The 72,089-nt window shown below is 36.9% G+C and overlaps 3 protein-coding genes and 1 pseudogene across 4 annotated transcripts; 2 read left to right on the top strand and 2 right to left on the bottom strand.

Annotated features, from left to right (window-relative positions):
* Positions 1-685: 685 nt before the first annotated feature.
* LOC132055343 (uncharacterized) lies at positions 686-5,797 on the bottom strand. Of its 2 annotated transcripts, XM_059447124.1 has the most exons (3): positions 5,340-5,797; positions 1,873-2,537; positions 686-1,577 (listed from the first exon to the last, which is right to left on the bottom strand). In XM_059447124.1, exons 2-3 carry the CDS (start codon positions 2,478-2,480, stop codon positions 893-895), a joined length of 1,293 nt encoding a protein of 430 aa, XP_059303107.1. In that variant the 5' UTR covers positions 2,481-2,537; positions 5,340-5,797; the 3' UTR covers positions 686-892. The 2 variants fall into 2 exon arrangements, with proteins under 2 accessions (XP_059303107.1, XP_059303102.1); XM_059447119.1 differs by lacking the exon at positions 5,340-5,797 and having other exon boundaries at positions 1,873-5,030.
* Positions 5,798-47,539: 41,742 nt separating this feature from the next.
* Positions 47,540-50,452, bottom strand: LOC132055335 (large ribosomal subunit protein uL3c). The gene is made up of 2 exons (XM_059447106.1): positions 49,809-50,452; positions 47,540-47,986 (listed from the first exon to the last, which is right to left on the bottom strand). The coding sequence occupies exons 1-2, from the start codon at positions 50,353-50,355 to the stop codon at positions 47,697-47,699; spliced, it is 837 nt and encodes a 278-aa protein (XP_059303089.1). The 5' UTR covers positions 50,356-50,452; the 3' UTR covers positions 47,540-47,696.
* A 600-nt stretch (positions 50,453-51,052) lies between these two features.
* LOC132065112 (pectin acetylesterase 8-like) lies at positions 51,053-61,602 on the top strand (annotated as a pseudogene).
* A 117-nt stretch (positions 61,603-61,719) lies between these two features.
* Positions 61,720-71,869, top strand: LOC132065102 (uncharacterized). Its single transcript, XM_059458345.1, has 4 exons — positions 61,720-61,736; positions 62,313-62,457; positions 64,376-64,537; positions 71,513-71,869. The coding sequence occupies exons 1-4, from the start codon at positions 61,720-61,722 to the stop codon at positions 71,546-71,548; spliced, it is 360 nt and encodes a 119-aa protein (XP_059314328.1). The 3' UTR covers positions 71,549-71,869.
* The last annotated feature ends 220 nt before the right edge of the window (positions 71,870-72,089 follow it).

The raw sequence follows: 72,089 nt of genomic DNA, 5'->3' as shown, positions 1-72,089 counted from the left end.
CTGATGTAAATCAATCTCTGCCGTCGATCTCAAGTGATAGTGTTGGGGAAGAACATAGTAGTAGGAGGAATATTATTGATCAGAATCATCAACATCATTTAAACATTGCTGATGATCTCTTTTTTTACTTCTAGATTCTGATTAATTTTTTGTCGTATTAGAGAACCTCTCTCTATTTTTGTTCAATGTGGAAATTTTGTATATAGAGGATTACACTTCTCAATGATATAGTGGATTTGAACGTCATTTCATGTTTTCTAATTTCTCATTTGCTTCCTTTTCTTTTTAACTTTTTTGTTTGTTAATTTTGGTGAAAAAACTGAAACAAGAATCAAAAGTGATGTACCTATTCACACAAATTTGATCCCATGAGAATTTGAATTAATTGGTGCAGTAAAATGAATTTACAGAATGGTTAGATGAAAAAAATACATTATTGAACTAGGAGAATGCAATTTCAAATCAGATTTAACACTGACATCTTTTATTTCCTTTTTAACAAGTCTAACTAGATGCTACTGTTAACTAATACATATGATTAGGTGGAAAGTTCTGTTTAATTCTCAATTAGTGGGACTGAGGCCATTAATAATTCTTTCCCTTTCAATTCAGGTACCCTTTCTTTGGAAAAATTACCCAGAGACAACCACTTCTTTTCTGCTTTTCTTTTTTACCTTTCTAATTTTTCACTTCTTCATTTGTGGGACAGCCATTAGTGTATTACAGTTTATCCTGTATGCATTTGACAAGTGTTAAAATGGAAATGGGTACATCTTCCAGAAGAGAAGTAAATATAGATCAAAATTCTGTACAGCAAGTCAAGTTATTACAACAATTTGGGAGAGATACGGGGGTTTAGAAAACCAGTATGACATATATGTATATACGTATATCACCAGGAATGGCTAGCACTTCTACGGAGCTTTCTGTGAAAAGGCCTGCATGCTTCGATGCTCAGATCAACTGCAGCTGCAAGAGCCATGAAAATGGCAACATCCTCCACACAGGTGACATGTCGCATGGCAAGCTGCACAAGGGGCTTGCTGCATTTCCCTTCCCCTTGCACCCGACAGCTCATGACAAACCCGCCTGCTGCTGGACTTAGTGCCGCATAGTCTCCACTGCCTCTTGGACTATGCAATGGAGTCGATGCTGCTCGTACCTGTCTGTCCGTGTCTATGTAGAACTCCCCACCCTTTTCAGCGCTGATCAAGATTTCAGACATGAGAAGATCCCCGTGTTCCTGACCCTCGGATAGTAGATGAAAGCGACAGCAAATGGAGTCTCTGATCCCACCACGTTCACGCCATGCTTCAAGCCTTCCCCATGGCTGCCAGCTTTCAGGCCTGCAAACATCAGAACGAACAATCAACCAAGCTCCTGGGTTGGATCTGGCCACCCAATCACGACCTGTTGAAGGCACAAAAGGAGTTGTTATGAAGGCTGCTGCAACAGCCGACCCAGAGAGATCATGTATCTTCACCTTCCATCCTTTCCTCTCTCTTTTTCCAATGTCCAGCTCGGAACCATCAAAAGGGCTAGACCAAAAATTACTCAGTGGATCTCGTGGAGATACCCTGCAAGTTCAATGTAGCAAAAAATATTTACATAGGCCCAAAAATGTATGGTCCCTTGTGGAGGCAGAAAGCAAGATAAGAAATGATAACCCTACTACAGTTTACAAGAACTTTTCTAAATTATCTTTAGCAAGAGGAATAATAGAGGAAACAAGAGATCCTGGAAATAAAAATGAAGCGGCTTAAGTTCAAAACTTAAGAAAGAAATGCATGTCTCCAATGTATATAGTTTTCATCCATGTCTAAAACATGAAGGGAAAAGATTCATCCATCTAGAAGAGAGAAAAAGTTGTACCAGTCTTGGCTAAACTTGCAACTAAAAATAGGTTGCTTGATGGTTCCTTGAAGCTGGACAATTTGAGGACTTAGTTTGGTCTTATCTTCAAACTGGAAAACATATCTTGGATCGGGGTCTAGCTTCACTCTCAAATGAAGCTCTGCTCCAGGGCTTCCATTTATCCACTTGCTCTTGCCAATGCGTATCCAGCCATTGAACAGAATGACTGGTTGTCCGTCACCCCACTCAGGACCTACTTCCAACTTAAATGTCCCAATCTGTTGCCTTTTAATACCAACACCACAGTGAGTTCCTTTGCGTCCTCTGAAAACAACTATCTCCAGACATGCATGATGCTTTAATAAACAGCCAGGTGTCAGTAACGCTTTCAAATCAGATTCTTGAAGATAAAAACTGGAAGCGATATTGTTAGTGTCTGGAGTAGATTCAGTCGAAGATACCAATGGAATCGATGCTGTTTGCACAGGGAAACCTCGAAGACGGATCTCGCACACACAGGGAAAAGATAATTCACTTCTCCTAGATTTTGCACCACTTAAAGGTGTCCCAGGCATTCTCAATCCAAGCGATCCTATTGAGAGCCTAATGAAGGCCTGAGGATTCATTCTGGTCAAAAGACACCCATTTGTTATATAAGCGTTTTTCCCACAGTTTACAAAATCCTGTCAAGTTAACAGCGATCAGGGTGTATTTAGTAAATTCTGAACAGGCATCAAATGATAAATCTCATTGACCGAGAGAATTAGCTCATTTTCTATTGTTTTCCTAGAACTTTACTCAAGGAATGCTAGGCTTTCGCGTTAATATTGGTTGAAAAAGTTAAGAAAAAGGTGTACAGAAATCTTTCTGTAAGACCTGCCACACGCTAGAATTACATACTTGAGACAAAGATTTCTATAAGCTTGAGGTAATCTGAAGTTGCACGACTGATACAATATAAAGATTGAAAAACAAACATGCTTCATATATATGTTTTGAAGTTTCAAGTTGGTCATCTTAGAAGATTGGAAATAGAGTCTAGTTGGCCAGATCATAAATAAGAAGACCAGAAGAAGGACTACCAGTTGCGTTTCTTTACATTATCTATACAAATAACACCACAAATTATTCTCGCAACCAGCAAAAACTGATGATCATTTGGAACAGGAGATTTCTAGATTTTTGCATATGCAGATATACTGCAATTTTTGACAATGAAATTTGACAATATATCCTGCCGACGTTCAGCTTTATTAGGTGCATTCTGCCGTGTGAGAAGATGAACATGTATGAGCAACCCCGACCATCTATTTATTAACTGGTCTGAGAAGATTAAATGTTGTGGTTCCTATATGAACACTCTTTTTTGGCTAATCCGCAATTTTGACTAGCAGTATATTGTATGTAGTACAAGGAAAAATAAGGTATTTCTCCTGACAGATGGTTATCATAACTGATAAATTCAACAAGACATTGATAGTGAACACCTTTCAGAAGTGGACAAATATAATATCAGTATATCTAGCAATGCCGATGTACTGATTAATCCTGGAAACTCTGTAGCAAAATACTTAAGATTAAATTTCAACCATAAGAGGATGCAGCAAAATAGTTAACTAAATTTCAACCAAAAGAGTATGTGTTCACATAATTTTGTTTACAATCAAATGGAGAATAGATTAGCAAAATATGTGCACAAATAATCTAGTAAATACTACAACCAAGAGGTGAAAACGCAATGCAAGAAGAAATATCATAGCCATGTAATCCAGAAAGACTCTGCAAATAAAATCCCTTCCTTTTGATGGACTTCTTATGTAATTCACATTTCTCCAGCAAAATGTGGTCACACCTCTATATAATGCAACACCATAATTTTTGTGTCCGTTATACCATTGCAAGGAATACAGTTGTAGCCCGACTAAGCAAATCTATCCTTTTCTTTCTTTTTCCAAATCCATGCAAATCTCTTCTTTGAGGATGACAAATAAACACAAAAAACACTCGCCTATCACCTTTCAAGTAGCAGCGAAAGGAATGCACCATAGTTTATGAAAGAATAGATACTCACATAAAGTTCTAAAATTCATTAGTTGTAATGTAGCTTGCTCACTCAATTATTTTCCCCTACATTCCTACAGTGGCAAAGCCAAAAGTTCTGGTATCGGGATTACAAGAATGGCACACTTGGGATTTGAACCTACGTCTTAAAGTAATTTCAGAATCCCCTTTTACCACTACATTAGAAGTTTCTCTTATGTCAAGGGAATTCAACAACCTATATATACAAAAAAAAGTTGATATTCCCTATTGTATGGGATAATTTTTCAATGAAGGGGACTCAATTGAATCAATTTGTCAATAGGTGGCTCTGCCACTGCTTGAGAAGAGCAGCCAAGAATGAAAAGGTAAAAGGAAAACCTTATAATCAAGAAAGACTACTACCCATATGAATACTAACTAAAGTACCAAAGTCACAATACCTTATGCAAACTGGCCACTTCTTGAAGCTATCAATTATGAGCTGTAAAAGTAAAATCCTCAGTTTCATAATCCATGCATTACTCTGTTTCTACTTTCCTCATTATTTCATCTTCTTCACCAAAAATAAGGTAGAACCTTCAGTGAATCTGACGTATGTTGCATTAGTTTGTGCCATCACGGGAAGAAGTTAAAAGGGTTAAATAAAGTTTATCTTGAGCTATAATTTCCATGCTCCCAAAAACCTCTTTATGTACTTCATCATAATAAATAGTGGTACTAAAGCTATCCACAAGTTTGTATCACAATCCATTTTTCCCTAAAAGCTCCAAGTTAACTTTTAACTAAAATATCCACTTTGAATACTCCTTTCTTTTCCACCTATACATAATGAACCACATTTAGTTTATCTTTTAGTCTCAATTGAGATATATACAAGAATGTTCTTAATCTAAAGAACTTCTCAATTTAGCAGTCTAAATTTCCCAAAACTGACGATAGCTTCTCATGGAAATTTCCCCTTGAATTAACATTCCACTAGACATACCGTTCATATTACAAAAACCCCTTTAATTTTCAATAGTTCTGTTCTGTGCTTCACGTTACAGTTGTCTTTAAAAGATTCAAATTCTTAGCCATTAACTGTGCTTGACGTGTTCAAACAAGAACTATACATTGAAATAAAGGAAAATTACAGTCAAATATCATTCGGCCATCTAGTTCACAAAATATGTACACAATGTATAAGTACGTTATAATTTATACTAAACATATTTATCTATACATACCATTACAGCCAAAGTGTATAGGCAGTGTATATATACTTTGGCCATGTTTGGTAAACTAGATGGCACGAAGGGTACATTTCGATAAGTTTCCCCATCAATAACCTCCGCAACTTAATTTTTACTAAAAATTAAAACGAGCAAAATCACATCACCCCAAAATATCATGGTTTAGTTAACAGAGTAATAATATTAAAATAAAAGAAGAAAAAAGCCCACCTATTATGAAGCTTTCTCTTCCTTTTGGGGCAAAAAAGAAGCCACTTTTGAAGCTGCAACAATCCAAATTCTTTAAAATATCCTGATAACTTTCTCAAGAAAATGAGATCATTTCAATATAAAGAAACTAATATCCCAAAAATACAAGGTCTCTTTCTCTCTCTCCTCCTAGAAGATCCAATTATAATAATCCTTAAAAAAAAATAAACAAGAAAACCCCACTACAAGAATATCATGCATACTGTTCATGGATCACGAGAAACGCCATATTTGTATATATATGGATATATATGGTAAGTGTAGAAACACTTCTCTATGTATCAACAATCAGTTAAACAGGGGAAGAATAGGAGAGAGAGAGAAATAAGACATCATGGGGGTTCATTATTTACAACGAAATAGCCGGAGAAAGTAAAGGATAATTATTCCTTTAATGCGTACCATAACAAACAAACAAATACTTGTGCCTGCATGTTTAATTGCATTATTATATCGGATTAATAGTATTGTAGCATTTTTAAAGAAAATAATCGTATATTCCCCCTATCCTAACTCGTGTGATACATCCGTGAATTCAGACATACAATCTTTTAAGGTCTTTTTTACATATTTAGAAACTACATAAAAATCTTTATAAGTTATACATAATAATTAATAATTTAAAATATTTAAAGGATATAGGGATAAATCGCGATCTTCTTATTTAACTTTTGAAATTGTATCACATAAATTGAGATAGATAGAATAATAATTTTAAGGACGATTTCTTATGTTTATTCAATTTCCTATGAAAAAGGACAGGTAAATAAATAAATAATTTTAAGGAATCACAAAATTAGGATCCCAGTAAATTCCCAAGTGGAAAGATGAAGAGATGTTTATTCTTGAACAACGTTAGATTTTCAAGACCATTATTTATATTTTTGCTCTTGCTTTAAATGCGAGCTAATTGGTTATTACGAGCTCTTCTACATTTTACAGTTATTTAAAAGTTCTTCACCTTTTACAGTTATACCTTTTACATAGGAGTATTTTTTCCTGAAAAATATGGTCCCAATATCCTTTACTAATAATACAAAGCTTTTTACACTCTGTATGGATGGTTGTTTTCCGTGTTTCATTAATGTACAGTATAGCATGGTACAATATGGTGTTGTATTATATATATTGTACTGTATTAATGAACACAATATTTGAATAGGCTGTATCGTTTGTTGTGGTTTAATAACATTTTTATTGTTTGGTTTGACTGTATGGTACTGTATAATGACATGTAAGTTTACTAAAATATCCTTAACTCTTAATTAGAAATTAATTTATATATATTAATAAAACTCAGGTAAAGGATAAAATAGAAAATTTAAAAAATAAGAAGGTGGTGGGTGGGGGTGGTGGAGGGGTGGGTGGTGTGAAGGGGTGGGGGTAGTGCGTGGTAGGGTGGGGGTGAGTGGCTGTGGGGTGGTGTTGGGTCTTTGGTGAGGGGTAGTGAGTGGGGGGTAGTGGGTGGTTGTTACACCTCGGAAAATTCCCCGTTGATGCACAGTGAATAGACTAACGAAGGACACGAAGTATTCGATATTTCAATAAATAAGAGATAGCATTTGATGACCCTAATTGAGATTTCAAAGACATTTGAGGTAAGAGAAGAAAGTCTGCCAAGGAAGGCAAGGTATACGTTAAGTATCGGAAGAGATTTACAAGTAACAAGTTAATGATGATTTAATAGTGTCTTGGAGAAGAGTTATAACGTCCCTTAGATTGTTAATGAGGTGTTAAACAAGTATCAAGAAGGTTCATAAGGATTGGAGATCAAACGAAGTGACGAGAACAAGATCAGAGAAAAGATGGGTTATACGGCCGATTATACGGTCCGTATAATGGTCCGCAGAATCGTCACAGTGAAGGTCCCTCACTGATGGGATTATACGGTCACTTATACGGACCGTATAAAATTATACGGACCGTATAATGGTCACAGAAGCGAGATGTTGAAGGGGCGATTTCACGGTCACTTATACGGACCGTATAAGTTTATACGGACCGTATAAGTGTCCGTATATTTTCCTGAAGGATCAAATTTTTAAGTTATTAAAAATTGGACCAAGTTCATTATTTCATTTCATTTTCACCCAACACTTCAAGAACTCTCTAGAACCCTCTCCACTCTTCATCCATAAGAACTCAAGAGAAATTTATGATCAACTTCATCAAACCAAGAGAATCAAGTGTAAGAAACTCATTCTGAGATCATCAAGTCAAGAAAATTCATTGGAGGTGAACTAGGGTTTTGGCTCAAGTGAAGTATTTCCACCCAAGGCTTATTCTTACACCATCTAAGGTAAGTTTTATGGTATTTCCATGTTGTTTAAGGTATTGAGAAGTTGAAACACTTGGATTGTAGAAGGATATAGAAAATGGGTCATGAATGTGGGAATAGTGTCATTTTTGAGTAATAGCTTGGATTGAGTCATGATTTGTGATTATGATTATATTGTAAATGATGTTAAGAACATGGGATGGACATTGTATGTGAATGAATGTAATAGTGTGCTATGATCATGGGTATGGATGATTGGAAGTGAATTGAGAAGTAAGGATAATGTAGGTGAATAAAGACTATTGTTATGATGTTGTGAATGTTATTATTGATGTTTGGGAGTTGATATATGATATGGAGGAAGTCGTATAAATAAAGGAGATGCTTTGTCCAATTTTCTCTAGCTTTAGTCATGTATGCTAAGCTATCGATTTTCTAATGATAGTATAACTCAATGAAGGTAGAAACGTGAGCATTGAAGGAGAACGTCAAGTGATAGAATAGTTGAACGGAAAGGTATGTAAGGCTAACCCTTCCTTCATAAGGCATGGTTCTTTGGCCAAATATCTATTCTTCTATGAGCCTATGATGTCCTCCAAATGATTCTATCTTTAAAAGCTACTAAGCTCATGATTCTAGATATGTTATGATTGTACTAAATTCCTTATATGATGAGTAATCCTCTAGGGATAGATGTAATGAACGACGATAGTAATGATGCCAAAGATGCTTATGAACTCTTATGTATATGTGTCTATGTATGATTATTATGTAATAAAAACAACAACAACAACAACAACAAGTAGTCTAGTATAATCCCACCATGTGGGGTCTGGGGAGGGTAGAGTGTACGCAGACCTAATATATATGAAAGGTATATATATATGTTTCCGAAAGACCCTCGGCTCAAGAGAGGAAAAGAGAGGAGAACAAGAGGAAAACAAGACAAAAGGTCAGATAGATGATTATTATGTAATACCGAGCTTATATGGTCGGGTATGTTATGTATCGTGCGCATACCACTGCAGTTGGGTATGGATAACCCTGAGCCTTGCCATGGCCGGGTATGTGAAACACCGAACCTTCATGGTCGGGTATGCTATATACATGTTATGGATATGTATACGATATGAATGTGAATATAAATACGAATATGCTATGAATACGAAAATGGATATGAAATGTAAATGAGTACGGATATGAATACGGATACGGATATGGATGTATGTGCACAATCACGCATTAGAAATGGAAAGTCCCTATGAAAAGCAAGTAAGTGTTCATGACGATGGTTCTACTACCTCCCATCTTATGCTATGTCTTATGTTGCTTATTATGCTTCTATAATGATGTTGATCATGCTTTACATACTCGGTACATTCTTCGTGCGCGTCCTTTTGTTTGTGATTTGCGTCATGCCGTAGGTGGCCGGGGAGACGAGGCTTGATCCATAGCTTTGTTACTCGGGGGACTACATAGCGGAGCGCCATTTCTTTCGGAGCTACTGACTTTTGGTATTTATTCTTTTGTGTACATATTTATGGGCATGGCGGGGTCTGTCCCTCTATATGATATGATATACTCTCACAGAGGCTCGTAGACATGTGTATATGGTTAGATGTATTTGACCTTGTCGGCTTTATATTTTGGATATCATTTTGTTAGCCTCGTCGGCTTATGTACATTGATATGGGCATATATATATATATATATATATATATATATATATATATATATATATATATATATATATCGTTGCCCTTGATGGGATTAGTATGAATAATGGATGGAAAGTATGAATTAGCTATGTGGCTCACCTAGATGTAAATGTGAAAGTATAATAAGAGGTGCCTGGGTGGGTTAGCACCGGGTACCCGTCGCGGCCCTCTGGTTGGGTTGTGACAAAAGTGATATCAGAGCAGTTCTGTCCTAGGGTGGGTCTACGAGCCGTGTCCAGTAGAGTCTTAGTTATGGGTGTGTTGCGCGCCACACTTATAAACAAGAGGTTGCGGGCATTTTAGGAATGAATGACCTTCTTTCTTCATAAGATCGTGCGATAGAGCTATGACATAAGAACTTCTTTCTCCTTAACCGTGTGTTATGCATTTCAAAAATGCCTGTAAAGAGAAAGGCTACGGCAGCCCAAAAGGGCAAGACAGTGGCAGAAAAGCGGGGCGAAAAAGAGCACCGCCAACGGTTGTAGAGGAAAGTGAGTCCCGAATGCGGCTCGATCTCGGTCCTCCCATTCGGTGCCTATCTGCGAGGAGCGTGAGGGAGCCTCGGCCCGGCTCCGGCACCTTCCGGCTCCTCCGCGGATGCTTCGGGCCAAGATGTAAAAGAGGCCATTCATTTGCTTACTCAATTGGTTGCCCGGACTCGGCGAAAAAGTACGGGGCAAGGGGATAGGGCTGTTAGTGCAAGGGCCCGTGGTTTTATTAGCTTAAACTCTCTGGAATTCTTTGGATCAAACCGGATGAGGACCCTCAGAATTTTATTGATGGAATGTTGAGGACACTTCGGTTGATACATGCTTCGGACACCGAATCGGTGGAGTTAGCATCCTATAGATTGAGGGATGTTGCGGTTCATTGGTACACGGTTTGGATGGCTTCACGGGGAGCCAATGCGCCTCCGGGTATGGCGAAAATTTGTAGATGCTTTCCTCCGACATTACCTGCCTCCAGAAGTTCGGCGAGCTAGAGCCGATAAGTTCTTGAATTTGAGGCAAGGAAGCATGAGTGCTTTAGAGTATAGTCTCCACTTCAATTCTTTGGCTAGGTATGCTTCGGCCATGGTAGCGGATATGGGTGACCGAGTGCACCAATTTGTGAAAGGCCTAGGGCCACATTTGATGGATAGGTGCTTGGTGCGTCCCTTTGGGACAATATGGATATTTCACGCATTCAAGCCCGTGCTCAAAATTTAGAAGAAAGCCTACAACAACAAAAAGTGAGCGTGAGCATGATAGAGGGTATAACAAGAGGGCTAGATCTTCGGGTCCGATCGGTGAGTTTATAGGCGGGCACGGACGAGCGGTTTTCGAGGCATTCGAGCCGTTCATGACTAGTGCGCCTCCGCGATTTTCGGGCCGAAGATTTGATAGGTCTACTCAATCGAGCCGGGTCGGAGTTTTTCGGTTCTTAGTTCGGGGGTGATTCGGGTCAGCGAGGCCACCGTGCCACGATGTTCCCGGTGTGGGAAGTTACATTGGGGTCGGTGCCGATTGGGTTCGAGAGGTTTGCTATTCATGTGGTCGGCCGAGCCCATATTATACGTGATTACCCCTCGGTTGGTGGTAGAGGTAGGACCCGGCCTTCGGGGTCGGTGGCGAATCTTCGTCATCCTATACGCCTAATCATGGGGCCGGGTTCACGTGCGCCGGTCGGACATGGTAGGGCCGGAGGAGAGTCCCCCGGTTCGCGGTCCTCGGCACGTGTTTTGCTTTGGCTAGACGCAAGATCTTGGTCTTCTACCGATGTTGTCACGGGTATATTATCGGTACTTTCTCATGATGTATATGCTTTGATAATCGGGTTCCACGTTATCATATGTTACTCCGTATATTACGGGTCGGTTTAGAACGAACCAAAGTCGATCAAACCTTTTGAGGTGTCACACGAAAAACGATTGGTGAATCGGTAATAGCGAAATGGTGTATAGAAATTGTGTAGTTGTGATTTGTGACCATCATACTATGGTTGACTTACATGAGTTAAAAATGGTGGATTTTGATGTTATTATGGGCATGGATTGGTTGGCTTCATATGCCAATGTTGATTGTAGAATGAAAATGGTTCGTTTCGATTTCGGGAGAACCGGTTTTAGAATGGAAAAATAATCTGTGTGTTATATCCCACTTATTTTGTACGTCGGGATATTATACGGAAAAAGTGTGAAAAGTTAAGAATAAGACTATTTTTCGATTTTGTTTTAAGGCGTAAGTCGCTTATGATTTCATGGGATGGAGATATTAAGGGAAAATTTGGGGTTAAAAGTGAAATTATGGAAACTAATATTTCATGAAATATGGGGCCAAAAGTGAAGTTTTGGGAACTTGGAATTTCATGAAAAAAATAGCATATGGCCGTGTATGGTGGGGTCCTCTCCCCCTTTGGTTGGCCAAATTTAATTAGTCCAAATTATAAGTGTTCATTTTATATTTGTGGAGGTTAAATATATATATATATGGACAAGAGATGATTAAGCAAGACTTATTCATCTTTTTTCTAATTCTAGAAACTTAAGGAGAGATGGAGAAAGAAAAAGAAAGGAGAAAAACAAACGGCCATGGGTACCGAATAAGCTCCAAGAAAACTTGATCAAGAAAAACTTGTTTCTTCTAGCTTTCTACCAATTGGAAGGTCCTCGTTAACGTGGAGTAGTTGTTGGAACAAGAAAACCGCTCGTTGTCGCAATTCACCAACCTTGGCCGTGTGAAGAACATGAATGGAGAAGGTAAGATTTAATCATCTTTACATGTTTAATAGGTGGTTGTGCATGTTGTGATATGTAGAAATGAATGGAATTCATGAAATTATGTGTGTTGAAGATAATAAATGCATGTGTTGGACTTGGCCGTGTGTGTGTGTTGTTGTGTAGGAGAGATGAACTAATTGTATTTAGCATGTTTGGGTGTTGTTGTAATGTGTAAAAATGGATGAAAACCATGGAATTTGTATGTTGTTGTTGTGGCCGAAAATGGGCTGATTTGGTGTAGGCATGTGGGACTAATGTGATGTAGTATTTTGGTTGTCGTCGTTGTGAATTCTATGATGTAAAATGAAGTTTTAATGATCCAAGTTAAGGTTATAATTGTGTGGGCTGAATTGGAAGATAATGTGATCTTGATATGGTTTCTTGAATTTATGAAAATGAAGTTGTAAACGCATGTATTGTTGATATAATTTATGAATGTGGAAGAAAGAAAGGTGTTGGCAATGTTCTTGTTGAATTGGAATGGTTTCGGGTGAGAAGCATGTATTGGATTGGCTTGTTTGATCATTGAGCGGATTGTTTGAAATGTTCTTGAATCTTGTGTGAATGGTTTCGGATTGGTGCTTGAACATGTAATCGTCGATCTTGGTTTGAATATATGTAGTTGAAATGAATATAAAAGAATGTCGTCGAATTATGTAGAAAGGAATTATTAATGCTAGAATGCGTTTTGAATTAATTATTGATGTTGTTTATATGGTTATTGGTATTGTTGTTGAAGATTTGGCCGAGTTGAATTCTCGGGGATGTCGTATTTATAGGGGAAATGCTGCCCAAATTTTTGTAGATCAAGTGCTAACTTAGAATTGGATTCTTCGATGCTTATGACTAATGTTCGATGCCTAATGATGTTGTTGTAGACTTTGAGAAGCCGAGACGTAAGTTCGGATTAGCTTAGGAAGCGAACAAGGTATGTGAAGCTCACCCTTTCTTTCTTTGGCATGTCCTAGTTATAATTAGGCTATGACACGAGTTTCGAGGTAACTTCATTCTCAAGCTCCGAGTATGTTTATGATCCATATTTGCTTATTGATGTTAGTATCCTTAATATGGTCAAAGTACGGTCTTTATGTCTATGGTATGATTGGATTTGGAATGTTGTAAAAATGGTTTTGTTCCTAAAGGATCTTATGTCTAAAAACGTCCGTAACTTTCGCAAATAGAACCGGATTGCTTTGGAACGTTTGTAGGAAGTTTTGTAACGTATAATGACGTTAATTTTCATAGGCGGGCTCGGAATGGTTTGATATACGACTATGGTCCCTATGATACTTTGATATACTTATGAAATTTGATATGTTTCCGGCTAGAATTCATTCAGAACTATATTTGATATGACTATTGTCCGATTTTTAAATGACGATTCATTCGGATTACTTCATTGAGTCTCACGAAAATGATTTATGTGCATATGGTTTCTCAACCTTTTCGTATTAGGACCTCGATATGTGTCCTTGGCTGCGTCCGGTCGGGCGTGTATTCGTGCGCGATTCCGTTGCATTATTCACGTCGTCCTCACTAGGGGGCCGGGGCACGTTATATATATATATGATGATGATGATGTGATGATGGGGATGGCGGCCTAGGATGGCATACCGAGTCCCGCTAGCGGGGCCGGGATACGCTATTCGAGTCCCTCGCTAGAGGGCGGGTACGTTTATATATATATATATATATATATATATATATATATGCATGATAATGATATGATTTTACTTACCGCGTCCCTCGCTTGGGCGGGGCACGTTATATGTATATGAATATGATGATTTTACTTACCGCGTAAAAATTAAATATGGCGGGGCATGTTATATGTATACATGATGATTATATGATTTGATATGCATGATAAACATTTTCAAAGGCAAGTTTTATGATTTTCTGTACTCATTACTTCAGTATGATCCCGCTTATTGTATTTCATGCTTTACATACTCAGTACATATTCCGTACTGACCCCCTTTCTTCGAGTGCGTTTCATGCTTAATCTTGGTCTTACACAGTGATATTGAAGATACTAGTAGAAGATGTTCTCGGGATTGTATAGCTCCTTTGATTTTCTCGGAGTGCTTGTCGATATGTTATTAGGTTATGGTTTCATGTTCCGTGTTAGAGACTTTGCGATTAAAGTGTCGTGGGTATAAGATGTCGGTTACGTAAGCGGTAATAGCTAGCGATGTACTATATACGCATTGTATTATAAGTTTTATATGTGACTGATTTATTTGATTTGAGAAAGGTAAAAAAGCATATTGTTCTTTGAAAAACTTTCGTTATGTATTTGTGTCACGCTTTTGCTAGCCAGCGTGATTATGAGTATTATGAAAGTGGTTCGCTCGGCCACAAATTTCGGGTGAACGTCACGTTTTATTAGGGTGTGACAACTTTGTGTCTCAAAAGGTAGGTTTATTTCCTATCTTAAGGCAAGGAAAATGATCACAAAAGGTTGCATTTATCATCTAGTTCGGGTTCAAGATGTAGAAGCTAACCTGACTCTTCGATCGGTTCCGTAGTGAACGAGTTTCCGAATGTATTCCCGGAAGAGATTACAGGCCTCCCTCCCGAGCGGGAGATTGATTTTTCTATTGATGTGTTGCCAGACACCAAGCTTATATCTATTCCTCCTTATAGAATGGCTCCTGCAGAATTGAAAGAGTTGAAGGAGCAATTGAAAGACTTGCTTGAGAAAGGCTTTATTAGGCCTAGTTCTTCCCGTGGGAAACATCCGTATTGTTTGTCCCAAAGAAAGATGGCTCCTTGCGAATGTGCATTAACTATCGGGGCGAATAAGGTGACGATTAAGAATAAATATCCTCTTGAGGGATTGATGACTTATTTGACCAATTACAAGGCGCCAAATAGTTTTCAAAGATAGATTTGAGATCCGGGTATCATCAAGTGAGAGTTTGGGAGAAAGATATCCCCAAGACAGCCTTCAGAACAAGATATGGCCATTTTGAGTTCCGCGTAATGTCATTTGGGCTAACTAATGCACCAACAGTATTTATGGATTTGATGAACGATATGTTCAGGCTCTTCCTACATTTATTTGTAATTGTATTCATCGATGATATCTTGGTGTATTCTAGATCCGAGGCAGAACATTCGGATCATTTGCGTACTGTCCTTAGAGTTCTTCAAACTCGAGAGTTATTTGCCAAATTTTCTAAGTGTGAGTTTTGGTTGAGCTCAGTGACATTTTTGGGGCACATTGTTTGGTAGATGGTATTCGGGTAGATAGCCAAAAGAATGAGGCCGTGAAGACTTGGCCAAGGCCCATGACTCCTACGGAGGTTCGTAGTTTTTTGGGCTTATCGGGTTATTACAGGAGATTTGTTAAAGGTTTTTCTTCTATCTCTGCACCACTCACAAAGGCGGCCGAAATCGGCAAAGTTTCGATGGACGGATGCTTGTGAACGTAGTTTCCAAGAGTTAAAAGATAGATTGACTTCTACACCAGTCCTGACAATTCCAGAGGGATTGGAAGGCTATGTTGTTTATTGCGATGCTTCAGGCATTGGGCTAAGTTGTGTGTTGATGCAACATGGTAAGGTGATTGCGTATGCTTCAAGGCAATTACGAAAACATGAGAAAAATTATCCAACCCGCTGACCTTGAATTTTGCGGTGGTTCATGCATTAAAGATGTGGAGACATTACTTGTATGGTGTTCATGTGGATATTTACACGGATCATAAGAGCCTTGATATATCTTTAAGCGAAAAGAGTTCAATTTGCGGCAACGACGATGGTTGGAATTGTTAAAAGATTATGATGTTGATATCTATATCACTCGGAAGAGCAAATGTTGTGGGCGATGCTCTTAGCATAGATCCATGGGAAGTTTGTGTGATGTATGACCGAGAGAAAAGAAAAATGGCTCGTGAGCTCCGGCGTTAGCTAGCCTAGGAGTTCGAGTAGTGGACTCGAGTACGGGGAACTACCATTCGGAATTCGAGCGATCTCGTCGCTAGTAGTGGAAGTGAAAGAGCGACAATACAAAGATCCCATGCTAATGCATTACAGAGATACACTCCCTCAGAAGGAGAAGTCATCATTTGAGATCTCAGGAGATGGAGTTCTTCGATGCCAAGGCAGATTATGTGTTCCTGATATGGAAGGTTTATGCCACCAAATATTGAGAGAAGCTCATGTTCCCGTTATTCTGTCCACCCCGGAGCAACGAAAATGTATCATGATCTTAAATCTATTTATTGGTGGAATGGTATGAAGAAGGATATAGCAAAATTTGTAGCTCAATGTCCCAATTGTCAACAAGTAAAAATCGAGCACCAAAAGCCGGGCGGATTGTTGCAAGCTATAGAAATTCCAACTTGAAAGTGGGAAGTAATTAACATGGACTTCATTACAGGCTTACCCCGTTCTTGACGTAAGTATGATTCTATATGGGTGATGGTGGATAGACTCACGAAGTCAGCTCATTTCTTACCGGTCAGAACTACATATGTGGCAGAAGATTATGCAAAGCTTTATGTTAAAGAGATAGTGCGACTCCATGGTGTTCCAGTATCTATTATGCAAGATAGAGGAACTCAGTTTACAGCTAATTTTTGGAAGTCCTTCCAAGAGGGTTTAGGGGCTCAAGTGAGCCTTAGCACGGCATTTCATCCGCAGACTGATGGGCAAGCTGAACGTACCATTCAGACTCTTGAGGATATGTTACGGGCATGTATGTTAGATTTTGGAGGTAATTGGGATGATCACTTACCACTCATTGAATTTGCTTATAACAATAGTTATCATTCTAGCATCCAAATGGCACCGTATGAGGCTTTATATGGGCGAAAGTGTAGATCCCCAATTGGGTGGTTTGAAGTAGGAGAGACTAAAGTGATAGGGCCAGACTTGGTCCAGTAGGCCATAGAAAAAGTTAAGCTCATACAAGGTCGGCTATTAGCAGCCCAAAGTCGTCAAAAGTCCTATGCGGATAATCGTCGAAGGGACTTAGAATTCCAAGTGAAAGATTGGGTATTCTTAAAGGTGTCCCCAATGAAGGGCGTTATGAGATTTGGCAAAAAGGGGAAGTTAAGTCCCCGATACATTGGGCCTTATGAGATCATGTGCAAGGTAGGCAAAGTGGCTTACGAATTAGATCTACCCCCTGAATTGAAGTCAGTTCACCCAGTTTTCCATGTTTCGATGCTTCGTAAATGTGTTAGAGATCCTACTAAGATTGTGCCAGTAAATGATGTGCAAGTGACAGAAAAGTTGACTTATGAAGTGGTACCCATTGCCATATTAGATAGGCAAGTACGGAGGCTTAGAAACAAAGAAGTGGCCTTAGTTAAGGTTTTGTGGAGAAACAATAACCGAGAAGAAATGACATGGGAAGCGGAAGAAATTATGAAATCCAAGTACCCGCACTTATTTCAGCCCCCGGAAGAGATCCAAGACGAAACATCAAGATCACGAGGTATGTATGTTTTCCCTTTTATGCATTTGGGTCGTGTGTGGCCAAACTCTATTGCTATTATGTTGTGGCCCTGTGAGGCATTGTTATTACGGGCTATTGTGACAGGATGGTAGTGCCATATTATAGGGAAAACTCTGGCGAAATTTTTATAGAATCCCCAAGATCTTAACATTCGAGGACGAATGTTCTTAAGGGGGGAAGAATGTTACACCTCGAAAAATTCCCCGTTGATTCACAGTGAATAGACTAAAGAAGGACACGAAGTATTCGATATTTCAATAAGTAAGAGATAACATTTGATGACCCTAATTGAGATTTCAAAGACATTCGAGGTAAGAGAAGAAAGTCTGCCAAGGAAGGCAAGGTATACGCCAAGTATTGGAAGAGATTTGCGAGTAACAAGTTAATGATGATTTAATAGTGTCTTGGAGAAGAGTTATAACGTCCCTTAGATTGTTAATGAGGTGTTAAACAAGTATCAAGAAGGTTTCATAAGGATTGGAGATCAAACGAAGTGACGAGAACAAGATCAGAGAAAAGATGGGTTATACGGCCGATTATACGGTCCGTATAATGTTATAAGGTCCGTATAATGGTCCGCAGAATCGTCACAGCGAAGGTCCCTCACTGATGGGATTATACGGACAGTATAAAATTATACGGACCGTATAAAATTATACGGACCATATAATGTGCCGTATAATGGTCACAGAAGCGAGATGTTGAAGGGGCGCTTTCACGGTCACTTATACGGACCGTATAAGTGTCCGTATATTTTCCTGACAGATCAGATTTTTAAGTTATTAAAAAGGGGACCAAGTTCATTATTTCATTTCATTTTCACCCAACACTTGAAGAACTCTCTAGAACCCTCTCCACTCTTCATCTATAAGAACTCAAGAGAAATTTATGATCAACTTCATCAAACTAAGAGAATCAAGTGTAAGAAACTTATTAGGATCATCCAAGTCAAGAAAAATTCATTGGAGGTGAACTAGGGTTTTGGCTCAAGTGAAGTATTTCCACCCAAGGCTTATTCCTACACCATCTAAGGTAAGTTTTATGGTATTACCATGTTGTTTAAGGTATTGAGAAGTTGAAACACTTGGATTGTAGAAAGATATAGAAAATGGGTCATGAATGTGGGAATAGTGTCATTTTTTAGTAATAGCTTGGAATGAGTCATGATTTGTGATTATGGTTATGTTGTAAATGATGTTAAGAACATGGGATGGACATTGTATGCGAATGAATGTAATAGTGTGCTATGATCATGGGTATGGATGATTGGAAGTGAATTGAGAAGTAAGGATAATGTAGGTGAATAAAGACTATTGTTATGATGTTGTGAATGTTATTATTGATGTTTGGGAGTTGATATATGATATGGAGGAAGTCGTATAATAAAGGAGATGCTGTCCAATTTTCTCTAGCTTTAGTCATGTATGCTAAGCTATCAATTTTCTAATGATAGTGTAACTGTAATGAAGGTAGAAACGTGTGCATTGAAGGAGAACGTGCAAGTGATAGAATAGTTGAACGGAAAGGTATGTAAGGCTAACACTTCCTTCATAAGGCATGGTTCTTTAGCCAAATATCTATTCTTCTATGAGCCTATGATGTCCTCCATATGATTCTATCTTTAAAAGCTACTAAGCTCATGATTCTAGATATGTTACGATTGTACTAAATTCCTTATATGATGAGTAATCCTCTAGGGATAGATGTAATGAACGACGATAGTAATGATGCAAAAGATGCTTATGAACTCCTATGTATATGTGTCTATGTATGATTATTATGTAATACCGAGCTTATATGGTCGGGTATGTTATGTATCGTGAGCACACCACTGCAGTTGGGTATGGATAACCCTGAGCCTTGGTAGGGCCAGGTATGTATACTCACCGAGCCTTCCCATGGGGGGTATTTGAAACACCGAACCTTCATGGTCGGGTATGCTATATACATGTTATGGATATGTATACGATATGAATGTGAACATAAATACGAATATGCTATGAATACGAAAATGGATACGAAGTGTAAATGAGTACGGATATGAATACGGATACGAATATGGATTTATGTGCACAATCACGCATTAGAAATGGAAAGTCCCTATGAAAAGCAAGTAAGTGTTCATGACGATGGTTCTACTACCTCCCATCTTATGCTATGTCTTATGTTGCTTATTATGCTTCTATAATGATGTTGATCATGCTTTACATACTAAGTACATTCTTCGTATTGACGTCCTTTTGTTTGTGGACGCTGCGTCATGCCGGCGAGTGGCGGGGAGAGGGCTTGATCCATAGCTTTATTACTCAGGGACTACATAGCGGAGCTCCATTTCATTCGGAGCTACAACTTTTGGTATTTATTCTTTTGTGTACATATTTATGGGCATGGCGGGATCCTGTCCTGCCTGTATGATATGACATACTCTGCCTAGAGGCTCGTAGACATGTGTATATGGTTAGATGTATTTTGCCTTGTCGGCCTATATTTTGGATATCATTTTGTTAGCCTCGTCGGCTTATGTACATTGATATGGGCATTGTTATTGATGGTGACATATATATATATGTATCGTTGCCCAATGGAATTAGTATGAATAATGGATGGAAAATATGAATTAGCTATGTGGCTCACCTAGATGTAAATGTGAAAGTATGATAAGAGGTGCCCGGGTGGGTTAGCACCGGGTGCCCGTCACGGCCCTCCGGTTGGGTCGTGACAGTGGTAGGGTGGGGGTGGCTGGCAGAGGGGTGGGGTAGTTGTGGTGAAGGGTGGGGGTGAGTGGTGGAGAGTGGGGTATAATGGAGAAATAAAATACGTAACCACGCAAAATTGAATTTTTTCATGGTTATATAACCACAGAATTACAATGGGTTTACAACGCCAAACAACATAATTTTAAGAATTGTGGATACAAACATGGTTTCATAGAAAATCATGCATTAATGAACCACAGGAAACCACTATCCAAGCAAGGGGTTAGACAACAAAATCTTTTCTAAAGTTGGTAGTAGCTGACAATACATCCATTCCTATGGTGCAAAATTTATCTCATTTTATGAAGATGGTCCTTCATCAAATTATAATTAATTAGGAAAATAAGTGTATACATGACAAGATATATCTCGACACGTGGCGCAATGGGAATGGAACACGTGGCAGTTAGAAGTGAAACGTTGCTTAGTCGTTTCATTTGGTCGGAATGAGAATTCTCGGATAAACCCGGAGCGAACCTTCCGAGGGATTTGTCTCGGGTCATTAATGGAAGATTAACGTTATGTGATCGGTTTAGATTCAAAGCAGACGTTACAATTTAGAATTAAAGCAACATTTATTGTCTGGTATTACCCATTATTAGGCTAGATTTACAGCTTAAAGCTAGTGATTAGCAACTATAAAAAGAGCCTAATAGCTCACTGTTTAGATCCTCGAAATACACTTTCTTACTCTCAGTTATACAATTAAGTCCTTATAATGTACATAATTTTATTATTCTTTTGCTCCGGATCAACATTTTTTTTATCAAAGGTTAAGGCGTTCCACCGGAGGAAAACTTATCAAAGGAATCTCTCCGAGGATCATATCAGCTCAGGCTCCATTAACTCATTTCTGCTTTATATTGGCACATTAAATTGATTTTCTTACTTGTTATCAACTATTCATTCATTATTTAACAAATCAATTCACGTATCCTTTAAACCACAAACAAATTTAACTGTACTCTTTTTAGGGTAAACGGGTTGGCACCCACCGTTGCGCTAAGAATAATAGTGAAATTATTTTGTTGCTCTAATTACTTTACTTATTACTTCTAAATCTCTGTCACCGGGTAGTTTTTGACAATGCCAAACACTGGAAGTCAAGCTGACGGAGTCTTTGAACAATGTTAATGCGCAAGAAAGAGATCCGACAACAGGAGAAGTCAGGGCAGGGAATGATCAAACCCAGATTTCCCCTCGTGGATCCAAGCATACAGGAAATGATTTAACTCCTAATGATGAGCGTGAAGAAGAAGTGGCGGCTGTAAATCCAGGGTTAGCAAAGATGCCGGACCTGCTGGAAAAGCAACAAAAAGTTATTACTGACTTACAAGCTGGGAGGCATAATCTTTGGAACAAACCTACCCAATAGGAATCTTTGAGCAAGGAGAAAGTAGCAGTGATACCCAAGGGGACAAAACGATGCCGAACGTTATGCAGTACCTGGAGGCCCTTTCCAATCGGCTAGAAAAGAATGAGAAAGAATTAAACAATCAATTGGATAAGAACGAAAAAGAATTTAAGGCATTCAATTCCCGAATAGACCAGATTCCAAGAGCCCCATCGGTACTGAAGGGACCGGATTCGAAGAGATATGTGCAGTTGTCGTTCCCACCAAGCGCAACACCTAAATTGATCCCGAAGAGGTTCAAAATGCCGGATCTGCCTAAATAGGATGGAATGGCAGATCCTTAGGAGCATGTGACTTCTTACAAATGTGCCGTTAAAGGGAATGATATGCAGCCATACAATATTGAATCTGTTTTACTCAAGAAGTTTGGTGAAACATTGTCCTAATGGGCTATGACTTGGTATTCATTGCTTCCGGAGCATTCGATTCATTCTTTCGAAATGCTTGCGAGTGCCTTTATCAAAGCACACGCCGGAGCGAAGAAGATGTCAGCAAGGAAAGCAGATATCTTCAAGATTGCTCAAGGCGATGCTGAGTTGCTTCGTGAGTTTGTTATAAGGTTCCAAAAAGAACGGATGTTGTTGCCGGCTGTCCCGAATGAATCGACAGCAGAGGCATTTACCAAGGGGTTAAACCCTAAAAGTTCAACCGCCTCATTGAAATTGAATGAAAACCTATTAGAATTTTCCGCTACAACATGGGCGGATGTTCATAATAGTTATGAAGCAAAAATTAGAGTGGAAGATGACCAGTTCGGGCTACCGGCCGGGTCAACTGGCTAAAGTCGGAACCATGATAGGTCAAGAAGGAATGCTGATTGTGATTCTGCATTGGGGAAAGAAAGGTATCAGCCTTATGGTTGACTATAGAGGCCCCGTTCGGGGACGGAAAGAAGTCGTAATAACTAGTTCGAGAGAACAAGCTTTGACAAAAATGGCTCGGATGGTGGTAAATTTGTATCAAAGGCCGTCTCAGTTAACGATATTGAAAACCCAAGTTTGTCGGATTATTGTTTCAACATCGATGCGGCTGGGTTAGTTACGGCTCTAGAAAAGATTGGCGATACCAGGTGGCCTGAGCCCATGCGAACGGATCCCAGTAGGAGAAATCCAAATTTGATTTGTGATTTCCATGGGACCCATGGAAACTGAACTGCTGATTGTCGGCACCGTAGAGATGAGGTTGCATGGTTGCTGAAAAACGGACATTTGAGGGAGTTTTGGAGTAATAGAGCCATGGATGGTTATGGAAAGAGCAAGGGGTCAAGCAGACATTTTGATCAGGATGAGCCTAGTTAGGTGATCAACATGATAATAGGAGGAACCGATATTGCGGGAACCTCTTTAATCACGAAAAAGACAAAGTTCTCAATAACACGAGAGAACAGATCGCGAAATTTTGTCCTGGAAGAAGCAATCATATTCACCAATGAAGATGCGGATGGCGTTACTCTTCCACATAATGAAGCCTTGGTGATCTCTGTTATGATTGAGGATTCTTAGGGTTAAACGAATATTGATTGATCCGGGTAGTTTGGCAAACACCATCTGGTGGAAAGTGGTGGACCAATTATCAATGCTAGACGAACTGGCACCTTCTTCTAGGGTGCTTAATGGGTTCAATATGGCAAGTGAGACGGTAAAAGGGGAAATTATATTACCAATCAATGTAGGAGGAATGCTCAGACACACCAAATTCTATGTCATAGATGGTGATATGAGCTATAATGCAATCTTTGAAAGGCCTTAGGTACATGATATGAAGGCGGTACCATCAACATTACATTTAATCCTTAAGTTTCCAATACCGTATGGAATCAGACAAATTTGGGGCGATCAATTAGTAGCAAAAGAAATGTTCGCTATTGAATCACACGAGAAGGAAAATCCAGAGCATGAGAAGGAAAAATCACCTTTAGCAAATGAGAAAGGAATTAAAACTGAAGCAGAATAGCAATTACAGCAAGTCGGCTTGGCAGCTATACAGATTGTGGGTTCGCGAGAAGTGGAAGTCACTAAGCCGAATGTTGAAGAGCCTGAAGAAGTGGAAAATTATGGAGTACCGAGGTCGTTCGTGGTCCCGAATGAGTCAGACGCCACAATCCACCATAGAGGAACTAGAGCAAGTTGTTCTGTTTGATCAGTTGCCGAAAAGAAAGGTATATCTTTGCACCGGGTTATCACCGGAGCTCAGGCTTGATTTATTAAATTTCTAAAAGATAATATCGATTGTTTTGCTTGGTCCCATTTAGACATGACAGGGATTTCAACGGAAGGAACAACCCATAAACTCAGCTTGGACCCGAGGTTTTCTCTGGTAAAACAGAAAAGGAGACCCATAGCCGACTACAAGAACAGGTTTGTTAAAAAAGAGGTAACTAAATTGTTGAATATAGGATCTATCAGGAAAGTTACTTATCCTGATTGGTTAGCGAATGTAGTGGTGGTACCTAAAAAGGGAAATAAGTTAGGAATGTGTATAGACTTCAAATATTGGAATAAGGAATGTCTGAAGGATTCGTTTCCTTTGCCTCACATTGATCGGATGATTGATGCAACAACAGGACATGACATGTTAAGTTTTCTTGACGCTTATTCCAAGTATAATTAAATAATGATGAACCCTGATGATCAAGGAAAAACTTCATTTAGTACTAAATATGGTACTTATTACTATAATGTTATGCCCTTTGGCTTAAAAAATGCGGGAGCTACATATTAGCGTTTAGTTAACCGTATGTTTGAAAATCAAATTGGTAAAACCATGAAAGTTTATATAGATGACATGTTGGTTAAATCTCTTTGTTCGAAGGACTATTTGAGACACTTGCAGGAAACATTTGGAGTGCTCAGGAGGTTCAACATGAAGTTGAATCCGAAAAAATGTGCTTTTGGACTTGGCTACGAAAAAAAAATTGGGATTCTTGGTGTCGAATCGGGGGATTGAGGTCAACTCGGACTAAGTAAAGGCCATAGAGGAAATCTCAGAGATGTTGGAGGATGTAAAAGCAGTACAGAGATTGACCGGAAGGTTGGCTGTCCTAAGTCGCTTTATTTCTCGATCTTCTAAAAAGAGTCATCGATTCTTCTCGGTGTTGAAAAAGAAAAAGGATTTTGAGTGGACACCAGAATGTCAACAAGCTTTAAAAGATTTGAAGAAGTATCTTTGGAGTGCACCCTTATTATCTAAACCAATGGCGGATGAACCACTTCTTTTGTATTTGGCTGTATCTGAAGTAGCAGTGAGTGTCGTTTTGGTTCGTGAAGATAAAGGGACGCAATCTCCTATTTATTATGTTAACAAGCGTCGAGACCAGGTATTCTCATCTAGAAAAATTAGCTTTAGTATTAATAACTGTCGCTAGGAGATTAAGGCCGTACTTTCAATGTCATCCTATTTGTGTCGTGACAACTTATCTGTTAAGGAATCTATTGCATAAACCTGAACTCTCAAGTAGGTTAGCAAAATAAGATGTTGAAATTAGTGGGTATGATGTAGAATATAGGTCTCGTACGATAATAAAATCTCAGGTATTGGCTGATTTTGTAGCTGACTTCAGTCCTGGGATGGTACCAGAGGTTGAAAAGGAGTTTATAATTTCTTCCGGGGCATTACCCGGGGTCTGGACCTTGTTTACAGATGGGGCAACCGATGTAAAGGTGTCTCGACCCAAACTGGAGGACCATGACGGGCACCTGACCATACTAGTCAGGCACCACCTGACATGCATCTGTAACATCAACATAAACATAGGGGGCCGATAGGGCCATCATATGACTCTCGATGAACTCATAAGAAACATGCGTGTATCAACTAATCTGAAAGACTCATCTGTATGAATATGCTGAACATACTACATAGGCCGGTAAGGCTATCATAACTACCTGTGACAACATGTGAAACCACAAGTCTGGACGTCATCTGACAATACATAACCATCTACAAGCCTCTACTGGAAAACATAACACAACGTGACTGGGACAGGGCCCCGCCATACCCATATACATGTGCATACATAGGTATATATATACATAAGATCATGATGACTCCTGGCATCTCCGGTGTGCATCAACCTCATCCGCTGAGCTGACATCCTAATAGATGGATCACCAACCTATATCTCAGAACCTGCAGGCATGAAACGCAGCCCCCAAATAATAGAGGAGTCAGTACGAATAATGTAACGAGTATGTAAGGCATGGAAACAACATATACGTAAGAATTATGAAAGGAATCTGAGACATAAAAGCTAATCCGTATATCTGAACACATCTGAATAACTCTGTACAACTGAAAGTGCCTCTGAGGGCATATGATATGCATGCTTTCTTTCAAAATCATATACATATATCACATTATAACTGTTAGTCTTTGAAGAACGTACAACCCGATCCATAAATGTTAGTCTTTGCGGAACGTGCAGTCCGATCCATCTATCATATCAAGTCCGCCCCTCTGTGGGAATCATCATCATCATCATCATATACCAGCTGATCAGGTGGTGATGCGTATATAACATCTATCCCTTTCCCCATACCCCATATATATATAACATACGCGTATATAACGCCTTCTGGTCATAGGTCAATGTACATATGTATAAATGAATGCAATGCATAAGTAAGATGAATAATTAGAACTCTCAGAGTGACATAAAGTCGTGCTACCTCCGATAAACATCTTTGAGCTAATATCATCAATATACGTAATCTCAAGACCCATGTACAGAAGGAATAATCGTAAAAGGGGTACAGGAACATCAAAGATTAGAGTACTCCTAATGCTTCTAAGAGTAAGGTGATATGGAAGTTCGTTCATTCGCTCGTTTACTTATATCATAAGGATCATACCAAAATAAAAGGAAGGATAGCCTTAACATACCTCTTGTCGCCAATACGCACTTAATAAAAAATTCGTCTCAATTAGCACTTCAACCTAAACAGTGACAATACGTCCATTAACTTAATGAATACTAATATACGAGTCATATCAATGATAGCTAGTCTCTAAAAGAAAAGTCGGGAAGCATTTCCCCTATTTCATAACCATCCCTAACTCAATAAATAATATCCACAATATGAATAACAACCTCCATTTACCTCCTTCTAACTTTTAAGCACAACAACACAATTATAAACTCAAAACAGCCCAATATACATTCGTGTACCAACGCTTGTATACACTTCTTCATTTTCGTATATACATAGTACAACCGCAACAACAATAACTATAACTACATCCAATTCCCATGGTATTCAAGCCCGCAAAACAACTTATAACAATCATAAAACAGCCCACACGGTAACAACAACAACAACAACTTACCCAATTTTCGCCATTAATTCCGTAGTTCTCATCTCACAATTTAACTATGACCTGGACGAATTTAAATATATCTAGGAGAGGAGAATTATTACCTTGTATGCCAAGAACTAATCTTCTTCCACCTTATTTCACTTCGAAAAAAGCTCGGATCCAACAACGCGATAAAACATAATAACGAGATCAAAGCGGTGAGCGAAACCCGTACGTTGTGCTCCGGAAAATTATACTCCGCTCCCTCATGCTTTTGAGCTCACGTTACTGCTCCAAATATACTTGCTAAATGCATATATTCAAACATGAAAGAGGTTTCTTCATAATTCATATGTTGTTCCTTTTGTGTGAAGCAAATTAGAGGGATCTCAAATAGATCCTCTTGTATCGTGGGTTCCCTCCACCTATCCCATTTGTTTATTAAATGTCTTTACAATACATCTTTATCCAAATGTTCCAGAAACTGATTTTTAATTACTAACATCCATGACTCACTTTTATAGTTACAAGTGGTAATGTTAGTCATGGCTTGTCAATTACTTCTTTGACTAAGTGACTTGTCTCCCACTATTTTATTAATTAATTCCTTGTCCACAATCGCTTAAATTATAATCACCTTAATATACTTTTTATACTCATTATCATAATCATGTGGTGTAACATTAGTCCATAGCCACTTAATGCACACACCAAATATTATCTCCAATCATCGTCGTCATACTTTTCTGTCTTAAATCATGGGACCTCATCCTTTTATACACCGAGCGCTTGGTTGGCATGCTTGAATATGATCAAATCCTCCAGGATCGAGTAAATTTGCTCATGTTGGATGGTCCAATTTTTGCTCATGTTGGATGGTCCAATTTTCTAGTCCAAAAATATGGGGTATTATAGCTTGGACCGTATTTTATTCAAATAAATGTTGAACCTCGACGAAACTTATTTTATCCGATTCATTTAACTTCTAATCGTTTCAATACCTACAATACTTAAATTTAGCAACTCATATACAAGGGTTAAACATGTCCGACATCCCATAACTTAGAAGACAAGCCTCAAAACTCGAGGCCAAAATGATTAATGTACCACAAACTAAAGATGTATCGAAATGGGAGATGTAACAAACGGGGTCCGGATTAGGTATAGTTCTAAAAACTCCCTTCGGGGATATAATTAGACAGATGATTAGAACTGTTCAGTTAACTAATAATGGAGTCGAGCATGAGGCAATGATTGCAGGTTTGGAATTAGCTCGAAGCTTGGGAGCTGAAGTCATTGAGGCTAAAAGCGATTCCTTCTTGGTGGTCAATCAAGTCCATGGTATTTTTTATGTGAAAGATGATAGGATGCAGAAGTATTTGGATAAGGTTCAAATACTGTTACACCATTTCAAGGAATGGACAATGAAGCATGTGTCACGAGAGAAAAATATAGAAGCTGGTGCCTTTGCATATTTGGGGTCATTGACTGACGCCGAAGGGATTAGGTCGGGAAAAGTGGTGCAGTTGTTGAACTCAGCGTTGGATTCCATCCATGATGAAGTAAATTCTACTAGCTTGACTTGGGATTGGTGCAATAAATACATAGATTATCTGTGCGATGGCAATCTACCAGATGATGCAAAAGAATCTCGGGCATTACATACAAAAACAACTCGATATTCCATGGTAGACGGACAATTGTATAGAAGATCTTTTTACGGTCCACTGGCCAGGTGCTTGGGATCAGGAGAGACAGATTATGTAATGAGAGAGGTACATGAAGGAGTCTGCAGGAATCACTCTGGCGCGGACTTACTGGTGAGAAAGTTAATTAGGGCGGGATATTATTGGTCCCAGATGAAGGAAAATGCAAAAACATTTATCCAGAAGTGCGATAAATACCAACTCCACACTTCGATGATTAATCAGCCGGTGAAACTTTTGCATCCAGTGGTGTCATCTTGGCCAGTCATGAAGTGGGGTCATTACCCGCAGCACCCGGTCAAGTCAAGTTTTTACTTATTATGATTGATTATTTTTCCAAATGGGTGCAGGTAGGAGCTTAAAAGAAGATACGAGAAAAGGAAGTTATTGATTTCATTTACGATCATGTCATCTGTCATTTTGGGATCCCGGAAGAGATAACCTATGACAACGGGCCGCAATTTGTGGGTAAGAAAATAACAGAATTCCTGGATGGGATAAAAATCAAGGGGATCACTTCGACTCTTTATCATCCAAATGCAAATGGTCAGGCTGAGTCAACCAATAAGACAATCATGCAAAGTTTAATGAAACGGTTGGAATTAGCAAAAGGAAGATGGAGGGATTTGCCACCAGAAATATTATGTCATGCCCAACCGGAGGGCCATGACGGGCACCCGGAGCTAACCTACCCAGTACCTCCTATCGTATTTTCATAATCACATCCAGGTGAGCCACATGGTTATCTTATAATTACCATGAACTAAATGACACAAATTTCATCGGATATAGGCACCTTTATATAAACATCATTATCTATGCCCATATATACAAGAGCCGACAAGGCTATCAAAAGGATATACAAAATATGAGCCCACAAGCTATAAGATGTCTAGCTATGTACATCTGTCTACGAGCCTCTACGAAGAGTTTATAATATCATAAAGACGGGACAGGACCCCGCCATGCCCATATTTGTACACAAAAGGAATAATACCAACTACTACAACTCCAGATCAAAAGGAGCACTGCTATGCAATCATCGACGAAGCAGCCTAAAGGTCCGGTCTGTCTCCCTCTCTACCTGTGGGCATGAACACAACGTCCACAAACAAAAGAACGTCAGTACAAATAACATACTGAGCATGTAAGGTATGAATAGTAACATGATAAAAGCATGAAGAATAACATAAGATAGAAGGGCCATTCATACCTCTTGAGACATTCATCATACTTTCCTAACCTTTCTCTCAAGAAAACATTCCATGCATATACATATACATACAATGATACCATACCCGACCATGTAGGTTCGGTGTCACCCATACCCGGCCACAACAAGGCTCAGTGTTGTACGTACTCAACTGCAGTGGTGCGCGCGCGATAGATATCATACCCGGATATATAAGCTCAGTATCATAAAATAGCTATTACACATATGACATGCATGAGTATCCAAAAGGAACATTATAACTCTATCGGGGTGACATTGAGTCGGTAAGCTCCCGATTTCTATTTTGGAATTGCTACAGTCATCATCATCATTATCATCATCGCTATGAAAAGCTTTTATCAATAATATCTTAAGAATATTCGTAGTCATGAGCTTCTAACATTCTCTAGGAAGTAGGACATTATGAACATCATAGATGGAATCATGACGAGTAAGTCATGCCTTTAGAAAGAACGTTTAGCCTCACATACCTTTACGTACTCTTAATTACTTAACGCTCTCCTCCAAAGTTCGCAAAATCTACATTCAAGAGGATTCGTGCTAAGGTTAGGTCTCAAAGACACTCTTAAGTTCAAACTAGTGCAATTAACGAGCTAACGAAATTTGGGCAGCATTTCCCCTATTTTGTCAACTTCCACCAAATTACAAATCAACTCCCAAACAACAATAATAACATTCACAATACCATATTCAAGAAGTTATATTCAATTTAGTCTCAAATTTATCCAAATTCCCTTTTTCAAGTTCATCTCATAGTCATCTTCTTTACTTCAACATTTATGACTTCTCCACTTTAATTCTTTTCCTTTCCAAGAGTTACTAAACCTTTATATCAACTCAATAATGTAAATAATAGGAAGAACATACCTTATTATAGAAGAATTTCACCTTCCCCAACTCCTTTCAAGACTAAGTTTATCACAACTTTGAAGAGAAGCAAGAACAATCACCTTCCATGGATTTTCTTTGGGTTTTGATGTTGATCTTCTCTCTTGATGATATGGAAAGGTGTGGAGTGATAGGGAACCTCAAGAACTCTATAGAAGTGTAGGGAAATAAGTGTGGGAAGTTGGAATGAAAATGAGGTCTTTGGGGGTTTAAAAGGGTGGCAAAAATCGCACCCCGCTCCAATTTGCGGTGAGTATGCGGCCTAGCATACTCCCTCCACTACTTGGGGGTGATGTTGGGAAGCAAGATCACCCAAAATGGGGAGTTTGCAGCCAGTATGCGGCCCAGCATACTCAGTATGCGACCGCATACTGCCCCAACTTCTCCGGTTTCGCGAAATCGCGTTCTTTTCGATTCGTTTGACCTCCAATCCTTATGGAACCTTCTTGGCACTTGTATAAAACTTCATTAACCATATAAGGGGACCTATAGGTTCCCCTTAAGTTAATTCTAAGCAATGAATAACTCAAATGCTACATAATCTTCCCAAACGTGACTCCAACTCTAATTTCTCCAACAAACTTACTTCCACCGTTTCATATAACTTCGAAACTGTAAGATATACACTTAACATTATCAAATAACATTCCTAACCTTATGAGAGATTCATGCCCACTTTAGGCTTGCATTGGTTCACTCACAAGTCAAACATCACGAAATTTTCAAGATGTAACATATTATGGGCACACCAGACAACTACGAAGCTTAGCATGGGGGAAACTCTATTTTCATTGGTGTATGGGGCTGAGGCCCTAATTCCAGTGGAAGTAGGGGAGCCATCTTTAAGGTATATCCACTCAAATGAAGAAGAAAATAATGAAGAATTGTTAGTCAATTTGGATCTATTGGAAGAACACAGAGAGATGGATTTGCTCAGAATCGTTGCGCAAAAGGAAAGAATGGGTAAGTATTATAATCGTCGGACCAAACTCTGATACTTCCAAGTAGGAGATGTGGTCCTACGGAAGGTTATCCTTAACACCATAGATTTGAATGGTGGAAAGCTGGGTCCAAATTGGGAGGGACCTTACCATGTAGTGAGCATCAGTGGAAAAGGCTCATACCAATTAGAAACGGAAGATAGAATGAGATTGCCGAACAATTGGAACGTCAGCCATTTCAAGCGGTACTACTGTTAGCAGGTACGTGTTAGTTAACATTCTTATCTTAATACTAACGAAATTTCAAGTAAAAGTCATACTAATACAGAAGAATGAAGAAAGCCAATTAAGAAGCCCATTTAGTAAATGTTGAAAACACGTCTTTGCACTCTTTTTTCTTTATATCGATTTTTGTCCCTAGAAGGATTTTTTCGGCGAGGTTTTTAATGAGGCAGCAGTGTAAAACGTGTTACTCTTTTTAAAATGGGAAGCTTACTTTAGATCAGGAAGCAGTGATTCATTGAAGGTTATTCATGTGATGCACTGGGAATTGCCGAAGGAAGGATTAACGCTGCTCGAGTCCTCATCTTTCGCACTCAAACACTGGGGGGGGGGGGGATACCACACCGTTGAAACCTCAGAAGAGAATGTGAAAATTTAGCATAGGATACTGGGTACTGTTTCCAGGAATCGACTCTGTAGAGAGAATTCAAAACTCCCAGCGAAGCTTTGGCAGCCCGCTCTCTTTTTGTTTTTAGTTTGGTTGTAATTGTAAGTTGCAAAGAAAAAAGTTCAAAATTCAATAAAAGGCTAAGACTTTCACCGCAAGAATGGAAGTTTGTATGGCTGAAGTGAATAGGAGATGTCCTATTCATAAGCATAAATGCAAAGTCATTGTTAGCAAAATTGTATTCGGAAGAATTATTGCCCGAATAAAATAAAAGTCGGACAAAGAATACCCGACATCACGCGCAAACTAAAGGGTGAATTTGAAATCCCTAATAGTTAAGTGAAAATCTCAACATCAAAACACCAGCATACTGGATTTGATAAAAGCAAAACAAAGTTTAACAAAATACCATTATTTTAAAGGCCGGTCAGGCCAAAACCAAAAAATTTGTAAAGTTACATATTCAAATTGTTGGGGATACACTCCCCTTATCAAGGTCATCTTGGTTGGAATTGGCCAGGTTGCTCGGGGGCGGAGAAAGAGTCGGGCTTAGGGAAGCATCTTCTTCTGTTCCAATGGAACACCTCGAACATTTCGTGGTGATGTCCTGTGAATGGATTAATGCGAGATAAAGGAGAACATGGAGTCCATATGACCTTAAGGAGAGTACTTGATAGCCTTAGAGTGCGTACTATAAGGTTTTGAAGCTATATGAATTGGTGAATCTAAGTTCGTTGAAGAAAGTGAAGTATAAGTTGTGTTCGGGAAGGTTTTGTAACAACCGAGCTAATGTTGATTTAGTAACGTCATGAGGAGGAGCTATAAGGCTCCCTAGATGGTTAATGAAGTATTATACAAGTGCCAAGAAGATTCCACAAGGTTTGGAACTCAAACGAAGCAACGGGAATAATTTCAAAAAAATGTGAGTTATACGACCACTTATACGGTCCGTATAACTTGTACGGTCCGTATAAGGATCTGTATAACCTGTCCAAAAAAGGGTCACTTACTGGTGGCATTATACGGTCACTTATACGGACCGTATAAGTGTCCATATAAACCATGTCGGGCAGCTTTTATTTTTTTATAAAAAGAGGACCCAAGTTCTAATTTCTCATTTCTCATCTTCTCCATCACTCTTGAAACCTCTAGAATATTCCATACACCATATTAACACATATCCAAGAGAAATCAAAGATTAAACACCAAGAATTAGTAGAATCAAGTGTATGGATGCTCACTAGGGTTGTGAAAGTCAAGGTTTCCTTTGGAATTAAAGTTGGGGTTTTCTCAGGAGAAGTATCTTCATCTAGTGATCATTCCTATATAATCAAAGGTGAGTTTTACATCTATTTCATGTTATTAAAAGCATTGAGTGGTTGAAAGACTTGGATTAGAGAAGAAAGTAGAATATAGGCTCAAATATGGAAATAATGGTATTTTGAGTGGTAAGTTAATTTGAATCATGATTCTTAGTATGAGATGAATATAATCTTGTTATGAATGATGCTAATGTCGTTGAGGAAGTATTATGTGAAGAATGAGTATGGTGTTGTATTGTAGTCATGGTTATGGATGACTTTGAAAGTGAATTTGAGAAGTGAACAATGTTTAACTTGAGAAATCTATTGATTATGATATTATGGGTGTTGCTATTGCTATTTTGGAGTTGTTTATTATATGGAAAAAGTTGTCAAAACAAAGGAAATGCTTCCCAATTTTCGTTAGCTCTTAGTCGCTTTAGATTAGACTTAAGCATGTTTTTAATAATTTAACTTAGTACGAATTCTCTTGAATGTAGAGTTGTGAGCTCGAAAGGAGAACGTTTGGCTGTTAAGAAGACGCAAAGGTATGTTAAGGCTAGTCCCCTTTCTTTCAAAGGCATGACTTCTATGTTATGATTTCCTCTCTATGTTTCCATGACCTTCTTACATCCCAAAAGATGAAAGTTAAAGATTCTTAAGAGCTTTTTATGAGAAAAAGATAAGATGTGTTCTATGATAAAGATGATGATGATGATAATTTTACTTCTAGAGATTTCAAGCTTATGAATTGATGCTATTATGAGTTTAATGATCTTATTTCATAATTTTCTTGATGTTATTCATTGTTGGCCATCTCACCTCATGACACTATTTCCTTCAAGGTGAGACCTACCGATGATGTTTGATCCACAATATAATCGGAGGTTACTGGCCATACGTCACTCTGATAGAGTTACAGCTTTTAATTGAGCTCTCATGCATGCTTTATGTTATGTATATGTGACTTTACACTGCGCCTAGTTGGTCGGGTAGACACCACTACGATGGGCGTAGTGGGCGGCTACGATGATTATTACACCGTGCCTAGTTGGCCAGGAAGACACCACTAGTGGGTGGCATGAGATGGTTACCCCGGACACGGGAGGCCAAGATGCAAGCTAATGATGATCACACCGTACCTATATGGTCGGGCAGTTTATATATGTATACATGATATGATGTTGTTTATTATAAAAGTTAGCATGCATGACTCCACCTTAAGAGGCAATCAGTTACAGGTTATCTCTTCATCTTATGCTCTCTTATTTCTTGATTATGTTGTTATACATGCCTTACATACTCAGTACATTGTTTGTACTGACATCCTTTCTTTTATGGACGGTTGCGTTCATGCCGCAGTAGACGGGGAGACTCGCACAAACGCTTAGGAGCTTTATCAGCAGATATACAGGAGCACTCCACTACTCCAGAGTTTCTGTTTATTGGTATATTCTTTTGTGTACATCTATGGGGCATGGCAGGGTCCTGTCCCGTCCTTATGATTTCAGTACTCCAGTTAGAGGCTGGTAGATATATTTGTGTAGGTAATAGATGTCTCATGATCTTCTTAGAGTATATCATGCATATCACCTTGTAGCCTTATGGGCTTGTACATATATGTTTATTTGAGGAGTAATTGAAGTTCATTACATGATAAGCTTGTGTTGGAAATGGTGTATGTTCAGTTTGAGTTTGATGATAAGTCTGAAAGGTGGTGCTCGGTGGGCTAGCTCCGGGTACCCGTCGTGGCCCTCTAGTTGGGCCGTGACATCCAACGCCTTCTTCATGGCTCCCTTCATCTTCATCTTTGCCATCGTAGTTGTCAGAATCAAGGTGAGGAGTTAGGGGTAATGCTTGCAGGCTTTAAGCTCAAGTCTACGGGCTTCTTCTATTTTGTCCTCAAGGTTATCAATTCCCTGTTTAGCTTGTTCAAGCGTATACCTTCGGACTTGCCAAGTGGTATACTCGGCATGAAGAATAACCTGGGATCATCGATGCTAGAAAGCTCAGAGTACAATCTTCGGACTTTCGCATCCAAAAAAGATTCCCTCTGAACACTTGAGTGCAAAACCTTGTCTTAAGCATCAAATTCAAATTGAAGCCTAGAAAGATGATCTTGAAGTCCATCGACTTGCTGGCTGAAGGCTTCTCTTTATTCCTTTACTTGCTCAAGATCTTGGTTAGCTTTTTGAATAAAACCTTTAATTTGTTCGAGCTCAGCTTTTAAGGCCGGGATGTCACCGGCAAGTTCAGAATCCTTTCTGTTGAGCTCAGACTTGTAAAACTCAGTCTCACGATTCTTGTCCTCTAAATTGGCAGTTAGCTTGCCAAAGTCTTCGATACAGCGCTTCAGGCCTTCACTAATAAGAACCCCGGCCTAAAATAAAAAAAAAAGGGAAATGAAGGATCAAGAATATGAATGAAGGTAATGAAAATAAAAATATGGAGGAGTAAAAGTTTACCCGAGAAGGAGCATACATGCCTTCATTAAAAAGGCACCTCCAAGAAATGCCATCCATATTATCCTTGTCAGATTCCGAGACAAAAGCTTTCAAATAATTAGCAACACCAACGGGTCTTGAAAGAAGGTTTGTATCCTCGAGAACCATTATGGTGACGGTCTTAACTTGATTCGGGTTAACACTCGGAGTAGGAAAGACAACGATCAATCGAGACCGAGAAGAGGCGTGATCCCTTGGCGCATGAGTAGCAGTCCTAGGAGATAAAAGCCTTGTCGGGACACTAGGTTCTGAGGGCCTTGGAGGTTCTACTTGGGGACTTCTGGCAAAAGAATTTGCACCAATGGAAGTATCAGCCTCGGAGAAGAGATGGTCAAGATTTTTCGCTTCAAAATGGGAAGGGGCCATTAAAATGGCAGAGCGACTCTGCGGAGTAGGCCCCGACCTGACTCTCTTGGCTGGTATGTCATCCTCTTTAATTTCCTTATCATCATCAACAATGACGATGTCAGGAGTGAAGGGGATGAGCGAAGACGAAGCATTTCTGGCTTCGTGGACAACATTGGCTCCGGAAGAAGGTTCCTCTCCGGAGTTCCTCTTTCTTTTGAGAGGGGTGGACATAATCGATGTAGAAGCATCAGTCACTGGTTTCTTCTTCCGGTTATCGGTTTCTTCTTCTTCACCTTCTTGATAGTAGCTTGGGCGATTCTCTGGGCAGAAGCCGCCAGGTCTAAAATAGGGTCCATCAAGACAACCTATGGTTGAATAGATCCTTTGGGTAGACCTAAAGGAAGCAAGAAGAGGCTTTATAGAAGGAAAAAAAGGAAATTAACAGCAGTTAAGGGAAAGGAGTTAAAGTCAACTCAAGTTACCGTGATTCTTGGGTTTCCACCGGTTACGGGAAATCTCTTTACACGTCCGGGATTCTCGACTTGAAACATCTAAAAGTGCTTGCACCCACTCGGGGAAATGCAAATCGATAAAGGGTCTGATTTTGTTAGCTTCAGGAGCATAAAAGAAGATAAGTGAGCATGAAGTTGAAATGAATTTTTTTTTTTAAAAGGTAAAAACTTACGTGTTGGGTTCCATGCTTCCGGTATGGGCATTGTCTCTTTCTTCAACAATTTCTGCCGTAGGAACGGTAACAAATCTTTCCATCCAGCCACGATCATTGTCATCATCCAGGCTGGTGATAAGAGAAGATTTACCACGTTTTGATACGGTGATAATCCCATCCCAAAATGTTCTGGTGGTATAAAACCTTATGAAATCATCCAAGGTAAAGGGCCGATCCATTTTATTGGCCGGGAATCGGATGCAGGCTACTGCTCTCCAAACAGATAGGCCAATTTGGGTAACGCAAATGTTAGAGCTTTTACACATTTCTATGATCACCAAATAAATTACCGGTACTAGTCCAAATGTAAATGAATATGTACATACATTTGAAAAAACCCGGCCTGAGTTTGGTGACATCGTCATTAGGGTCAGGAACGATAATTGTGGAAAGGGTTCTCCTATTGCAGTCCTCACGGACGGTTTTAACAGTAGTAGCAGTAATGGAGGAAGGGTAGTTTTTGGCCATATCACCTCTGTCACTTTGAGCGAGCACCTTTTTGGAGGTAAAGTCATCATTAAAGTTGAACGAGCTAGGGATGTACGAATAAAAGGTTTCTTTGAATGGAACCAGGGGATTTCCGCCAGCAGTACCATCGCCGGCGGACGGCGGCAAAGAGGCTGATGAAAAAGATGGAACAGAAGTGGATGAAGGTCTAGTCTTGGCCATACTATTTATGATGGCGATTAAGAATATTGGAAGACAAGAAATTGGTTAAAAGGCAAGGTGAATTTCAGAAAATAAAAGATGAAGGGAGGAATTCAATAAGTGTAAAACGAAATTATGAAGGATTTTGAGGTTTTATCATGCAGGTTTCCATTATTATGAATCGATTCGAAATTCAAACCGTCCAACTTAGCCAACCCAAGGAAGGCACGTGGACAGTAGTGTCAAAATTGAAGGGACGTACGTCATATCTGGGGTCAAAGGAAATGTTTTGCCACCATAAGATAAGGATTGTCTCGGTGGCGTTTCAAATCCACTCCCCGGTGTAACTTTTCTCCACCAGGAAGTGGGGGACTATCTGTATACATGACAAGATATAGCTCGACACGTGGCACAATGGAATGGAACACGTGGCAGTTGGAAGTGAAATGTTTCTTAGTCATTTCATTTGGTCGGAATGAGAATTCCTAGATAAACCTAGAGCGAATCTTCCGAGGGAATTGTCTCGGGTCATTAATTGAAGATTAACGTTATGTGATCGGTTCAGATTCAAAACAGACGTTACAATTTAGAATTAAAGCAACATTTATTGTCTATTATGGTAATTATTAGGCTAGATTTACAGCTCAAAGCTGGTGATTAGCAACTATAAAAAGAGCCTAATAGCTCACTGTACAGATCATCAAAAGACACTTTCTTACTCTTAGTAATACAATTCAGTCCTAATAATTTACATAATTATATTATTCTTTTGCTCCGGATCAGCATTTATTTAACAAAGGCTAAGGCGTGCAAGTGTTCCACTGGAGGAAAACTTATCAAAGGATTCTCTCCGAGGATCATATCAGCCCAGACTCAATTAACTCATTTCTGCTTTATATTGGCACATTAAGTAGATTTTCTTACTTGTTATTAACTATTCATTCATTATTTATAACAAATAAATTCAAGTAACCTTTAAACTACAAACAAATTTAACTGTACTCTTTTTAGGGTAAACAAGAAGTACTTCCTTTTGTGATTATCTGATATAACGACAAACTTTAGAATTTTAACAAATATCAATAAGGAAAAGCTTCAAGCATCCAAAACTTTCTCTGCAGTTTTTGAGGTCTAATAAAGTGGGGAGAAAACGACATAGATAGCCCCTTAACTATAAAATAATCCCTTAACTATGCACTTAACAGTTTTGATTCTTTAAGTTTGTTACAAGTTCACAAAAAATGGTCCCTTAACTATGGGATTTGGTTAAAATAGTCCCTTAAATATGCACTTACCAGTTTTGGTCCTCTAAGTTCACAAAAAGTTAACATCTGGGTGTCATTTTGAATTTATTATTTGCAGAATAGTTACGAAAACTTTGTTTATGAGCATAGACATCAAGGAAGCCGCATTACTAAGGTGCTCCTAAATCGATAATTGATCCTTATGCAAGAAGTCTACAAGGTAAGATGTTCTTTTCTCAACTTTATTTTTTAATTTTGTTCTTATTGTTTTAAAACTTGCTTTGTAATCATGTATTCACTGTATATTTTAAATTTTTAGCCAGACTATTTTATTTTTGAACTTTTGCTTCTTCTTTTTTCCAGTTTTTCAAGGAGCTGTTGAATCAGTATTGTTCAAAAAATTTCTCAATATACTAATTACTGAGGTTGATCCTTATTAGCCTTTTATCATCTTCAACACTCTTCGTAAATTTAGCACTAAAAATCACCAGTTTAGATTGAAGTTGACAATGAAGAAGAAGTAAATCTCACGATATTGTGCAGAAGGCACTATTATAAAGTTGAAGGTTGTTGAGAACGTGGATCAACAATTAGAATGTTGGAGATAAATTGCTCCGTCAATTGAAGGTTGAAGAGAAAGTGCCTTAAGGTTGATGAGAAAGTGCATCAACAATTGGAATGTTTAAATACACCTTTCACACATTTTTGAGGGGATCTTAGGACCTTGAGAGGAGAACAATGCAAGGACGGCCAAAGCATCATGGAGCAACGATTCACACAGTTTATCTTTTCTTTCTTCTATTCTTATAGTTGAATGATTATATATTAAGTAGTCACCACATTATGAGTGGCTAGTTTCATATTATTCTAGGGTTGCAGGATTATCAATGAATGTTGTTAGTTGAAGCTTTATGTTATCATACGTTTGATTATCATCGATATCTGTTGTATTAATTAGTTTAATTACCTTATCTTGCGCTTAATTATTTGATTGCTTGATTATTAATTGAATACTATCTACAGATTTAGGCTGTGCGTCCGGAAGGGGAGATCTACCTTGCATTACAGGATAAGGCAGGGCTTGGTCGGTGATCCGGTGATTCGTCCGGCCCTGACTAGTTGTTCTGACTAACTTATAGCTAGCAAGTGACAGGCTAGTTATAGACCTTTATTTAGTTTACCAAAAATGGCTTGGTACGCCGCACCAATGATAAATTCGAGATTTCTAAGATTTTCGACTCTCTGAATATCTCAATTGGTGCAACAATTACCTAGGTAGGTGGTGAGATGCACCAATGACTTTTTCAACGGTAAATTTAAAAACTAACTTTTTGAAATTTTAAATAGGAGGTATCCGAAATTTCCCCACCAAAATAGTCTTCCCTGTTTCTTAAACCTCTTCTTTTCTCTCCATTTTCTATATAAATAACCTCACTTTCCCTTTTTCCCACAAATATTTCACCACTTCATCCACAAATTCATCAAATCATCCACTATAAAGTTGAGGTAAATTTTCTAGTTCTTAATTTTCTTTTAGTTTTTATTTTCTTTTGAGATTTTCTTGCCCCAAACATGCTAGTTCCCTCTTTTTGACTTATTATCTTGTGATTAAAGTGTGCAAAATGATTTTTGAATTAGATTAATATGTAGTATACATCTTTCTTGTTTGAGTTTTTGGGTTAGTTCTTCTTCCCCAATTACAAGAATACATGCTTTCTAATATATGCACAAAAGGTGTTTGTGAATAATTTAAGTATACTTTATGATGCTATTTTCTTGAAATTGAGTTAAGTCTTGTAGCTTGTTGCTTTGTATTTAAAAAGTTAAAGTGTTGGGGTTATCAAAATTCAAATACATGCTTGAAATTGAGAAATCTATAGTTGAAATTGGTTCACAGTTCACACATCAATAGACTAAGTTTATGATATAGCTACTTGACATACCATGCCTCGTAGTTGTATAGTTTTTAGTTAACTTCTTATTTTTAATTTTTCGTGTGTATATTGTTGTACAATATTGTCGAATCCTCAAGGCATGAGTGTTAGTTTGGCTACGACCTATGCACTCAAAGAACCAGGTTCTTTGAGCAACTATGCAAGAAGGTAAAGTGCAAAATAATAAATCAACATAAGAATTTATATGTGGAAAACTGCTTGCTCAAGGGAGGAAAAAACCACGACCTACCTCTTGTATGATTTTTCCGAACTTCACTAAACATGAACAGTTTTAGGTTACAACTCTATATACACCTAATGAACGGTTCCAAACAGCCAATATGCCTTTCCTCAAGCATTCTCTCAATCGTTGGCTCCCTCCTAACTTCTTCAATGACTCTACCCAGTTAATAAAGTTTCGTCATCTTCATATTCTGGGTCCGATTCTGATAAGATGTAATGTATGACACACTTAAAAGAGTATAAGAAAATCTCTAACACTCGTATCTCTTGTTTGATAGCACCCAAGAAAGCTTAATTTCATTGAAGACTAAAAAATATCAAGATGCTTTAATGGGCTTCAATTGGTAATGAAAACATGTCTTGTAATGGAAGAATAGCTCCAGCCCAAAGTCGATCTTTTGGGAAAGTCTTAATACTATTTAGAGGCCCAAATTGAAGACCAAGATGAGTTGGATTATGACCCAAAATATGCCCAAAGAAGGAACAAGTTCAACAGCCCATACTTGTGTTTCTAGAAGATCATTTAATGCTATGTTGACTACATTCAAAGTTTTTTATTGAACAAAGTGTTGGTGGTCTTCTATGCACATAGGAAAAATGTTGGTGGTCTTCGATGCAGCTTGGAACAAATGTTGGTGCTCTTCTAAGCACCTTAGAACAAAGAATTGGTGGTCTTCTATGCAGCTTGGAAATTGCACCTTAATTAATTTAGTTTGACCAACTTTGAAGTCTAGAATGTTCACTATTTTCTTTAGGGTGGCAACCACCATTTCTCCTATATAAAGAGGTGTTTTCTTTTTCATTGTAACTAAGTTTTGAATAATATTAATATTATTAGCCTTGTGTCTTGTGGAGACCTTTGAGGTTCTCTTTAGGGTTCGCCTTTTTTGTTCTACTTTGAACCGCAACTCGGGTTCTTCAATGGTAAGATTCCTTGTTTGAGTTCCTTCTCCCCTCTTCTTCTTCTTCTTAATTGATTCACTATTTCTTTTGCTATTAAAACAAGGCTTAAGTATCAAATACTTGAACTTGTTTTCTTCTCTCCCAAGAATCAATCCTTCCCCCTTTCTAACTTCTAATTTTAAAGTCTTCCGTTATCCGTGCGGTTATCAAGTGGTATCAGAGTTTTGGATGGTTGGGTATTCTTATACCCACCCGATCTACTGATTTGAACACTAGAAATAAATAAATAAATAAAAAATCTGAAAAAAAAAAGGAAAAACGTTACTGTAGCGTGAATAGTAAAAAAATTGAAAATCTTCTTAAGTGAGCAGTAACTTCTTATTATTTTTACCTGTTCTTGGTTTTTTCAATGCTTTATCTTGTGATTTGGTGGCTATAAATTATTGAGAAATCTAATTTGGTTGTTATCTCTTGAAAATCCCATTAGATTTTAATCTTCATTGACTTTGCTCGTCAAGAAACTCAAAAGTCCCTTGGAGAAGCGGAAAGGTCATTGCAACACCTTCGGATTCAAAGTGTTTATTCACTACATTTAGTTCCAGATTATTCCCTTACCAGATACTTTAAGGATTTATTCATACTTAGTTTAGTCTATTAATTTTGTAACTACCCGGTTGGTTATTATTGGATCTTCTCGTAATTTCATGTATGAAAACAAAGTTTCTTGTTATAAAATCAGTCCATAGGGAAGTTTTTCATGAATTTTTTTATTTTATTTATTAGCGTGATCAAATTGATAGGAGTTAAAATGTTGTGGGCCCGGATACGACCGCTTCGCCGCAGCGGTCCAGGAACTGTCGTAGCAAGTCTGCTATAGTAGACAAGCAGACCGCTGCAATGGTCCGAGCAGACCAGACCCAGTTAAAAACCTTATTAGGGGAAATCCCACTTTTCCACCAAACCTTCTCTAAGCCGTTACTTGGGAGAATTTCTGGACAAAACGCATAGAGTCCTGAGCAAGACTACCCCGTCGTGGTCTCCGAATTTGGAAGCAAAGGATGAAGACTCCATGATGGTTCGTGTCACCTGGTTGGCCTCGAAGTAGGTTATGATTTACTTTAGTCAGACTCTGATTAGTGGGTCGTATATATGTGTAGAATTGACGGAGAAAGCATGATTAGCTCTTCGGACATGGCGTTCGGTTGAATACTAGTTAGGTTGAAATTAAGAGTAGAATTATGTGGGCTTGCTGCCATTAAAAGAAGTAGTCGAACCAAGTGTGTAGTTGTTATATTTGAGGGAAGGTGGTAGAGTGTGTATATCCTCTTGGGGTTGATTTAATTGAAGAATGGGAATTGTTTTACTAATGAATGGGCTAATATAGAGTCTTGCTACATCGTATGTTAGAGTGACTCGTACTTTGAATGAAATTGACTTCGTTGTGTATCCATGTTGTTGTTGAGTTGAGTCTGTGAGTCTATCATGAAACTTTGAAATTGGGGTTTGCATTCTTGGCAATGGTACTCTTCTTGTTGCTTGAGATGGTTGTATCTTGCTGTTGTTGAGTTGCATTATCTGAATCTTGTTACGACTTATGGCATAGTGCCTGTATTTCATGACGTTGACATTTTTGACTGTTTATGTTCCATATTGACTGTTAAACTTGAAATACGTTGAGATTCATATTGTAATCAGATACAGAGAGATATATATATATATATATATATATATATATATATATATATAGACACACACACACAAAGGCACATTTGACAGGGGATGAGGATGTGGCCTAGTTACGCCCTCGTGATCCGAGGTCAGTTTCCGGAGTGAGTGGTACATAGACACCATGGGGCCCCTACAGGTCATGGCTAATTGTGCAAGTATTACCATTTAGTATGTGTGTACAGGGGTGTGATACTATTTTTATTTCATTGCATTGCATTGGACTCATATTATTCCTGTGTTTGGCAGACTATTTGACCTATCATATCCCTGTGACTGGCTGATGGTTGATCCTGTTGATGATGTTATTTTGGGTTACGGGCGGTGGTGTTTACGTGTAACTCCAGGGTCCATTGACTAATGACAAAGGTGATGTTGGAGTGATTTCATTTAGCATGGTCCAGGTTTGAAAGTACAGTTGAGAAACGGTTGTGAGTTGTATTGCTTTTACTGGTAATTGATAAGGGATTATTGACTAATGTCTGATGTGGGCTGCTGTGTTGTGTGTCTATTTGTCAATTTACGAGTTTTCCAGCTTATGGAGGAAAAAGGTTAAGGATCAGTGGTTCCATTTAGTATTGGTTGTATGGAGGTTTGATGTCTGGTCTTTATTAATTGTTAAGGGTTAGCTGGTCTAGGAGTCTGTCTGATGTCTGGTCTTTATTAATTGTTAAGGGTTAGCTGGTCTAGGAGTCTGTCTTGACTGTAACAGTTTGTTGTCTGTGAGACACATAGGATAACAATGGGAAGAAGTGTGGGAACTGAGGGATATGGCCTTTTGGTGCATGAACCTGTAGGTATTGAAAGCACATTTAACAGGCAAAATGGACAATAAAGTTAAAAATTACTTAACTGGTTTAGTTTGATTAGACAAATTATAAGAACGAGAAAAGACTTTTGGAGCTTGTGAACTTCGGTATAACGATTTATAGCTACAAAAGCATGCCATAAAAAGTAAAAGTATCATAGGCGAATAAGGAAACAGCGTCACATAAAATGATACGAAAGGATTATCAGTTTAAGTTATGCATTTTGGGCTTCAAACAGACGCCTTACTTTGTCTTCACTGTTCCACATCAGAATATTAGCAAATACTTGCCTCAGCTATCTATTGACCCAAATGTATAATCTTACATTTGGTCATTGTTTTTCGCTAGAGTAAATAATGCATTTACATTCTGGAATCCGAAGTATGGCGGCAAAGTGCAAAACTTGAGCAGTCATGCCCCTAATCATCGAATGTATTTCCCAGCAGATCGTTGCTCCTTATATTTGTGGATCTTGAACATGATAATTACACGAAAATTATTACTAAGATACATATATTAGAAAAGCAAGTTGTACAATAATTTTGTGAACAACGGAAATTTTGTGGCCAATAATTTCATGGAGTTGGATAGACATGGCAGGAAACTGGTGAACAGTGACAAATTATCGGCACCATATTTGAGAATAAGGAAAGGGGAGAAAGGAAGGAGATCCCCATACTCAAATCCTTTGGGAGGAGACTACGGGGGATCAGGTTTTTTCTAACAGTTTTTTCTTGGATGCAAGTACAGTATGCTGGGCAACAAGAAGGAAGAATAAGCAGAAGGACTGGGCAAACATGGAGGCAACACAGTGTAGGCTTAATGTTTTTATCCTAAGCTTTATCCTAATCCAATTGGCTATTGTATACTGGGTGGTATTAGTACCCTTTGGTACTCAATCCCTGGTGCAAAAACCAGTAGGATCTAGGATACAAATGAGCAAACCATTCAGGATATCAGACACAAGTACAGCAAGGTCAAACAGCAACAACAAGGGCGAGATGGAAACAATTGTAAAAGGAAATGTACACAGATCAATTTTATTCAGTGAGGGTTGCGAATATCAACTCATATTGGGTAGAATCGAAATGGAAGATGGATGAAATTCAATGGAAAGAACGGCAACACAACAATACAGAGAGCAGAAAACATCGACCAACAGCAACAACAATAGCAATCCAACAAATCGTGGAGACAACAACAACCAACATCAACAACAACAGCACAGATCTTGGAGACGACTAGCAGGAGATAAGCGGACAAGCAAGAGACAAAGATCTAGCAACGAACCTAATAGCGAAATACTAGCTGCAAGAGAGGAGACCAGGAGAAAAGCAACATTGAACACCGTCCACAACAGCAGCAGCCACAAAATCGGAGTTCACAAAGGAAAGATTCGAGCTTACAAGTACAAGAATCCATATATCGGACATTTGTTGACAAAGAAATGAACCTGAACCGGCGAACATACCTAAGATGGAGTTCAAATGCCATCTTTGTCAGTCACTTTTCCAATTTTGAGTTTTGGTTTTTGTTTTTTCAATTCAGACTCTTTATTTGCTGTTGGATGATTTAATAAACTAATAAAATTAGTCACTGGGACCCACCCAGTGACCTTTGTTTTAAAAAAAAAAAAAAAAAAGAAGAAAGAAACGCAAGCTGCTATAAAGCCGTCACGATCCAAAGTCAGGGACCATTAACGGACATCTAACGAGCTCATCCCGTCAAAGTCGTTATACTCATTCCCAAGTTACGAACTACTAGTGAATTACATCTCTCGTTCCCCATATCAATTCGTTAGGATCTGAAAAACATACAATTAAGAAAAAAATTGACTTTACTCCTTCACCTCAGTTATTAAAGTTCTTTTATACTGTATTTTCCAGTGGTGTTGGTATTTATAACAAATCCTGTCATGGGATATTGAAGAACCCGGATGAGAAACTACTCATGAGAGGTCAGAAAATTTCTCCATCACAAGGATGTGTCCGAGTTAGCTATAGCAACCAACCATAATCTGACCATAACTCAACTCACAAACCTATTTTCCATTTGATGATTGCATTAGAAGATTTCTCACTACTAGCATGCTCAATTATCTCAAATCATCACATTAATGTTACTCTGCCTGTGGGAATTCCAAGTTGGGATAAAGGAGGAGGGTTGCAGTATGGGAGATGATGCCGCAAGCTCAGTGGGAGGGAAAGAGCTTTTAGGCTTCCCTTCTGGACATCCTTACCACCTCTGTAGCTAACTTAAAGAATAAAATCGACTTAGTCACATTTGGACCTATCTGTCTTGATTGATAATGTAGGGTGAAGCTGCGAGTTTTCAAGGTCAGTCTATTTACACTTAGTGCTCTGCTAACAGTTCATTTTTGGTCATAAGCATAACATGACAATATGACATAGATGGCTGTAAGAGCATGCTGTCAGGTAAAACAAGAAGTGTAAAATCTAAGAGTTTCCAAATATAGAAAGGGGACGGTTTTTTTTTTTTTTTTACTTGATAAAACAGACTAAAAAGAAAAGTGTGTCACATACTGAATTAGAGGGAGTAAAATTTCTTTCTTTCAGGTCCAAAACCAGAAATAAAACCAGACATTTTCATAGACTTAATGAAAATGTAAAGATATGAAGACTGAGTTTTAGATAGAAATCTGAAAATTAGAACTTGAAGAATGTTACCCAGCCTCTGAAATAACGATATCGTGACAAAAGAGAGAGAAGGCAATATCAAAATTTTAAAGCTACATATTTGAAAAGAATAAATTACATCAGTTGACAGAGTTGAGAAGAGGGATTAGTTCTTGGGGATGTTTTTGCCCACAATCTTGGCTGGAGCTATTCGCAAAAGATTTCCAGGCTTACCAGGAAGAGCTCCTTTGATCATTAGAATGTTGAGTTCATCATCAATCTTGACAATCTTCAGCTTTCTAATCTTGGTCTTGGTGCCTCCCATCCTTCCAGGCATTTTCTTGCCCTTATATACACGCCCTGGGGTTGTTCCAGCACCAATTGATCCTAGTTGTCTATGACTCTTTGATCCGTGAGTCATTAGACCCCTCTTGAAATTATGCCTCTTGATACCACCTGCAAGTCCAAAGTATTTCACCAGTGTCAACAATGAAACAGAGAAAAACAAGATATGATAAATAGAACTTGCTTTCTTTAAAGGTAATCCAAATTTGAAATAAAGTTCCTTCCCAAGTAAGTGCTATATGTAGACCGTTCCTGTATCTTGACTTCGTAGTTAAAATACGTCAATACATGCACTTGTATGGAAGTCTCTTTAACGTGATATTTAAAACAACTATTCAGGTTTTCACAAGAAGGTTAAAATAATAAAGCCTGTTATTTGGAAAACTTTAAGACTTGAAAAACTTATAAATCCTACCTACACATTTAAACATCTGAAATGTACACCGTGGAACCAACCAGCATAAAAAACACTATGATCAGCACCAGATGAGTAGTATCTACTATGACAGCAAGCCAAGTTGCACAGAATATCAAGATATTCATCAATGAAGCTTATTTAGGTGCTGGAGCCATGCCACATTCAGAGAGGAGATACCATGATGTTCAATTACGATGTGATTTTCAGATCAAATCAAACATGCCACATTTATAGACAACAGAATCGGTTATTGGGAAAAATCAATAAAAGCATTAATATAAACCATTTGGCCGCGTGTAACAGGAATACCAAGTAGTATTATAGATAAGTAAAACATCATATTTGCATCTATAGTGATATATGCATCTTAATAATACAAACAAATACTACTATTTTTTGAGAAAGTGCAAACCAATACTATGTTTTGAGAAACCATTGGGCCCAAATATTAATGATATAATGTAGCTCATGTAATAGGCATATCAAGTAGTTATATAAATAAGTAAAACAGCATATTTGCATCTGTAGATTGCATCTTAATAATACAAACAAATACTATTCTGGTTTGAGGCTTGCATCACCTATGAGAACTTCTACCAATTTATTTCTTTTCATGCAATGACATAACAGAGCACAATTTTCCGAATAAAAAACCAAAGACCTGGCAGTTTAGATGTACCACACTACTAAAATCAAAGATACTTCCTCTTTTGAACAACAACCACACCTCAATTCTAAGCTAGTTGGATCTGGCTATAATATCCATTTTCCTCCTTTTGAACACGTTTTATCTCAATATTGAATAATTTAGATTCTTCAACAGTACAAGTTCTCTACTGAAAGTTCACTTGAAAGACAATATATTCTGTCAGGACCAATAGCTCACTAATAATAAGAAACCAATCACAAAACATAAAATCAAGGTCACCTGCACACTTCACTAATCCAATTGGGAAGAACTCTTAGTCTGGCTTATCCAAAATACAGCGAAACCTAGTACTTCATATGGACTTTACACAGGCATGGATAATCGGTTTATCAGTAAGTTCTTCAATAACTTCAACTTTCACAAGTGAAGTCATCTAAATGCTAATACATCCAAACAAACAAGGAATTTTTTTTTTTTTCTAAATTCAGATAATGTACCCCAAAATGAACAATAAGGGGTCATTTGGCTGGCGGCATTATATCCATCAGTAGCCTCAGTTTTAATCTGAGTAACAATATTTCCCTCATATCCCCCATCGCCACCACCCATACCCCCACCCCCAACCCCACCTCCCATAGTATTTGTCTAGATTATATACAACTGTCTTTAGGATAATATTTTTGCTTACGTACTGAACACAAGAAAATAAATAAGAAACCATCTTATTTTCTTGGAAAACATTTTCCTTCATACTAAATTTTTCTAAAATCAGATAGTGAACCCCAAAATTTAAAATAAAAGCGTTAAAAACACAACCTTTAGGAAAATTCAAGATTGTAGACAAACAATATTGAGACAGTATTTACCTTGAAATCCTTTTCCAATAGTTGTACCAGAAACATCAACCAAATCACCCTCATTAAACAACTCATTAAAATCAAGTTTCTGAGTAACCTCAAACCCATCAACATCCTGAAGTCTAAACTCTTGCAAATGTCTCAAAGGAATAATCCCAGACTTTTCAAGATGTCCCATTTCAGGTTTAGTAAGTTTTCTATCTCTCACTCTTCTATAACCAACTTGTACAGCATTATAACCATCAGTAGCTTCAGTTTTAATCTGAGTAACAATATTACCTTCCCGAAAACCAACAACAGTTACAGGGACAACTGTACCTGTTTCCTCAAAGAAACTCATCATACCAAGTTTAGTTGCCATTATACCAACACCAGCTTCAAGTGAAGCTGAGATTGTTGGGGATGATGATGATGTTAATGAAACAACGGGTTTGTTGGTTTTCTTCAGTTTGGGGAGTTGGAATTTGGGGAGAAAGGCTGAGTTGAGGGTTAAGGGCGTGTTTGGGTGTAGGGGTTTGAGGTGGAGTTTGGTGGTGGAGAAACAAGAGAGAGACATGGCTATGGCAAACGCTGTCTGTGTTCTTTTGGGATTTCCTTATCCAATACAAGGTGGGGGGGAGAAAGGGATGTACTGTATGCTCACAACTCTATAGAGTAAATTCCAATTTATCATCTCCCTTGCATTTTGAATACCACTTTTTTTATTTGCATTTTTCGGATTTCCCGTTTGATTTAACATTATTTTATTTTGGTTTCAATATTTAAAAACTTATCTTATCTGTACTACCTGGATTCATTTTACGATTTTTGGTTTGTGTCATAATATAATATGAAATCTAATATAATTGACTAAGATAATGAGTTGGTTTTCACGTGGTGTTTTTAGGTTGAAAATAAAATTTTAACGAGAGAGGGGTCAATATAAGGTCTAAAATATGATTGTAGGGGTATATTTATTAAAAAGAATATAACTGAGGACAAATATAGCTTATTTTCGCTAGTAAAGAGGCAAATGTGACTCTTTTCAGTTATTTGATTTTGTTTTCACTATCAAAGAAATACTATCCAATATGCATTATAATAAATTTCATTTCTATTTTGTTTTTCGATTTTTCGTTTGTCTCATATAATATAATATGGATCCAATATTGAATAAGATATTTAAATGACGAAAACTATTATAAAGAATGAAAAATAGTAATATCAAATATCTTAAATAATGTTTTTCTCTAAATTCAATTCAAATAATTAAAATGGATATCACTGGTAAGCCCGTAATAAGAGCATATTTTCATACATAATGTGATAATCAAAACAAAATGTAAATATAATATTTAATACTAGTTGATGCTTTACTAACCATATATCAAGAATCAAATGCGCTTTATGTAAAAATAATAATATATAGGCGCGCGTGTGTATATATTTATTGTTTAAAATGCGAAACGAAACCAAGAAATCAAACTTTTAAAAAATTTATCCGTAATCAAACCAAAAATCAAACATAATAACAAAAAAATCAATTTACTTTTTTTTAGTTTAATTCAAACAATGCGCATCCCTATTTGCACCTGTACATTTTTCATCACCATTTTCCTTATAACTATGTACATAGCATGTTTTCATTTACATCTTGTGATTTGTTCTTTTCTAATTTAAGAATCCTATATATACATATATATTAAAGCTTGGACCCTTATAATTGCCCATTACGAAGAATTGCATTTTAGCACATTCAGCTTTGATTAAAGAAAACGAAAAAATGAAACAACCAAATTGGGTAAATAATTCTAGAAAATTAGAAAAATAGACTTTTATTTTTTAATGTAAAGCTCATAGATATTTAAGGGAAAAGGGTCAAAAATACTCTTCTACTTTGGAAAAGGGGTTAAAAATATTCTCCGAACTTATTTTGGGTCAAAAATACCCCTCTCATCCTTAAAGTTTTCAAATATCTTTGTCTTGTGAAATTATCCTCCAAAATAACTTTAAAATCATTTTTTAAGCATAACTCTATCATTTAAACCCGACTTAACTAAGTAATAACCCATAAGATTCCCTTATTCCCCCAATACGTAGGTTTGAAATTGGGGGAATAACGAGATCTTATGGGTTATTATTTAGTTGAGTCGGGTTTAAATGGTGGAGCAGGTTTAAAAAATGATTTCGGGTTATTTTGGGGATAATTCGGCCAAGCAGTGTATATTTGAAAACTTTAAGGATGAGAGGGATATTTTTTACCCAAAATAAGTTCGGAGTATATTTTATTCTTTTCCAAAATACGTGTGGGTATTTTTGACCCTTTTCCCGATATTTACGCTTAATTGCGTTAAACATTAGCTTAATCACGTGATTAAAACCATAAACATGTGCTAGAGACCGAGTCCAACCATCCCAATTTTGATATTCTCAAGAAAGTGTTTGTGTAGTGTGTACAATATGGTTTGGGTTTGGGTAAAGTATGTATATATACATATTAAGGAGAAATATTTACGAAACGTGACGATAGTTTTCTATTTACAATACATAACATTATAAATCCTATACAAAACATACTTTTTTTTAAAAAACATTATTTTTTAAAAAAAAAATTAATTTTTGTTATTATTTTATTTTTTTTAAATTATTTTTTTCGCTCAAAAATTTATGTATGAAATGTGTATATCTCTCTCAAGGCTTAAAAAGATCGCTCAAAATTTAGTGTATGAAAACGGTATGAAAAATGTATAAAATGTGTATATCTCGTTCAAGGCTTTAAAAATCCTCTCAAATTTGTGTGTATGAAAATGGTATGAAATTTGTATCTCGCTCAAGGCTTAGAATTTCGCTCACATTTTCGTGTATAAAGTTCATGTTAGATTTCTGTAAAATTAATACAACTACAACAACATTGTATACAACTTTGATACAACATTCAAGAGTTAGAGCCTGTTTGGATTGGCTTATAAGTTGCTGAAAACTACTTATAAGTTGCTGAAAACTACTTATAAGCTGTTTTTAGCTTTTTTGAGTGTTTGACTGGCCAGCTTATAAGTCATTTTGTGCTTAAAATAAGCCCAAAAAAATAATTGGGCCTGTTTGACTTAGCTTATCTAAAGCAGTTTATAAGCTGAAAACAGCTTATAAGCTGCTTTTTTTAAGCCCATCCAAACAGGCTCTTAAAATAATCACTCAAATTTTGTGTATGAAATGTGTTATCTTGCTCAAGGCTTAAAAAGTTCGGTCAATTTTTGTGTATGAAAAACGTATGAAATGTGTATATCTCGATCAAGGCTTAAACATTACGCTCAAAATTTTATGTATGAGAATGGTATGAAATGTGTAGATCTCGCTCAAGACTTAGAATTTCATTCACATTTTTCAAATATAAAGTTTCTGGAAAATTAATACAACTACAACCACATTGTAACAACTTTCATACAATATTCAAGGCTTAAAGTTTTCGCTCACAATTTTGTGTATGAAAACTATATTAAAAATTTCGCTCACACATACAGCTTACATACACAAAAATTTGTGGTAATTTTTTAAGCCTTTGAGCAAAAAAAAATAATAATAGTTTTTTTTTAAAAAAAGTTTAAAATATTTTTTAAAAAAATATATATTTTCTGGAAAAAAAAATATATGAAAATCCATCATGTTTCGTAAAATATCGCTATGTTTTGTAAATAAGGAAAACTATCTATATATTTTGTACTTAAAGAATCTTAAGTGGGTACCCTATGTCATTTTCCCTTTCGGGTTTGGGATGAATTAGAAGTTAGAACCAAGTACCAAAGCTCGCTCCAAGGATGTTTTGGGTTACTACCTAGTAACACTCCTTAAAGCCTACTACTAATATCGTTTAATCTATACAATTCATATATCCCCTCAAAATCTCAGCAACACCCAAAAAAAGATTCAAAGTTGAGATTTCAAGATTTAGACAGATTGAGTTAATTCCACTACTCCCACTTCATTTATGATGTATATAAATGATAGTAGTAGGATAGTAATTATGCTTGAATTGGTGATTGAAAAGTGGAGATTAGATCTAGCTTGATTGTTAATGGTGAATATTGGAAAGTTAAGAAGACGAATAGTAGTTGGATGTTGTGAATTGTGGAATATAGTAACCTTAATGATGTTAATAACCCCTTAAATGTATAGAATGGGACAGGTGAATCAAGACTTCACCCTACTGATGTGAACTGAAAGTTAGATAACACGCCAATACGCAGAGTGTTAATGAATGTTTTGAGTTATCATCGACATGGTTAACACTATAAACATCTCTTCATTTTTCGACATAAGAATTTGTCGGTAATAGATGTTCGCAAAGAATCTATCGGAAAAATCCTTGTTGGCAAACCTGACTGACTGAGCTTGTTGGAAATTTTTTTAGAGAATCCGACTATGAGTGTAATATTGCTTCCCTGGGTCTTTTGTATTGTTATTCACTATTGTCCTCCATAGACGTTGTCGATTTGTTTAATAAAGGGATAAGGCACCATTACCCCCCTGAACTATACCCGAATTTGCTACGACACACCTTACCTTTCCTTGGGCCCTATTACCCCCCTAAACTTATTTAAAACGAAATAATTACCCCCTGCGCCCTCGATGTGGCAAAGAGAGTGTGTTTCACTCTCTTTGAGAGAGTGAGAAACATAAAAAAGGGAAAACTTAATTTTTTTCCTTAAAAATCGCATTTTCTTAAAAATTTGAAAATAAATCTAGTCTTCCACATTTAGTTTTAAAAAACGGGTTTTCCACATGTTAAGAAAATAATTAATTTTTTCAAAATTTTATAAAAATTCAGTTTTTTTCACATTTTGGCAAGAAAAACATTTTCCGGATTTTATTTGAAAAATAAAAGTGTCCTAAGAAAATGAAATCAAGATTTTTTAAGACATTTTAAAAAAATAATCAAGTTTTCCATATTTTTAACAAATCCATTTTTCCATATTTAAAAAAAAAAATCATTTTTCAGTTTTTTTTTCTTTTTCAAAAACGGGTTTTTAAAAAAAAAAAACAAATTTTCATTTTTTTTTAAAAAGGGTTTTAAAATCCTTTTTTTTTAAAAGAAAATTCAGTTTTTTAATCCATGTTTTTAGTTTTTTTTTTTAATTTTTTAAATGGGTTTAAAAAAAAATCAAATTTTCAAATTAAAAAAAAAAGACGGGTTTTAAAACTCATTTTTTTAATGAAAATTCAGTTTTTTATTTTTATTTTAAAAAACATTGACACGACAGCTGAAAAAAAAAAAAAAAAAAAAAATAAATACACATGTGGCAAGGAGAGTGTATGTCACTCTCCCATATGAGAGTGGGCATCAGCGTTTAGGGGGTAATTATTCCGTTTTAAATAAGTTTAGGGGGGTAATAGGACCCTGGGAAAGGTAAGGTGTGTCGTAGCAAATTCGGGTATAGTTCAGGGGGGTAACGGTGCCTTATCCCTTTAATAAAATAATAATTACTTTTCTAAAATATATTAAAGGTTGATACAAGGATAGAAATGCATATTTTAGGTATATTTGCCTCTTTTTTTTTATTGGTTTACTTGTACTTAAGTTAATTTCGTTCATTTTATACTCAAATATGTGTTTCAGGATTAAAGACTTGAAAACTTGCATTACTTCCTGAAATAAGAGATATTATACAAAGACTGGAGAAATTATATCTCAAGTAGAGCTGACAATTTCAACCCATATTTAGAAAATCAGTCCATTTAACCCACATTTTAATGAGTTGGATCACTTATATTTCAATTGGGTAAATATTATGACTTCAATCTATTGTTAACTCATAATAATATGGACAAAATATGGGTAAAATATGTGTATCCATATATGAAGACACTAGACCCAATAACAGATCATTTTCTTCAAAATATGAGAATTTTTTTTTAAAAAAAAAATTTGAGGGAAAATATTTTCCAGATCAATAAGAACACACCAACGCACAACCCCACCCTCAACCACCCACCCCACCACCTACACCTTTCCCCCACCTACCGCACCCGCCCCGCCCGACCACCCCCACCCACCTCTACGCCACCCTTTACTCCCTCTCCCCCATCCCAACCTACCACCCCACCCCGCCCCGCCCCGACCACCCCCCCCACCTCTACGCCACCCTTTACTCCCTCCCCCCCATCCCAACCTACCCCCCCACCCCGCCACACCCACCCTAACCCCCCCCCCCACTACTAGCTCCCCCCCCCCCCCCCCCCGACCCCGAATTGTCTATTTCATAAATTTACTTTTATAGAATTTTTATAATAGATGAGGAATTTTTCCTTACCCGTATTTTCAGTTTCATATAATTAATTATAAATATATGAAAAAATTAATTTAATTTGAGAAACAAAAAAATTATAAATATTACACTTGAAATAATAGTACACTTATAGAATATAGGATAAGTCATAACCAACCCACCCATTTATCACCCAACCCATATTTTACCCACATGAAATATGGGTGGGTTGAAAACCAACCCGTTTTTGTTCAACCCGTGTTCAACCCGCCCAAACCCAGCCAAACATGCCCCATTTGCTGGGAAATTTGTTTTTGACCTGCTGAAAGATTACATGTATGAATCACAGTTATTTCTCCTCACCTCATGACCCGAACACAAAACTTAGAGCAAAGGAGGGGACTGCCTTAGCAGATCCCACATATTACAGGAAACTGATTGGCAAATTGAACTTTCTGACTAATACCAGATTAGATATAAACTTCTAGTGCGCAATTCCTTAACTAGTTTATGCAAGACCCCAGAGAACCTCATCTAAAGGCAACATTTCAGTTATTGAGATACCTAATAAAGGACCCTATACTGGGATTTTCTTGTTCGAGGATGAGGATTGCACAATGAGGGCCTACTGTGACTCAAATTGAGTTGCATGCCTGGATTCAAGGAAATCAATCGGTGGCTATATCGTCCAACTAGGAAACAGTCGAATAAGTTGAAAATCTAAAAAGTAGGAAACAATCTCAATGTCCTCCGAAGAAACATAATACATATCCTTGAGAAAGGTTTTGGAGAGTTAGTTTGTCTTAGTATGCTATTGGAAGAATTGGAAGTACTATTCGCTAGTCCTACTGTGGTCTATTATGACAGTCATTCAGCCCTACACAGAGTAAGAATTCAGTTTTTAATAAGAGGACCAAGCACATACCGGTGGACTGTCACTTTGTTAGGAAAAATTGCAAGAAGGCCTCATTTCTCTACATCATATTGCTACCACAAGTCAACTTGTAGACACACTCCCGAAAGCTCTCACTGGAATCAAACATTCCACTATAGTAGACAAGTTGGTTGTGCTCCCGCACTTCCAACTTGAGGGGTATTAAGAACTGAAAGTGAATTGTAATATTTATTTACTAATTTGGTTATGGTTAGTTAGGCTCAGCGTCGCTTAGTTTGTTATTAGCTGTTAGTTAATTGTCACTAGTTGGTTGGGATTAGTTCCTAGATAGCTAATCAGCACTATGTAATTAAATACAACATTTTACATTCAATACAATCAATCGAAAGATCAGTTTCCTTTCAACAAAATATCTTCTCCTTCTCTATGATTTCTCTCTCAAACTGAACAATCTTGGAGAATGTCCATGGAAGCTCAACTCGAACTTGGTTTATGATCATTTTTCTTGAATGAATCGTTTTTTTTTTTTTTCAAAAACTGAATCAAGATGCGAAAGAATCCATATTCCCTATCTCGTATTCTGCAAATTTGATAATATAGCTTCACAAAATATCACTGTTAACAGATTTGATCAGAGAATCTTTTGTTACAGGACCAATCAAACTACTCCATCGTTAGGTAAATCCCCAGATGGCAGTCACAATTTCAGTTAACAACATTTTGCTTGTTTAAGAAAAAACTATTTCTTAACCAATCTTTATTTTGAACAGTCTGTGATTCACAATTCTAAGAATAATGTCTTCAGTAACACTAATTAGCAAGTCAACTCATCCTTAGCTAATTAATTTTTGGACATACTCAGGTTAATTTTTGTCATACAATCATAAATCTGCTCGGAAGACCAAAGGCTTCTTAACTTTTGTTATGTTTGTAGGACGATGTAAGGAGCAGTTCCTAGGATCGACTGCAGGGGTTGCAGGGGGCTGATATAAGGACCAGTTTGCGCCGAATTTTCTGAAAAGTCGTTTGTTTCCTACGTGGAAAAGTGGTCCAATGACTACTAGGTTTAGGGTATATATACATGAGTTTCCTTCATAATTATGTATCCTTGAAAAACATCTTTCATTGAATAATAAGAGTGGTGACGATCGTGATTTTCTTTCCCTTGAGGGTTTCCACGTTAAAATCGTTTGTTCTTCTTTTTGGTTATTGTGGCTCGAATTCTTGTTGCCTCATAACAACTTCGGGGTCTATTAATTATAGGACCTATATAAGGAACCCTCCATTAAATTGTATATGTAATAGTTAGCATGCTTTGCGTTCTTCTATGGGAAAAAAGGGACTAAAATACTGCTTGAAGTTTTATCTTAAAGTATATGCAGAAGTTCTACGGGCAATTCATAGGAATGCCCTTATTTTGGGGTGGTCTTTAATTTTTGCCCTTTGTTAGAACTCCATGGTTTCGGGTTCGAACCCCGCTCAATCAAAAATAAAAATAAAAAAAAAATCGCAAGACAGAGTTTTGCATGATTCAGGCAGAATTTCAAACTCTACCTTAAGGTAGAATTTTGACTGAACGCAGAATTTTGACTGAAGGTAAAATTCTGCCTAAATAACTTTCATGTTGTTTTGCATATTCTCAGCATGGAAAGTTGGCAACTCATCCATGTCGTTGCTTAATTTTTCAATCGACCCATTTACGTCATGATGCACAGCCATCACTACTTGCAATTTTACAAACATCAAGCATTTAGAAAACAGAAATTCAAAATGCAGCAAAAACAACTTGAACGTTCTGCCTTAAGGCAAAATTTTGCCTTGCGAACCTTTGCCTTGCGAAATTACTTCCTTTTTTATTTTTATTATTATTATTTTTTTTTTTACAGAGCTAGGGTTCGAACCCACAACCTTGGAGTATTAGGCGACGGACAAAAATTAAAGACCAGTGCTTTTGAAGGGCAATCTGCACTTAAAGATGAAGTTCTACCGGCACAAGGCCAAAGCCACTAAGGCAATGGCTTTGGTTCCCCCAAATTTTTGGGACGCCATTTTTTATTAAGTTTTATGCTAATTTGTTTAAAAAATCATTGTGACTTATGGTACTTTTATATAGCTTCTAAATATGTAAATTGTTTTTCAAAAAACTTAAGTATTGTATGTCTGAATTCACGTAAAATAATGAAGTTGGACTCCTGAAATCCAAATTGTGTCACATAAATTGAGACAGAGAGAGTGCACAATATTTGTAAAAGAAAAAAAGAGAAGAATTTTTTTTAGTCGCGTGATTGATTAGCTATATTGTGATTTGAATTTTTTTTGAATAAATTGATTTGAAAAAATTGTTAACAACTTTGCATTGTGCTTCACGATTATAAAACAGTAATTAATGACTTCGCATATAAAAAAATTAGAAAAGTAGACTTTAAATAAAAATATATACATGTCGATCTTTCTCTTTTAAAATAAAATAAAATTAGGGGCCTCTTTACGAAGTTTGCTTTAGGCACGTCTTGTTGATACTATCCTGTGTAGAACGAATTGATTTTATATCCATTTATCTTCAAGAGATTTTTGAAAGATACCAAACTAATGAAAAAGATATTCTCAAACATTTTTGAGACTACTACAATTGGAACCTAGTCAAGATTAGATATTGCGATGGGGCATCACATACTGGTGATCGATATTGAAGAAGTTGACCTGCCAGAATCTTCTCATTAGTCTGTGTTACAAGTTTATGTGTATAATCTCTAACTAGAAATGCCAAAAAAAAAAAAAATATATCAGGATACTAACCTCCACTCAAGAGGAGCAAGAATTTTTGAAGCTATCATGGAGTACTTTTTAGGAAAAGGGATGATTTATGCTCAAAATGTATTAGCTACAATCCTACATTGTGATAAGTTCAGATTGTTTCTCCCATTGACTGCTAGAATGAAAACGCATCACTGATGCTGGTTTCTTTGTTGATATGTAAGTTTGTTGACTGCATTCTAAGTGCTCATTACAGAATAGATTACAGCTCCAAAATAGATTTTTTAAAAAGAAATCACAAATAAGTGCACCTTAGCATCATTGCAAATCTTATTTTCTAAATTCATATTGAGTGTTTGTTTGTTTTTTTTTTTTTTTTTTACCGACTCTCAAGTGAGTTTATGTAGAAAAACTATATCTGGTGAACCACTTATTGAGGAGAAATATAGGAGAGTTGCTGCTTTGCGCAATTGTACGTAAGAAGCATCATTTAAATAGCTACTCTTTTCTTATCGTTATCAATGTAATATCAACTATAGTTCATTATTTTTTATATACTTAACGTATAAAAACATTATATTGTTGACCCTTTCTTGGGGTACTTTAGGGATCTGCCAAGAACCTACCAATCTCTTGCACATCCGTGAGTTTTTAGAACCAAGTTCGGTAAGAACAACTTAATCGCACTGTATTTTTTTTTCCGTGAAAAAATTAGCCAACATGATGTGTCTCACAAATATACACGAATTTAATGATTTGGCGGTGCTTCTTTCCTCAGTATGCAGCAAGACATACTTGTACGCCAGTTTTCATCGTCAATTCGGCCTATGACTCTTGACAGATTAGAAAATCAATTTAATTCTATGATTAACAAATTATTTTCATCTATGCTTATCATTTTATTTTCCTTGAAATTCTAACTGCTCTTGTCTTTTGACTCTTGAAAATTAGATAAACAACAGTTTGGTTCCTAGTGATAAATATATAAATATATGCTCACCAATTCAAATCCAAACTTTCCAAGGTACCGGCCAGTTTATGCAAGTTGTTGTTGTTGTTTTTTTTTTTTTTTTAAATGACGATTTCTGATCTCTCTAACTTGTTATTTGAGTTTATCTTTGTTTCAGATTTCAGGTTGAACGAATTAGGACCAAGTATAACAAGATGATATTTCATTTCCTCGTGCCATTCTCACAGTGGTATTGAAATACGAAGTTACTGGTCCTACAAAAACTCTCCAATGTTAGCTAACAAAGTAATTTTTTATTTTTATTTTATATATATCATGTTCAGTTTTTAATGTGTTGTTATTTGTTATTTGAATCTAACTAGCTCATTGTAACATACAATTGCCGAAGCAATCGGAGTTTGGTTTTTTGACCGAAGTGGGTTCCAAGGGCTTTATTGCCCTTATCCAATTGTGGCAAAATTTGCCAGTAGATCGGTGCTCATGTTGTAATACTATTTCAGAATTCAGATTTTTGTTTTTTGTTTAACAACTGGACTATCTACTGTAAGAAGTTAATTACCTCTAGTTATATTATATTATAGGTAAACTTACATAAATAATTACCTTATTATCCCTTCTTACTATTCGTAGCTATCTTTTCAAAATTACCACTTGTAGCTACCTTTTGTGTATTCGCGTGTATTTAACAGTGTTTTCGTTGTATTTGAGTGTACATTTTCGCTGTATTTGAGTGTACATGTTCAGTTGTATCTGATGTCACATGTATTTGAACTTTATTTGAATGTATCCCATATGTCATATGTATTTGAGCTTCTTGTCTTGTATCTGAATGTATTTGGCTTCATATACATTCAGATACAAGACACTCAGGCCAAATACATATCAGATATAATATGAGCCAAATACAAATGACGAAATACACTCAGGCCAAATATATATGAGATACAATATACCTATTTATAAGTGAACAAGCTTGAGGACGAACACTGCATTGAGAAGTTGTACGAAAAGCCATATGGATTGTATTGCTCACATGGCCCATCTTTTGTTTTCCAATCACACATGGGCTTATCTCATTGGTGATTCCATGGGCTTATCATTGGTGATTCTATATATTTGCTCTTCTCCTTTAAACACGTGTATTGCAGTCCTATTGCAGCACTTCTAATTTCCTCCTTCAATAACAGGGGATAATGAGCTCCGAAGGACACTGAAGTTTTCAATTAAAAAATGGGGACAAGTGGGTCCCATTTTATTTTTCTTTTTTTCTTTTCCCCACTTAAACAATAATTAGGGAGAATGGGGTCATATTATAATATCCAAAATATTGAGGAAGGGAGTCAAATTATATTATCACAACTTTGAGAAAAAACCCCAAAATTATAAGCTTTCGAGCCCGTTTGGATTGGCTTATAAGTTGCTTATAAGTTGTTTTCAGCTTTTTCTTTCGAAGTGTTTGGTGCAATTAAACTTAAAGTCATTTTGCTTAAATAAGCCCAAAAAAATAATTGGACCCGTTTGACTTAGCTTATCTAAAGCGACTTATAAAGGCGAAAACGTTTTATAAGCCAAAAAAATAAGTTAGGCTACCCCAACTTAATTTTTTTTTGCTGGGTTATAAGCTTGTTTTTAAGTTGCTTTTTTGCTTGACCAAGCAAAGCTCTTCTTCCTCTCTCACCTGTATCGATTCAACACTCCAAAAGAAAAAAAAAAACCCTCTCTCATTTTTCTACTCTCTGTTCTTTTTTGGGATTTTGGCTAAAGTTTCACTTCAAGATTATCATCTTGCTGCAATATCAGGTAAATTTCCTTTATCTTGTTAACTTCAAACTATTAGAACTAGGGTTTAATGAAGAAGAAGAAGAAGAAGAAGAAGATAAAGATTATGAATATTGATTTTGCTCTTGTAGGTTAGGATTTGACTATTATCAGGCAAAAATTTCTATCTCCCAATACTTCTTTTACTGTTATTAGCTGCGATTTGGTCGTATAAAATGAAAATTGTTCTGGGTTAAACTTTAGCACCAACTATATTGTTTTGGGTTGAACTTTAGTCGTTGGTACAAATGCAAAAGTTGTTAACAACTTTGTCGGTTCTAATAGAGACTTTTTAACAACAAATTCAGTGAGTTCTCTTCCGATCAGGTGCTTAGGCGTTGGACAACTTTGTTTATTGTTGGCACAACTTTAGAAGTTGTGCTACAAATCAACTTTTTTTTTTTTTTTTTTGGTATTATTAAATTGTATCCATTACTAATTTTAACTATTTTTTTGCGAAGATAAGATAAAATGGGCCAACATAAGAGGAAGAGAACTAGGTCACCTTGTTCTGATGCTAGTAAAAAATCTAGGAGCTTAGCTACTACTAGAAAACAAGATGCTACACATAATAAAAGAGCTACTACAGCAGTACAAAAACTAACTGATGAAGCAGCCTGAGAAAGTGAGGCTCTTGCTTATGCACCTTTGGAGATGGTTATACCTTTAAACAATGAGCAATTTATTGGTGAAAAAGAAGCATATGAGAATAGTGGTGAAAATTCAGGTGAAGAAGAAAAAAGTGGCGAGAGTGCAACTGAGCAATCAGGTGAAGGGGAAAAAGTGGTGAGAGTGCAATTGAGCATTCGGGTGAAGAAGAAGAAGATAGAACTATGGCTTGTGACATGGGTGATAATTAGGTTAGAGAGAAAAGAAATGAGAATAGTATATCAGCTAAGAAATTGGATGAGGATTCGACGACAGCTACATTAGAAAGAACAGAAAATAGAAAAGAGCAACAACATGATCAAGAGGATGCTCAATCAGTAGTCTTTGCTGGATCAAGTAATGATACTGGTGGTGGTGATAATTCAAAGGGTACTGGATCATCAGATAATAATAGTGATCCCAATGCTCTTTCGGTTCCAGAATGCGTTAAGACCATTTCCATTGAAAAGTATGGATTTAAGACCCACTTGAATATGTCTAGGCCTTATGATTCAAGGATCAATGTGAGAGTCGGCTTTGGAACTCAATTTTTTGAGTTTAGAAAGGTTTTGATCGATCAACATATTGAGAATGGTTTCAGAAAAACTTGTTTTGGTCACTTTTTAAACTTGAAGAAAGATGTAGCAGTACATCTCCCAATGAAGTTGGTGCACGACCTTCTTCTTCGCCGAATATTTTGTAAAAAGAAAAAGGAAATTTGGTGTGATTATAATGGCTTGCCTATTTGTTTCAACATAAATGAATTCTCTATCATGACCGGACTTCGATGCCATTCTCTTACCTCCTTAGTCAGCAGTTAGCAAATGTTGAAGAAAAGGGTACAGGTTTGGTAGATATACTGGGGAAGTCTGTTGATAGTGATGGTCTCATTGAGAAGATGAAGGATTCAAACTTGAAAAAAAAACAAAAGGTGGTTGTGAGCGTGGTTTGGCTCTTGCATAGCATATTATGTGCAAAAGATACAAAAAAAAAAAAAAAAAAGGTAGAAACCAATTGGTTAAAAATGGCATCGAATCAAAATGTATTCGATTCATATCCATGGGGTCGAATAAGCTTTAATCTTACTATTGAATATCTTTTCAAAGAATTGATTCCAACCAAAAATCAATCTAACCTTTATGGCTTTCCATGGGCGTTCGCGGTAAGTAACTAAAATGTTCATTTTATGGTTTTGAGTTAAATTATTATTTTGATTTTATGTACACTAAACTGCACTTTACTTATTACATAGGCTTGGGCATTTGAAGCTATTTTGGCAGTTCAACAGCTAGCTAAGGATCCTTCACTTGAGAGTTCAATGCCAAGAATGAATAAATGGTTGTCCGCAAAACCAGCGAGAAAGACTAACTCTAACTTGGCAAATGTTGATCCTCCTGATCAGACAAGAAAAGAGGTAAGATTCTACATCTAAATAATTTCAATTGTGTTTTGTAATAGTGGGGACATCAACTATAGTTTTTGGGCAACTGAGCTTGTTGTTCCCACAACTGCTTCGATTGTCCAACAACAATTGAAGTTGTTCCACAACCATAGACAACTGAAATAATTGTTGGTGTTGTTTCTAGATCTTTATATCTATGTTTATTTTCTTAAGAAGTATTTGAAAGATGAAAAGTTCATCATGACATATAAAATTAGGTTGGAACATAGTCCATGCCATTTGAGATTCCCATTTTAAGTTGGTACCAACTTAAAATGGGAATCTCAAATGGCATGGACTATGTTAAACCTAATTTCGGTTGTCGGGCAATCGAACTTGTTGTTCCCCTGCTTCGATTATCCAACAACAATTGAAATTGTTCCATAACCACAGACAACTGAAATAACTGTTAGTGTTGTTGGTAATCTCAAATGGCATGGATACAAAGATCTAGAAACAACACCAACAATTATTTCAGTTGTCTGTGGTTATGGAACAACTTCAATTGTTGTTGGACAATCGAAGCAGTTATGGGAACAACAAGTTCAGTTGCCTAACAACTGTAGCTGATGTCCCCACTATTGCAAAACACAATTGAAATTATTTAGATGTATACTCTTACCTCTTTTCTTGTCTGATCAAGAGGATCAACATTTGCCGAGTTAGAGTTAGTCTTTCTCGCTGGTTTTGCGGACAACCATTTAATCATTCTTGGCGTTGAACTCTCAAGTGAAGGATCCTTAGCTAGCCATTGAACTGCCGAATAGCTTCAAATTCCCAAGCCTATGTAATAAGTAAAGTGCAGTTTAGTGTACATAAAATCAAAATAATAATTTAACTCAAAATCATAAAATGAACATTTTAATTACTTACCGCAAACGCCCATGGAAAGCCATAAAGTTTATATTGGTTTTTGGTTGGATTCAATTCTTTTAAAGATATTCAATAGTAAGATTGAAGCTTATTCGACCTCATGGATATGAATCGAATACATTTTGGTTCGACGTCATTTTTAACCAATTGGTGTCTACCTTTTTTTTATACCTTTTGCACATAATACGCTATGCAAGAACCAAACCACGCTCACAGTCACCTTTTATTTTTTTGTCAAGTTTGAATCCTTCAACTTCTCAATGAGACCATCACCATCAACAGACTTCCCCACTATACCTACCAAACTTGTACCCTTTTCTTCAACCTTTGCTAACAGCTGACTAAGAAGGGGGAGAGAATGGCATCGAAGTCCAGTCATGATAGCGATTTTATTGATGTCGAAACAAATAGGCAAGCCATTGTAATCAACCCAAATTTCCTTTTTCTCTTCATAAAAAATTCAGCGAAGAAGAAGGTCGTGCACCAACTTCATTGGGAGATGTGCTGCTACATCTTTCTTCAAGTTTAAAAAGTGACCAAAACAAGTTTTTCTGAAACCATTCTCAATACGCTGATCGATCAAAACCTTTCTAAACTCAACAAATTGAGTTCCAAAGCCGACTCTCACATTGATCCTTGAATCATAAGGCCCAGACATATTCAAGTGGGTCTTAAATCCATACTTTTCAATGGAAATGGTCTTCATGCATTCTGGAACCAAAAGAGCATTGGGATCACTATTATTATATGATGCTCCAGTACCCTGTGAATTATCACCACCACCAGTATCATTACTTGATCCAGCAATGGCTACTGATTTAGCATCCTCTTGATCATGTCGTTGTTCTTTTCTATTTTCTGTCCTTTCTAATGTAGCTGTCGTCGAATCCTCATCCAATTTCTTAGCTGATGTGCTATTCGCATTTCTTTTTTCTCTAACCTGATTACCACCCATGTCACCAACCATAGTTCTATCTTCTTCATCTTCACCCGAATGCTCAGTTGCACTCTCACCACTTTTTTCCTCTTCGCCTGATTGCTCAGTTGCACTCTTAACACTTTTTTCTTCTTGACCTGAATTTTCACCACTACTCTTAAGTGTTTATTTTTCAACAATCAATTGCTCATTGTTTAAAGGTATCACCATGTCCAAAGGTGCATAAGCAAGAGCCTCATTGCTCATTGGACACAAGGTTTTGAGTGATGGCTACAAGGTTTTATGACAACTTGCTATCATGTAAGTTGTCATAAAAGTTCAAATAAAAAATTAGATCTGTTTGGTTGTAGTGCCTGGTGAACCAAATCTGTCTCTTGCGCATCAGGGAAAAAATCTCGTTAACATGCTGCAAAAGATAAAATCAATAGACAGTTCAATGTTAGTAACCAACAACTTTTGTAAATGTCCAACAACTGTTGCAGTTGATGGACAACTGTAGTAGTTGTTGAACAATTGAAGCTATCCTAAATTGTAAAATATAATAAAAAGATTAGTGATATTATCTTGCACTCAAATGAGAAATTTGGATCAGTATGTTCTCGAAGTCTTGGTAATTGAATTCATCACTCAAATACATTCTTCTTTCCTCTTCCTTCTTACTAAGGAAGTCTTTAAAGTCCTCTATCTCGTCCGTGGCAAGAGGAGATTCACCTTCAATTTGTTCTTTGTCCTTGCATTTTTGGCCTTGATTTTATGGCCAACCTTCTCCTTAATTCGGGAGTAAAAAGAGATCGCATTGTGTAGCTCGGAAGTCTATTCCTCTTTGGCTGCTGCTTTTCTAACTTCACGGAAAATGAATTTATTGCCTCCAAAAGGGCATTATGCTTATCACAATATTTTTTGCATTCACAGCAACAAGGGACCTTGGAAATACTCACACTTGTTGTTTTTGTCACTCCAGGAGTATCTACTTCCCTACCAAGATCAACTACATACGTGTCTTCTCCTGCCCCACCAAAGGATCTACAAATATTAAAGTCCACTCGTGGTTTAATGGTTTGGATAGTAGCTCTCTGCTCACCAATAATTACCACCATCTGCTCAACACCACAATCTCTCACAACACTCTCCTCACTACCAGCTCTCTCAAGACTCTCATCACCACCAATTATATCTATTTATAAAGTTGTTACATATGCCAACTCAGCTTTTTAAAATATCAATGTTTTGATCTAGACTATCTTCAAAGGGCGTAATATCTTGAATATAATCCATCCTTTTCTCCATGTTTGTTGGAAAAAGAAAAGGGTGCACAATTTGATTTTGAATCTGCAATGAAGAAAATGAGTATGAATATTCAGTAAACACAAAAACCCCATCAAGAAAGGAAAAAAATAATAATAAAAATAAGCTATTGGGAATTTCATTTCTAGGCCCATTACTGTTGATAACCCCTTAGATGAAGGAGTTGATAAAAAAGATGTTGTGGCAATTGGGAAAGTTGGGTCTAAGGTTAAGGTTACAGTTCCATTGAAAGTAGGTTATGATTATTCAAAGTTGCATCATTTGGGAGAAGGAATTATGTAATGCATGAAGCTTTCTTAAACTCCCTAGTGTATAAGCACTATAACACCAATGAGTCCAATAAGAAGGAGAAAACAGAAGTAATTGCAGGTTTCTAAATAGGGTAGGTAAACACTTATCTAACGTTATATAAAAAAAAATCATGGAATAAGATCAAGCAAAACCCAACAGCAAAAGGTGCACAAGGTTGAAAGATCCTAAACAAGATAACTTTCTATTGTTTAGGAAAGAGAGAATACTTATTTGGAGTACTGGAAAAACGAAGGATTAGTTTCTACTTCTACTTCCATTTGCATTCAATTTTGACTAAAGTAAAGAAAAATAAAGAAATAAGAGGTATAACCAATCAAGTTTGAACATTTAAAGTCAGGCAAGTGTGCAAAAGTGAGTCCTTAAAACTTCAATCGAGAGTATAAGTGACTGAAAGAAACATTACATTAGCAGATCAAATGGATTGACCAGCTGGTTACATCAACGATAACCTTGAATATGAACATGGTTGTGAAGCAAGGGAAGGAACTTGAATATTTTAAGTTGTATCATGTATCAAATCTCCCGTCTAATTATAGGGTATCTGTAAACTTAATAATGCCTTTGTTTTTACTAAAGAACAATAATTACCAATATAAAATGGGAATCTCAAATGGCCTGGACTACGTTTCAACCTAATTTTATATGTCATGATGAACTTTTCATCTTTCAAATACTTCTTAAGAAAATACACATATATATAAAGATCTAGACACAAGTCCAATAGTTATTTCAGCTGTCTGTGGTTGTGGACAAACTTCAATTGTTGTTGGAAAATCGAAGCAGTTGTGGGAACAACAAGTTCAGTTGCCCAACAACTGTAGTTGATGTCCCCACTATTTCAAAACACAATTGAAATTATTTAGATGTAGAATCTTACCTCTTTTCTTGTCTTATCAAGAGTATCGACATTTGCCGAGTTAGAGTTAGTCTTTCTTGCTGGTTTGGCGGACAACCATTTAATAATTCTTGGTATTGAACTCTCAATTGAAGCATCCTAAGCTAGTCGTTGAACTGCCCGAATAGCTTCAAATGCCCAAGCCTATGTAATAAGTAAGATGCAGTTTAGTGTACATAAAATCAAAATAATAATTTAAATCAAAACCATCAAAGGTTATATTGGTTTTTGGTTGGATTCAATTCTTTTAAAATATATTCAATAGTAAGATTGAAGCTTATTCGACCCCATGGATATGAATCAAATACATTTTGGTTCGACGCCATTTTTAACCAATTGGTGCTACCTTTTTTTTTTTTTTGGTAACTTTTGCACATAATATGCTATGTAAGAACCAAACCACACTCACAGCCACCTTCTATTTTTTTGTCAAGTTTGAATCCTTCATATAATCTCAATGAGACCATCACCATCAACAGACTTCCCCACTGTATCTACCAAACTTGTACCCTTTTCTTCAACCTTTGCTAACTGCTGACTAAGAAGGGAGAGAGAATGGCATCGAAGTCCAGTCATGATAGTGTTCATTGATGCCAAAACAAATAGACAAGCCACTGTAATCACACTAAATTTCCTTTTTCTATTCACAAAAAATTCGGCGAAGAAGAAGGTCGTGCACCAACTTCATTGGGAGATGTACTGCTACATCTTTACAAGTTTTTTTGAAACCATACTCAATACGTTGATCGATCAAAAACCTTCTAAACTCAACAAATTGAGTTCCAAAGCCGACTCTCACATTGATCCTTTAATCATAGGCCCAGACATATTCAAGTGGGTCTTAAATCCATACTTTTCAATGGAAATGGTCTTCACGCATTCTGGAACCGAAAGAGCATTGGGATCACTATTATTATCTAATGATCCAGTACCCTTTGAATTATCACCACCACTAGTATCATTACTTGATCCAGCAACAGCTAATGATTGAGCATCCTCTTGATCTTGTCATTGTTTTTTTCTATTTTCTGTCCTTTCTAATGTAGTTGTCGTTGAATCCCCATCCAATTTCTTAGCTGATGTGCTATTCTCATTTCTTTTTTCTCTAACCTGATTACCACCCATGTCACCAACCATAGTTCTATCTTCTTCTTCTTCACCCGAATGCTCAGTTGCACTCTCACCACTTTTTTCTTCTTTACCGGACTTTTCACCGCTAGTCTTAAGTGTTTATTTTTCACCAATCAATTGCTCATTGTTTAAAGGTACAACATCTCCAAAGGTGCATAAGAAAGAGTCTCACTTGCTCGGGCTGCTTCATAAGTCAGCTTATGTACTAATGTGATATCTCTTTTATTATGTGCAATATCTTGTTTTCTAGCAGCAGCTAAGCTCCTAGATTTTTTACTAGCATCAGGACAAGGTGACATGGTCTTCTTCCTCTTATGTTGGCCCATTTTATCTTATCTACACAAAAAAAATTGTTAAAATTAGTAAATGATACAATTTAATAATACCAAAAAAAAAAAAAAGTTGAACAACAACTGTATTTGTAACACAACTTCTAAAGTTGTGCCAATAATAAACAAAGTTGTCCTATGCCTAAGCAGCTGATCGGAAGAGAACTCACAGAATCGGTTGTTAAAAGGTCTCTATTAGAACCGACAAAGTTTGTTAACAACTTTGTCTAAGCAGCTGATCGGAAGAGAACTCACAGAATCGGTTGTTAAAAGGTCTCTATTAGAACCGACAAAGTTTGTTAACAACTTTTGCATCTGTTCCAATGATTGTTGCAGTTGCTAGAACAACTGCTGAAGTTATTCTAATAACTGCAGAAGTTGTTCCAGCAACTGAAAAAGTGGTTGGGGACATGTTGTATCAAATTTGAACCAATTAAATTTTCTTTTTAATACAACCAATATAATTGGTGCTAAAGTTCAACCCAAAACAATATAGTTGGTGCTAAAGTTCAACCCAAAACAATTTTCTTTTTAATACAACCAAATCGTAGCTAATTACAATAAAAGAAGTATTGGGAGATAGAAAATTTTGCTTGATAAAAACAAAATCGTAACCAACAAGAGCAAAATCAAAATTCATATTCTTTATCTTCTTCATTAAACCCTAGTTCTAACAGTTTGAAGTAAACAAGATAAAGGAAATTTACTTGATATTTTGGCAAGATGATAATCTTGAAGTGAAACTTTAGCCAAAATCCCAAAAAAGAACAGAGAGTAGAAAAATGAGAGAGGGTTTTTTTTTTTTTTTTTTTTTTTGGAGTGTTGAATCGATACAGGTGAGAGAGGAAGAAAGCTTATAATTTTGGGTTTTTTTCTCAAAGTTGTGATAATATAATTTGACTCCCTTCCTCAAAGTTTTGGATATTATAATATGACCCCATTCTCCCTAATTATTGTTTAAGTGGGGGAAAGAAAAAAGAAAAATAAAACGGGAGCCACTTGTCCCCTTTTTTTAATTGAAAACTTCAGTGTCCTTCTAAGCTCATTATCCCCACTTTCTTTCTATTCTCTGTTCTTCTGTATTGTAGAAATCAAATTTCTTTGGCCTTGTCTCTTCGTTTCCATGTTTTTCTGATATGTTACTAATTTTTGTCTTTGAATAATAGAACGAAAGAGACTTCCGCTGGAATTGTTTGCCCTAAATTGGTATGCGCAGCAGGTGGATCAGTCCTTTCTGAAGAGTGAAGACAAAAGATGAAACAGGTGGACTTCCTTCGTGTTGTTTTTCTCTATAGTCGAGTGGTCTTGGGAATTATTGGTTTTCAGTGTTCGATTCACATTTTTGTCTCCCCTATTTCTTCAATATGTATCCACCCTGTTCCCAAAAGATTAGCTTTTTGTTCTGTTTCTCCATCTACGTGTGTCTGTGTTTTTTTTTTCTTTTTTTTTCTTGTGAGATAATTGTTGAATTGATTTTATGTGTATCTTTTAATTTTTTCTCTAAAAAAAAACTCTTATGAGTATATGTTGAATTGGTCTCATGTTTATATTTAGTTATCAAATTTAGGTATTTATTTTTATGTAAAACCTAGAAAGAGATTCTTCGTTGCGCATCGATAAAACAGATTCATCTTAATTATATTTTGATATGGAAATTGTCTTTCTATTTTGGGTATCATTCAAAATCCAGCAAATTAGACAAGATTTTTCATCGCGTGGTTTAGGTAGAGATTCTAACACTAT

This window comes from Lycium ferocissimum, chromosome 1 (genome assembly GCF_029784015.1).
Source record: "Lycium ferocissimum isolate CSIRO_LF1 chromosome 1, AGI_CSIRO_Lferr_CH_V1, whole genome shotgun sequence".
NCBI lineage: Eukaryota > Viridiplantae > Streptophyta > Magnoliopsida > Solanales > Solanaceae > Lycium > Lycium ferocissimum.
The sequence above is the reverse complement of the archived record's forward strand: the minus strand, read 5'-3'. Positions and strand labels throughout refer to the sequence as shown.

Excerpts from the sequence above, each read along its gene's own strand:
- LOC132055343 (XM_059447124.1), bottom strand. The coding sequence starts at position 2,480 with ATGAATCCTCAGGCCTTCATTAGGCTCTCAATAGGATCGCTTGGATTG. Across the intron at positions 1,578-1,872 it reads TGCAAGTTTAGCCAAGACTG|GGTATCTCCACGAGATCCAC; the intron begins GTACAACTTTTT and ends TTGAACTTGCAG.
- LOC132055335 (XM_059447106.1), bottom strand. The coding sequence starts at position 50,355 with ATGTCTCTCTCTTGTTTCTCCACCACCAAACTCCACCTCAAACCCCTA. Across the intron at positions 47,987-49,808 it reads TATTGGAAAAGGATTTCAAG|GTGGTATCAAGAGGCATAAT; the intron begins GTAAATACTGTC and ends TTGGACTTGCAG.
- LOC132065102 (XM_059458345.1), top strand. Across the intron at positions 62,458-64,375 it reads TCATCTTGCTGCAATATCAG|GCTTGGGCATTTGAAGCTAT; the intron begins GTAAATTTCCTT and ends CTTATTACATAG. Across the intron at positions 64,538-71,512 it reads CTGATCAGACAAGAAAAGAG|AACGAAAGAGACTTCCGCTG; the intron begins GTAAGATTCTAC and ends TTTGAATAATAG.